Source organism: Cajanus cajan, chromosome 2, assembly GCF_000230855.2.
Source record: "Cajanus cajan strain Asha chromosome 2, NIPB_CcT2T_4, whole genome shotgun sequence".
Classification (NCBI taxonomy): Eukaryota; Viridiplantae; Streptophyta; class Magnoliopsida; order Fabales; family Fabaceae; genus Cajanus; species Cajanus cajan.
Genome location: NC_138518.1, coordinates 75,355,758 through 75,427,846, shown reverse-complemented (window position 1 = coordinate 75,427,846; position 72,089 = coordinate 75,355,758). Strand labels below are relative to the sequence as shown.

At 30.6% G+C, this 72,089-nt stretch overlaps 5 protein-coding genes across 7 annotated transcripts; 3 read left to right on the top strand and 2 right to left on the bottom strand.

Annotated features, from left to right (window-relative positions):
* Window positions 1–3,190: 3,190 nt before the first annotated feature.
* Window positions 3,191–7,656, bottom strand: LOC109818472 (uncharacterized). The gene is made up of 8 exons (XM_083069073.1): window positions 7,330–7,656; window positions 5,946–7,219; window positions 5,741–5,831; window positions 5,448–5,605; window positions 5,307–5,358; window positions 4,601–4,680; window positions 4,399–4,492; window positions 3,191–4,091 (listed from the first exon to the last, which is right to left on the bottom strand). The coding sequence occupies exons 2-8, from the start codon at window positions 7,095–7,097 to the stop codon at window positions 3,565–3,567; spliced, it is 2,154 nt and encodes a 717-aa protein (XP_082925199.1). The 5' UTR covers window positions 7,098–7,219; window positions 7,330–7,656; the 3' UTR covers window positions 3,191–3,564.
* A 5,916-nt stretch (window positions 7,657–13,572) lies between these two features.
* On the top strand, window positions 13,573–14,646 carry LOC145955198 (uncharacterized). Its single transcript, XM_083069905.1, has one exon. It carries the CDS (start codon window positions 13,573–13,575, stop codon window positions 14,644–14,646), a length of 1,074 nt encoding a protein of 357 aa, XP_082926031.1.
* A 2,811-nt stretch (window positions 14,647–17,457) lies between these two features.
* Window positions 17,458–21,829, top strand: LOC109818469 (putative methyltransferase PMT18). Of its 3 annotated transcripts, none has more exons than XM_029268850.2 (6): window positions 17,458–17,569; window positions 18,710–19,393; window positions 19,693–19,903; window positions 20,148–20,445; window positions 20,717–21,181; window positions 21,273–21,829. In XM_029268850.2, the coding sequence occupies exons 2-6, from the start codon at window positions 18,725–18,727 to the stop codon at window positions 21,499–21,501; spliced, it is 1,872 nt and encodes a 623-aa protein (XP_029124683.1). In that variant the 5' UTR covers window positions 17,458–17,569; window positions 18,710–18,724; the 3' UTR covers window positions 21,502–21,829. The 3 variants fall into 3 exon arrangements, with proteins under 3 accessions (XP_029124683.1, XP_020239535.1, XP_029124682.1); XM_020383946.3 differs by having other exon boundaries at window positions 17,559–17,778; XM_029268849.2 differs by having other exon boundaries at window positions 17,559–17,778; window positions 18,693–19,393.
* Window positions 21,830–23,533: 1,704 nt separating this feature from the next.
* Window positions 23,534–28,968, bottom strand: LOC109818464 (serine/threonine-protein kinase STY13). Its single transcript, XM_020383942.2, has 3 exons — window positions 28,768–28,968; window positions 27,081–28,076; window positions 23,534–24,166 (listed from the first exon to the last, which is right to left on the bottom strand). The coding sequence occupies exons 2-3, from the start codon at window positions 27,989–27,991 to the stop codon at window positions 23,827–23,829; spliced, it is 1,251 nt and encodes a 416-aa protein (XP_020239531.1). The 5' UTR covers window positions 27,992–28,076; window positions 28,768–28,968; the 3' UTR covers window positions 23,534–23,826.
* A 9,613-nt stretch (window positions 28,969–38,581) lies between these two features.
* Window positions 38,582–65,617, top strand: LOC109818461 (SH3 domain-containing protein). The gene is made up of 27 exons (XM_020383939.3): window positions 38,582–38,741; window positions 38,832–39,080; window positions 39,322–39,381; window positions 39,492–39,584; window positions 39,901–40,129; window positions 41,839–41,945; window positions 42,498–42,560; window positions 44,178–44,278; window positions 44,443–44,537; window positions 44,671–44,691; window positions 46,708–46,803; window positions 46,892–47,012; window positions 47,176–47,316; window positions 47,447–47,637; window positions 48,940–49,211; window positions 49,969–50,070; window positions 50,312–50,488; window positions 50,598–50,786; window positions 51,045–51,286; window positions 51,368–51,514; window positions 53,963–54,179; window positions 60,713–60,841; window positions 60,934–61,059; window positions 63,613–63,669; window positions 63,759–63,938; window positions 65,012–65,071; window positions 65,170–65,617. Exons 1-27 carry the CDS (start codon window positions 38,736–38,738, stop codon window positions 65,242–65,244), a joined length of 3,546 nt encoding a protein of 1,181 aa, XP_020239528.1. The 5' UTR covers window positions 38,582–38,735; the 3' UTR covers window positions 65,245–65,617.
* The last annotated feature ends 6,472 nt before the right edge of the window (window positions 65,618–72,089 follow it).

Below are 72,089 nucleotides of genomic sequence, written 5' to 3'. Positions count from 1 at the left end.
CAGATATTTTTATGATGTTTCTGTATCCTGATTTTCCAAATCATTAATTTCGAAAATTAATTAAGTCAAGATTAACTAAAACTGTCACTAACCAACAATACGATTTTTGTGCTTATTTTTCTTAAGATTCTTACTAACGGAAGTCCTATTAAGGAGTGTCCTAGCTTAGGAGTATTAGTTTACATTTACCTACAAACAAATGACTTGGGTATACTTATTAAGAAATTAAAATACAAATATTTTATGAAAAAATGTATTAAAAACTTCAAAAGCTTTACGTTAGTTTTATATCATTTTATTACTTTTAAGTCGTTACCAAATATATTAATAAAAAAAACCATTAGCATTTGCCTTTTTAGATAATAGTACTACTATTTTTTGGTTGAGTTCAATGATGGACCACAAAATATTATGTTGCAGGATAAAATAATATCTTACTTCAATGAAGATAAAAACAATATGACGAGGACCAAATTAAAAATGATAAAACCTACTGTAGTATATTAAAAAAGTTAAACAAAGTGACCACTTTGATAAAAGTAGGCTTCTCCTTAGTTATTAGAAAAAATTTAAATCTTATATCAACTAAAAATTAAGTAATGAAATAATATATAAATAGAAAATAATTTTATCTTATAAGTCAATTTTGTTGGTTTAAATTAGATTCAAGTCCACTATTTTAAGACTAGTTGAGTAGTTCCCTTCTTCTTTATTTTATTTTTTCTTCTTTCATGTAACAAAAGAACAGAAAATAAAAACATTCACCAATTTTAATATAATTTTTGTCAATGGATATTTTTAGAATATCAATTGTAAAAAATATTTAATATTGTTATTAAAGATTCTTAATTATTTAAAAATAAATATTAAACATTTTGTAATTAGACACAATATATATTTTAGTTATTAAATATTATTTTATTTAATTAACCCCTTATTCTGAAGATATTAGTTAACATTTGTCTAATGTATACATAAAACTCCATGATTTTGGTTGAAAAGCTTTACGACTAACGAGACTATTACTCAAGTAGCTAGGAAAATTCGTAATCCTGCCATTAGTTTTTATCCAATTTGTCGAAAGGGCAATATTCAAATCAAGAACTCAAAAAATAGAGGTAATCTAGCTGGTTTCCGGAAATAACAACAATTTAATTTTTGAATCTTAATCTTCCAAAACGAGATAAATACATTTTAAAAAATAAAATATAATAATTACCATTTAATAGATTAAAATTAAATGATATATAGTTTTTCATTGTGGCCTGGAGAACTAACCTCTTCCATCAAACCAAATGTATTTATCAAAAAAAAATATATATATGTAAGTTTAGCCCAGCAATAACATTAATAAAAGTAATTTCTAAGGGTGAAAATCTTGAAGTCACAAAGAATGTAGTGCGTTCAACATGAAAAAATAGTTTGTTTTTTTTTTTCACTAAACCATAAACCAAACACAATACAATCCCTCCTTATTTCTAACTCTTCACCTTTTCCCTTTATTTCACATGGTCTTATGATTTTACCTAACTTGCTTTTTTTTTTTTTTTAATACATATAGAAAGTTTAAGTGAAATAAATCTTGACAACTGAATATATTTATAAATTGTTTACTAATATAGTTTTTGTATTGATGACAAGACTTTAACCCACATATTTGTAAGATATTAGATATAGGTATGGTTTTACTTAGTAACTAGACACACTGTCGTTGACTTGTTTAACTAAAAGAAAAGGAGTTCATTATTTGTTTTATTTTTTAAATTTCCTTTACTTATTTGTTTTGTTTAATTTATTCGTATTTTTACAAAGTACCATTTGACGAGTGTGAAAAAGGTATTAATTAAGAAAATATTAAATACTTTTTTATTAAATATTTTAACTATTTTATATACAACTCCGCTTACTAGCCTTTTTATTTTTTATTTTTACAAAACTTAGGTGCACTATCATAAATATTTTTTATTCTATTTTTAATTAAAATTAGAATTTCACTTATATAACTTGTTTTTAAAACTTTATTTTTAACTAAAAGTACTTGTAATGTTGTCCCTAACTTTATAACCTCTTTTTTTAAGTAGAAGTCAGCAAACTTTTTGCTAGAGTCCAACTTCATTGGTAGTAATGACACGCTCACTTTATGACTTTATTCCATTAAGTGAAAATTAATGACAGTGCATGAAAGCTGTAGATGTTAGATTGTTAGGTACAGTTTCATCCACTTCAATATTCATATTCTTCTGCTAATTCATGTCATTCCTTTCTACGTGTATTAAATTCATTCCTTTACAATATTGTTCTTTTTCAATGGTTTTGTATATATAATGAAACACTTGTTTATTCAGCATCATCAGCTGCAAGCGTAACGAAACAAATGGTTCCTAGGACCTATCAAGATCAAATTTACTTCCAAATTGTGGTTCCTAAACAAATAGTATTTGAGGGGCACTGCACCCATTAAAGCTAATTGTCCTACTCTATATCATCACTGTCATTAACAAAGACTGCCACTATTAACCATAAACTTTTAGATTAGATTAGAGCAATGTTGTTTTCACTATTCACAAGCATCTTTTCTACTCATACCTTGTAGAAATAAAGCAAAACGAGTGGTTTAAAACAGTGCCATCCATTACGTATATAAGTGGGAATTTTCTACCACATATTCAATCCCACTCTTATTAATCTTCTTTATTTATGCAACTGACTTTTGTCTCCTGATTATCAAATATTGAGTGGGAAACAACTATAAAGCAGGGATTTTATGCATAGATGAACAAAAAAAATGTACACTACATAATACAAATGCTTGAGGCCAGAAGGGGAAAAAAGGGGGTGATAAGATCGATTATAAAGTTTGTTTGACAAAAATACTATGCATAAGACAATGTAAACCATTCATCCAATCAGAATCTCGTAAAGACGTTTGGCTTTATCTGGTAAAGTTTTTGAAGTTTTTTCAAATTAAAATAATAATAAACCATCAAACTCTTAAAATATTAACTATAGGAGAGTAAGTACTACGAGAATATTCAAAATGTGGATAACCATTTTAAATATACTTTTGAGCGTTGAACGAACTTTTAAAGAAAAATATTTTTGTATCTTTTATTCTGAACATACTTTTAGAAAGAGGGGCAATAGTTATCCAAACATGTACACAGTCATTATGCACTGTCCCACATTCAGGTTATATAAACAAAAAAATTCCTGTATAAATTAAAATTGAATACAATCCTCTGTATATACACATCATCATGAACTACATTTGACATTTTGATCAGGACCATCGGCAAAACTGAAGCTTACATTCTATCAACCAACAGTCCTTAAAAATTAAAGAATCATATAATTGATATTGACTTGGTATAAAGAATATCATCATGTGAAGGCAATCCCAATCAGTTACTGTAGAATTGCCCTGGCTGCCATTATACTATTACACTTGAAAACAATGAAAGCTTTGCATTGTAGCAAAATCCATTGTGTCCAAGAACACTCTAATGCTATGTGAGCATAGCAACTAACCTTGAATGCATCAACAAATGAACCAAAACCTTAGTTTCAGCCACGAACAGGTAAACCATAATTCTGGTACACTCTTATGTATCCATCCCATCCTGCTGTTACAATCACTTGGCCCCACAAGTGGGAATTAGACATTCCCTTGCAAGCACTTCTCAAGAACTTGTACTCTGATTTACACATTGTAGGAGAGACAACAGTTTGACACGAGTCCACAAGCGTCTCCTCAGGCCATGTCGCTGAAACCTTCGGGATCATTTCTGACAGAAATCCACGACTCAAGAAGAAACAATCAGGCGAAGGCAGAGAGCACCTCTGATTTGTATCCTCTCCTAGTGACGGGGATAAGAGTGTTCCTGGCATCGACTCAATGCCACACCATGGTACAGCAATTGCTGCATTGTGGGATAGAAAACTCTCTGAAGACCAAATTTTCTTTGCTTTGGAAGTACTCCTGTCCTGGCCAGTGTAATTCCAGATACATACATTTGAATCCTCACTAACCGAGATGATATGTTTCCCATCAGTGGTGAACGAAGCATGCATTTGACCTGCACCTTTTAGGCCTGCAGGCAAAGAAGAGGAATAGGTATAAGTAACAACGTATTACCTAAATGTAGCAATATACGAATGTTTCTAATGCTTATAAAGGAGAGAACTTCAATGCAATTTCTTACATGTTTTTTTACAATGTTCTCCAATTAGAATTAGAGTTTCACCTTGGTAACCTACGTTGATCATTAATGCAAATCTTACTTATGTAGATTACTAGGATAAAACTCTAATTCAAACTAGAGCAAGAAAAGAATCAGGCATATAGATGAGATGCACCTTAGAAGATTTTTCAAATAAGAAAAGCATATATAAACCTACCCTTGAATTTGTAGATTATGTCAGCTCCAGAAAGTATAGAGATATGTGAATCAGCAGAAGCAACCAATAATTTGTTGGGGTCACTTGGTGAAAACTGCAAAAGGAATCATATAAGATTAATGATCAGTATTCAATAACTTTGTATAGGGTTGCATAGAAAAGAAGATCACAAACCAGAAAGAGAGTGGCAGAAATAACCAACCTGAAAGCCAGTGATCCTTTTCCCTGATGTCTTCTTTTTGCCTCCTAAACACAACTGAGCATCCAATTGCAGATGATTATCTAGACAAGTGAACGGAAAAATATAAAAAAGATTATTAGAAGCTACTACTACTCATAATCATTTTTGAGATCAACAGTTTAAATACAGACACTACTATACTACAAGCAGAATGTAACATCAAAATAATAAAACAGTAAGCCATGGTTCGACCATATGCATATCAACCTTTTAGTTGTTCCATCCAGAGTAACTCCATAATTTTATTTTTTTTTATAAAAGAAGTGATATATTAAGGCTAAGAGACAAATATTACAGAGGGAAAGTAATAAGTGCACATCAAAATAATAAATCTACCCAATCTTCAACATAATGGAGCTACTTAAAGTAATATTCCCCTGCAGGCATGAGAATATGCATGTATACTTCCATGCAACCATTTAAGTTTCTCTTTCTAAGTGGTTAAAGATTGATAGTTGAAGATGTCCCTCTATATGACAAAAAACATTCAATGAATGAGAAGATCAGAGCCTAAAATGCCATCTAATAGTATACGCCCAAATTAACTTGCATTTTTTTTTATTAATAGAACACACGTTATTTTTAAGCACAGTGAGAATTATATGGTTCTTTAAGACTTCAAAATATAACACTATTCCAAACATCTACAAAGACAAAATGTGCATACCTAGGATATCATAGAAACGGCAATTGCCTGCCATGGTACCCACAATTGTGCCCTGGAAGAATGGTAAACAAATTTCAGGAACAAAACATAAGATATTTTCCAGCCACAATGTTTTACAGTTAAATGTATAGTGAAACAGACCTTTCCATCTGGGCGAAAGCACACAGCTGTGACTATCTCTCTTATATCAATGTAATCACTAACCCTACAGTGAACAACTTCCCAGATGCGCACTTTTCCATCAATTGAACCACTGATGAAAAAATTGTCGTTGACAGGATTGAAATTGACACATGTCACTGCATCAAAGGCAAAAGTAACAAACTATTATTTAGCAAAAGAGAAAAATACAGAGAAACACAATTACAGAACAACCAACATTATCCAAATCATTTATCAACATACATAACTAAACCAAGGCAAAAGAGGCTTACCATAATTATTGTGGTAAAAAACTCTAAGACATCTGTCAATTCCTACATGCCATAGGCGAACTGTCTTATCAACAGAGGATGACAATAGAAACTGCAACAAAGAAAGAATGTAAAGAACAGTAAAAACTAAATGATAAACAAAGTCAAAGATAGTGCAAAATATAAATAGACAAATAAGAGTAATATGCTTCTCCAGGAAACTAACCCCTCTTTTGGACCAAGCAAGGTCTAAAATGCCACCACTGTGCCCTTGGAACTCATGCAAAGGTTTCGCTGATATGCGGAAGGTCTTTGGTGGAATAATCACACAGGTTGCATCAGAGGATCTCTTCAACTTCTCTGTTTTTACTAATTTCTCTTTATCTACATCGAGGGGAGCAACACATGAAAAATTATTTATTTTGAAATATATATTTGACTGATCATTGTCCAGAATGTCCAATTCACTTGATCTCTCATCCTCAACCACCTTCCACACACGCACCATGCCATCTTCACCACCACTAGCCAGATATTTTCCATCAAGACTGAACTTCATTGCCAAAATAACACCCTTATGTGCTTTAAACTCCTGCTCAGTGTAAAGGGAGGAAAGCTCCTTAAACCGCTTCCTATGCGAATGAACTCGAACTCTTTGTATCCCACTTCTGTCTACTGAATCGAATTCTTTGCACTTAGCTTCATCTAGCTCATGATTATGAACAAAACAAGCAATAGAATCCAGTTTCCTTAGCCAACCCCTCTTCATTTTCCTTTTTGCAACTCCCAACACCCTTGTGTTTTCATTATCTCTCTGCAAATGTCTGCGAACAAACGATGATGGTCCAATATTTTTCTGAAACTCCTCCAAGCTAATCAATTGGTCAGAACCCAAAACACGCAGGGTACTAAGAGTTCCATCCTGACCTAGCTTATCCACAATATACTGTGTTCCATCATCCAAATTCTTTATCATACACGCCGAATTCTCACGATTTTCTCGCGAATTCGAAGCCTCGTTGGACAAGGAATCTAACACAATCTGGCTTGAGGTTGAGGGAAGACCCTCCTCAACAGCAAAAGAAGTTCTCAGCACTGCCCCACTAGTCGAAGTAATTCGGTCAATCCCACAAAATTGATCTCCCAACTCCTCTCCCTTCATTGAACAATTCAAATCAGAATCCAAACCCATCCATCTCAGGAAATTGAGGCGTCTAAGATGAACACTTTCAAGGTTTTTGGTCCAAACCTGGTACCTAGTAACATGTCGGTTAGTAGCAGAGCTAGATTCATCTGATTCTGAACAATCCGAACCCCCATCAGAGACAGAACACAATTCCTCACGCGTGTCATAGAATTGATCCTCTTCCCCGTCCATATCCCAGGCTTTCCCAATCAACCCCCACAATCTAAAACAGATTCCTTTCTTTGCAGCACGAAATGAATAAGCAGTTATGAGGTAAAGGGGTGAGTTTTACTTGAATTGAGGGAAAAGGGTATCTGAAAGCGCAGAAATCAGGAAGAGTTATGATGAGTTGAGGAAAGGGGAAGTAAAAAGGAGAAAAACATGGATTTGAAGATGAAGCGTGGAAAAGGGGGAAGAAGCTGACCTGGGTTGTCTTCAAAATTAAAGCTTGATCGAGGAAATTGAAACAACTTCATAGGGATCTTCGCTGTGTTTGTTGGTTCAGTCTGCACTGTGCATCCACAGGAATACCTACCCACACCCACCACTTTCTTTCAAGCATAAATAATTAAACAAACTCAAAATTGAAAATTAAAAAAAAAAGAGTTGTAATTACTAATTACTAATATTCGACAAAATAAAAGACCCACTCCTTCTCCTTCTGTCCACGATCATGGCTTTGGATTATTTCCCCATTTACGACTGACTTAGTCTACTCTTACTTTTAAGTTTTAAGTCTTTTTTTTTTTTTAATTTTGAGAAAAATGAGTCTTTGTTTCCGTGTTAACTGTTAAGTGCTAACAAAACATTGCATTCGTTTCACACGAATCAGATTCCTTGCTTTCCACTTTCTCTCCACCTTCGTTGGCTCCCAATGCTTCTCACTTGGTTTTATTTACCATCTTACACATTTATATACAATAAATAAAAGTATGTATTATATTGCCTAACTTTGAATGAATAATAAATACATATTTTTTCCATATATATATATATATATAAAGTAAGAAAATAAAGTATGTGTTATATTGCCTAACTTTGAATGAATAATAGATACATATTTTTTTCTTCCTTTATATATTAACTATAAAAGGTAGATATAGCTTAGTTGATTTAATAGTGTGTAAATATGATAAATTTTATTGATATCAAATCAATTCTCATGAATAAATAAATTATTATAAAAAGTTAAATTTCTTTATCAGTTATCACAATATTCAACCTTATTCTTTTAATTAATAATTATGAGTGCCTTTTTTTAAAATGTATTTTCATTTTAAAAGAATTATTGATGAAGAAATATTAATAAGAGATTTATTTTACAAGAATTAGAGAAATAAATATTAATTATTCTATGTCTTATCATAAAATAAAAACACAAATTATGTTAGTTCTTAGAAAGTTTCATGATATTTAAGGTAATCATGTAATTTTAAGAAATTTTAATTTTAATCATATATATATATATATATATATATATATATATATATATATATATATATCATTACGGTCTAATTTTACTCTTCACACTCATATTTTTTTTTCCCGAATAAATACATCCTAATGTTTTTCTTTTTTATTTTTGGAGCAACTACATCCTGAAGTTTGATATACACGTCTAACAAGCATACGTCAACATTAAAATTTGAAGTATCAACGTTACACACATTTGGTTTTGACCAAGTAATTTATTGTTCTTATAATATTTTTAAAATTTAATTAAAATATATTGATAATATAAAACTCTATATATATATATATATATATATATATATATATATATATATATATATATATATATAAGTATCATTTTATCGATGTAAAATATTTATCAATTTTATTAATGTCTAATATCTATTAATGAGATCAATCATTTTAGTGATTTTTTTTTCAATTTATATATTTTTAGATCAATTATATTTATTATCCTTTATATTATTTTTAAATTTTATTTTAATCTTTTATTTATTAAAATATTTATTATGATCCTTTATCTTTTATATATAAATCTGTTTGATCTTTAAAAATAATGATATTTTTAATTTTAAAATATAATTTAAATTAAGTTTTAAATATATTTTTAGTCCCTCAAAATTAGGGTAAATTTTTTTTTGTTCCCTCAAATTTAAAATTTTTATTTTTAGTCCTGTAATTTTAAAAAATCTTATTTTAGTCTTTATATTCAAATTTTGTCAAGAAATTTATCAAACATTATTATATAAAATCTATTTATTAGTATCTTTATTAGTGAAAATATCACATTAAATCTAGTTAATATTACATAACTGTCTTAATTAGTCATTTTTAAATATGTTATTAGTGATCTAAATGACTAAAACAAAAACAAATTTATCTTAAATTTGATGGACTAAAAATATATTTAAGCCTTAAATTAATTTTAATTAATTTAAAATGTGAAGTTTATAATATTAAATTTACATATATAAAAATTATAAAATTGAATTGATGTTTGAATAAAAAAATTATAAATATAGTAAAAATCATATAAAATATTTATTTCAAAAATAATTAAAAAATAGTACTAAATTATATTTTTTGAAATTTTTAATTATTTTTTAGACTTATTTTTATATAATTTTTATCTTATTTATATTAGTTTTTTATTTAAATTATATTTATTTTCAATAATTTCTATGTAATTGAATATAATAAAATAAATTTTAAGTTTTAAATAAGTTAAAAAATAATTTATAATTATATCATCATTATTTCAAAAGAATCAAATCCACTTCAAATTAAAAATAAAAAATAAAAATAAATATTTTAAAAAATAAAATATTAAAATAAATTTTTAAAAAATAAAAGACCAAATTTTATGTATAAAAAATATAATTAAAAAGAAAATTTTCATTAAAAATAACTCATCAAATTTCTAAAAATATAAATATTTTATATTAATAACATAATTTAAAAAAAAAAGTTAAGAAATCAATTACAAATTGTAAAGTACCAAAAGCGGTGGGTCAAAGTCCACCTTCAAATAGATAGCAATGCCAACACTGTTCTGCTATAAACCCTTTTATTCTAAGCCAAGAGAGATCGACTACTCAACAAGATTTTACCAAAACAATCTTTTGCTAAATTGAGAAAAGTCAAACGTTAGGTTTTATGTAATAAAATCTTTACTTGAAAATTGAAATACATAATTATTGAAAATTTTATGTATTTAGATGAAGTAAGAAGTATTATTAAATAAAAAATAGTTAGACTGTAAAAATAATATTAATAATTTATATAAATTTTAAATATACATTATTCTCAATAATATAATTTAATAAATAACAGTGACTTTTTTGTTTTTGATAAATATAAAAGGAAAGGCTATCCATCCCCATATATAAATAATATTGAAATTGGTACGTATTTTATGATAGTCTCCCTATATACCTTAATTTTAGTAATTTTTTCTTTTTTGAATGCTGACTCACCAAAAGCTCAACAATGTAACATTCCTAGTTTCCTCCATTTCAAGTCTTTGAATATCAAAATAAGTAATTGGTCAAAGTTTTGACCATGTTGTCTAAAGTCTCTAAGACATTCGAAATGTAGTATTAAATTGTGAATGATGATTTTTTAATTATACCAATTTCCTTCTATATATTTAAAACTTGTATGCATATATAATAGTTTCTTTGTGTAATAATAATTTGATCAATCGTTCTGAAATTTAATCTTTTTTCTTATTTAGTATAGTTTCAAAAAGCCTTCTAAGGTCTAATTTGTCTGCGAGCACCGTAGCATAGAATAACTTGTTAAGATAGAGAGACAGTTTTGCCCCACTTTCAATGCTCATCAAAATCATTCCCAAGCATTTCTCTTAGCTTCCAATGAGTCAGAACCACTTCTTACTCAAGTCAAATAATGTGCACTCACCAAAAGCCTTTCAAGAATAAACTCATGTTAATATACATTATCTTCATAAATTGTAAAATTCAAGGTAAATAAGTGATTATATCACAATTAATTAATCAATTTTTTTTATATTATTGTTAAGGATGTCACATCAATGATATAATTAAAATAAAATATATAAATTAAAATAATATATATTTTACAAATTAATTTTATAAAATTGAGTTAAATTATTCACTTATAATTTTAAAATAATATTAAAATCTATTATAACGATGATAAACATAAAAAAAAGTAAAATATATAATTATTCAAATGGTTCTTATTTTATTAGTCAATTTGATGTGAATTCTTAAAAATAAATAAGAGTTTAAACAATATATCTCACTATATACAATAAATCAAGTATCATGTGATCATGTAAGACTATATAGAAATAGCCAAGTAATAAACAACATTATGTGAAAAAACTTGGAAATCATCTTATAGGAGTGGCTCAAGTATAGCATCATTACTTGTAACGATTAATAAATAATAAGTATGTATTTCATCGTTTCCTATGTTTATTTTCCTTTGTTCAAGACATGAAGAAGACGAATTTGTATGCCTAATTTCGGTCTTCAAAGATTCCACCTATAACTGTTTGATTTTCATTTTTCTCTTCTGTAGCCTTTGCAATTTTTAATACATATTTTCGTGGAAAGATGTGTGTGACCATGCTATATCGCTTTCCTGTGACTATTATTTATCTGTTTTGAAATTCGAAGCATTCAAACACACAATTTACCCTGATTTTAATGAACTGAATCTTCATTGGGAAGCAACCATAAGAAGTATACCATATGTTCATTATTATTATATAGAGAAGGCATTTTCAGTTTCATATTTTTATTCATTTATCTAATATTAGGCTGCTTAATCTTTTCTCGGTTTCAGGTTTTCACAACTCTTTTACACATGTCTAATCTTTCTCAGATACTGAGAAAGCATGGGAATTGTAGATCCAAATTGCCTTTCTTTTCCAAAATCCATGAAATTTTTTAATAAAAATTATATTTACAAGTTAAAACTAATTTATATCATTGATTCGAGTAATATTAGACTCGTGATTTTTTAATAAAATTTAAAATTTAAAATTATATATGAAAAAAATAATTTAGAAAATTTTTTTTTGGAATAAATTAAGTGAAACTTTAAATAAATAAGTCAGATTTATTTTATAAAATTAAAGTATAAGTCTAATATATTATTTAATATCAGTTTTTTTCTAGGCCTTACTTTTTTATAAGTATGATTTGATCTATTACCTTATTTAAATATCTATTTTATATTAATAATGTTAAATAGATCGATTTAATTTTAAATAAGTTAACAAATTTATTTTTAATTACACGTATGAGTCTTTTTAATTTTTGTAATAAAAAATAGTTTATTATATTATTAAAATTTAGAGTTTAAATTATGGTTAGTTTCTCAAATATCTATAAAAATTCTCTCCTCTTATTTTTTTTATAAAAAAAAGTTTATATACATATACAAGAGTTAATTTTAATTTATATTTTTTTCTTATTAGTATTTATAGACAAGCTTAATTAAACAATATCTAAGTAGTGTTATGTAATATTTTATAATCATACTTTTTTTAATGAATAATTATACTTGTTATGTGGAATATTGTATTTGTTGAGTTACATCTTCTCTTGACTTAATTTGTTTTGTTGAAGAACACAAAGTAGGATAAAGAGGTGTTGAAAGCTTTTTCTTTCTCCTCTTAGGTTCCAATTAGTCGTGAAGTCGCGATTTTAGGGGTAGCATTTCTTCAATCCTTGAGACTTTGTTTCCTTCTTTTTTAAGATTTTGGGAGCTTTAGGGCTGAGATTTTGTAGTCGATGGTAATTTAGAGTAACTTGAAGTTCAGAATCACGTGATGTTGGTGCGAAGTTCGTATTGTTGGAGCTCGGAGCCATTTGTTTCTAGCGAATGTAAGTTTGATGCAAACATAATAGCTACATACCGTAACAATCCATCAATGGTCTTTTATATATATATATATATATATATATATATATATATATATATATATATATATATATATATATATATTATGTTGTATATATATATATGTTATTTTCTTTAAATTCTAGTTTATTCTTATATATTTTATGTGGATAGACTGCAATGATCATATATTATATGAAGTGAGATAGAGGTAAGTTAATCTTGGGAGTTATGCGGTGGAGACTTCCACAAGGTGTTGAAGTTGGTTATTCTTTTTTTTTTTTTAACCTACCCTTGAGTAAAATTTGTATATTAATGTATAAAAGTTACTTGACCAATAACTTAAAAGAGTATAGTTTACACATTAAAGAATGATTGCATCTATATTATATAAACATAATTGTGTGGTTGAGATTTTGTTATATAGCTTATCTATGTTACATATTTAAATATTAGTATGTTTTTAATCCTAAATTATTAGATGAATTTTCTGTTGGGAATATGTCTAAATATCTTTAGGAGATTAAGTTAGTTTTTATAAGAATATTTTATTTATATTTCAAATATTTAGATTTAATTTGTTCTGATTATTTTAGGATTTATTTCCTTATTTTAGAATAGGATAATATTAATATTTGATTTTGTATAAATTTTCTCTATAAATAGAGACTCATGAATAAAATTATATTATGCTCCTCTGATAAAAAAATAAGTCTTATTATAAAATATCCTCTCAAACAAATATCATAAAATAACCCCATCATTGGTATCTAGAGCTAAGGTTACGATCTTGGAGATGGAAGCAGAAACAAACTTTTCACAAATTTCCCCACCTATTTTTGATGGAGAAAGTTACGATCTTTGGGCGGTGAGAATGGAGACATACCTAGAAGGTTTAGATCTCTGGGAAGCTGTAGAAGAAGATTATGATGTTTTCGCGTTGCCAGAAAATCCTACCGTAGCCCAAATGAAAATTCACAAGGAAAGGAAAATCAAGAAGGCAAAGGCAAAAAGTTGTCTCTTTGCTTGTGTTTCACAAAATGTTTTCACAAGGATCATGACTCTCAAATCGGCAAAAGCAATTTGGGATTATCTAAAGGAAGAATATGCTGGAGATGAAAGGATTCGAAGCATGCAAGTATTAAATTTAATGAGAGAATTTGAAATACAAAGAATGAAGGAGACAGAGACAATCAAACAATATTCTGACAAACTGCTTGGCATTGCTAATAAGGTACGATTACTAGGAACGCAATTTCTTGATTCTAGAATTGTTGAAAAAATTCTAGTAACTATACCTGAAAGATATGAAGCTTCAATAGCAGCTTTGGAGAACACAAAGGATCTGAGTAAGATCACTTTGGCAGAGGTGTTACATGCATTGCAAGCATTAGAACAAAGGAGGCTTATGAGAGAAGAAAGATCTGTGGAGGGTGTATATTTAGCCAAATGGAAGAACAACAATGGTGGCAAAAATAAGAAGAAGGAATTATTCCAACAAAATAGTCAAAATAATAACACTCAAATTTTTCCACCATGTCCTTATTGCAAAAAGACTAATCATCCACAACAAAGATGTTGGTGGAGACCTGATGTAAAATGTGACAATTGTGAAAAATTAGGACACCTAAAACATGTATGCAAATCTCATGAGCAACAAGAAGAAGCCAACATTGTTGAAGATCAACAAGAAGAGGGAGAAGAAGAACTACTTTCAATGTCATGCTTTATGACCAAAAAACTTTCAAAAGCTTGGATTATTGATAGTGGTTGTACAAATCATATGACCTATGATCGAGAACTCTTCAAAGAACTCAACAAAACTAACATCTCTAAAGTTCAAATGGGGAATGAGCACACCTTGCAGTAAAAGGCAAAGGAACACTTGCTATTAAGAGTCATTCAGGTTTTAAATTAATATCTGATGTTTTATACGTTCCTGATATTAACCAAAATTTGTTGAGTGTTTCTCAATTATTAGGAAAAGGCTATAAAGTGTTATTTGAAGATAAAAATTGTGTGATTAAAGATATACACAATAAAGAAGTGTTCAATGTTCATATGAAAGGCAAAAGTTTTGCTTTAAATTTGGAGAAGGAGGAGCCAATTATAAATGAAGATACAAGTGAAGAGCAAAAAGATGCATGTCTTCAAAAGGAGTTTGATGATCAAGAGGAGAATGAAGATGATGAAAAATCACCTTCAAAAGAGAAGTTCGAGACAAATGTTAAAATGGTTCCACTCAAGAAGAATTACAACAAAAATCACAAAAAGAAGAAACCAATCAAAAAGAGAAAAGACAGATTTTGAAACTCAAATTAGGTGATAAAGATATTCAGTCAAGGAGGAGTGTTGGGAATATGCCTAAATATCTTTAGGAGATTAAGTTAATTTTTATAAGAATATTTTATTTATATTTCAAATATTTAGATTTAATCTGCTCTGATTATTTTAGGATATATTTCCTTATTTTAGAATAGGATAATATTAATATTTGATTTTGTATAAATTTTCTCTATAAATAGAGACTCATGAATAAAATTATATTATGCTCCTCTGATAAAAAAATAAGTCTTATTATAAAATATTCTCTCAAACAAATATCATAAAATAACCCCATCATTTTCTACTAACAGTAGTGTCCATTAGTATAGGAATCATTAATGGATTATTACATTATCTAGTTATTATGTTTGCATCAAGCTTTCATCCATTATAAATAGATAATTTTGATTTTAATCATTACACTTTTCTTATATGCTGTTATATATTGTTTGGAATTTTTGTTTGAGAAATGCTAACCACATTTTTTAACACTTTTCATCTTAAAAAAGTCTATGAGGAAAAATTTATATACAACTAATAATAGTGTATTTAAACGGGAAATTTTAAGAAGAAAATATAATCTTTAGAGGAATTTAAAGTACTTTTTAAACTAAAATTTGTTGGTTGGATATTTTATTAAATAAAAATAAATACTAAATTAAGAATCTTAAAATAAAATTTTAATTAACTAAAATTCAAGAATTTTAATTTCAATAAAAAAAATAAAAATTTATAATTTTTTTTATTTTCTAGTTTGCTTTACTCTCTCTCTTGTTCTATCAACTTCGAATAATCAACCAATTTTTTAAACATGTTCACATACATATTGATAAATGTGTCAAATGAGTTGGTCCGACTTTAATCTCTTATAAGTTGTTCATTTTGTGGTTAGGCCAAATTTATCTATTTTATTTTACAAAGAAAATTATAAATGATACCAAATAGTCTTTTGATAGGTTTTGGGCCTCAAAACTATGAATCTCAAGTTTGACAAATTTACTTGTTAACTTTTTGTTAAATAATTTTTTGTTAATTGATTAATAATATATATTCCTCGACCTTTTTTTTCTCTCTCAAATACTTTCAATTTCATTCTTTCAAGAAGTACTTTTTAAAAGTATTTTGAAAAGTAGTTTCTAAAGGTATATTTTTACATTTAGAAAGGACTCTTTTGAAAAGTGCTTTAAAAAGATTCTGAAATACCTTTCAATTTTACTCTTTTGAAAAGTTTTTAAAAAATATTTTAAAAAGTACTTTCTGAAATTATATTTTTACATTTCTAGAAAATACTTTTATACTTTCATAAAGTAATTTTCATAAAGTAAAATTGAAGGTATGTTTTTTTTTTTTTTTTTTTTACTCTTTCTAAAAAGTAAACTTAATGATCTAACATATGCAAAATTAATAATAGTCACAAAATGATATATTTTTAAAATTAGGTGACTAACTTGTAAAAAAAAAGAGACTAAATGATTTTTTTTTTCAAAACAGGAGAGCAAAATTATAAACTGATAATCCAAAGTATATTTAACTAAATTAAAATTCTCACAAAGTTCATAGAGAAGAAATAAAGTGCAAAATAAGTTACCTGAAACCACTGCTCTAAAGAAAAAAAAATGATTAAGTTGCACCAATAATTTAAAATGTGTAAGAATATATTTAGTTATTAACTAATTTTAATACTAATAAAATATGACATGATTAGTAGATAATTTTGTCTCTTAAATATATATATATGATTAAGGATTCAATCCTTGATCCGTGTATATGAATTTTGGAATAACATTTGTTGAAAGAGTTCAATCCCTTAAATGTGTTTTTATATTTTGAATGATTATAATTTTTTAACGGGAGATACCTTGATTTAAATAAAAAAAACCATGTATGTGCATTTTGGTCAAAGAAGAATTATGTATATACTTTGAGATACATGTTATTTTACATTCCTAAACCTATATAATTTATCTCTTGCTTATGGGGGGAAAGTGTTCAAAACAAACGTCATTTAATTTCCTTCTATTTTTTCTCTCACATTTTTTTTCTTAAGATAATACGTGTAAGACTGAGATATATGAGTTTTAGTGTAGATATATTACATGCATGTACATGTATTTTGTGTTGGTGAATATCTCTATATCTCTGGCGTCTCACTCTCACATCTTTTAGGAACAAACGATGCGTAATCCTTTTAGAATGGGTGAAAGAAGAGTAAATAGAGGCTAGCATGTCTCATTATTTGCCATCTCAACAAATAGGTTAATTGACTAAATCCAACTTATTTCTTATCATCCTTCATTAATTTCTCTGGATGAACTACAAGTTAGGGGACAATGGAAGATGCAAAATATAGCTACATGCACACCTCACCTTCCTTTTCTGTCTACCTATTCTTTTTATTCCTTTTTTGTTCTTAATATCTTCATATATAATAAATGTACACGTTCATGTCTTCTCAATACCACCTCCTGGTATGTCAACAAAATTCACCTTCTTTTTCTTTTCTTTTCCTTTTCTTTTGTTGCTTTTGTCTTCGCCTCTTAGTTCTTGATTGCATTAGTTGCTAATCTCGTTCTGAAAACTTATCATGTGTGGACAATGCAAATAGGCTAGAATTATAGATGCCCGGTTATTTGAGGAAGCTTACATTCAAAGAGTATATTTGGCTTAAAATTTTTAGGTGTGTTCTTTTGTTCCCTTTCTCAGTTTCTTTCTTTTTTTCTTTTTCATATAAACAACTTCTATATTTTCCTACTTAATATATTAAATGAGTATATAATCTCTAGTTCATGAGTAATTTAGAACACTTAACCTCCACCTTTCCCAGATTTTTTTAAGAGAAAACAAAAAAGGAAACTAATAACTGAGGTAAAATAAGAGAGCAAAGAAGCATCTATAAATTAAAAGCATACTCTTATGAAATTCGTCACATTTATAACTTGACAATGAATTCTATCTAATTAACAGTAGATAGTGGGTGGGTAATATTCCTTGTTTGATCATTGTATTCATTTTATTAACTCTCTTTTCATTTATTTTTTTGTTACAAGACAAGAACATTCATCTTCAACCTTGATTACTATTGTTGCAATAGGAAAAAAAAAACTGTTTTAAATTTGATTTACTATTAGTGAACAACATTGTACATTTATAATTGACAAATCGAGAAAGCATAGCATAATTATACCAAGGTTTTTCAGTTGCATTAACTTTTAATAGTTTCTGAAGTAGCACAATATGGTTCGCTCATAGAGTAAAGATTTAATAGTTTGCAGTAATATCAAAATAAAATTCTAACAGACACACATATTCATCTTCAGCTAATTAACTATATCTTAAAGCCATCTCCATAGTTTCAAGTGGAGTACAAGCACTATTTATATTCCACCTTCTGGTTGTTGGCTTAATGTCTAGTTACATTCATCTTAAAACTTGATTACTAATGTTGCAACAAAAAAAATTGATTTACAATTAGTGAACATAGCTAGGTAGAAGAATGCCACTATCAACCTAGTATGTACATAACATTCGATTGTTGTTGATGCAGCTTCATGCATCTCAGACTTGTGAACATAAACTAATATTACTTGTTAGTTTGAAAATTTTCTCAGAGCTGAAAGCAAAAAATGGGCAAGGATGGATCACCAAAACCCTATTATCAGTTTGATCCAAAGAGAAACCGTCTCACATGGATTTTAGGGGTTAGTGGGCTATGCATTTTATCTTACATAATGGGTGCATGGAAGAACACTCCAGCACCAAACCAATCTGAGGTCTACACAAAAGTAGATTGTAAACCTCAATCAGACATGGCATCTTCAGCAGTTCAATCAGGTTCTTCTTTAGACTTTGAAAGCCATCATCAAATTGATCTCAATAGTTCTGGAGGAGTGCAAGAGTTTCCACCATGTGAGATGACATTTAGTGAATACACTCCATGCCAAGATCCAGTGAGAGGTCGCAGATTTGACCGAAACATGTTGAAGTATAGGGAGAGGCATTGCCCCTCCAAGGAGGAACAACTATACTGTCTCATACCTGCTCCACCAAAATATAAGACACCTTTTAAATGGCCTCAGTGCAGAGATTATGCCTGGTATGACAATATTCCTCACAAAGAGCTTAGCATTGAGAAAGCTGTTCAAAACTGGATTCAAGTTGAAGGTGACAGATTCAGATTCCCTGGTGGAGGTACTATGTTTCCACGTGGAGCTGATGCTTACATCGATGACATTAATGAGCTTATTCCCCTCACCAATGGTAATATCAGAACTGCAATTGATACGGGGTGTGGTGTAAGTTAATCTATATCCTATCTTCTTTTATGTCTCTGTCTCTATTTTTACACCCCAGAGAAATCATGATATATATGACTTTTAAGGTGATTATTAGTAAAGTCAATAAACTTTATATATATGTCAATATGTGATTAGAGGATAGCGTAAAAATTTACGGTGTATACACCTAGTGTTAGGAACTGTGGACAGTTGAGTTTACAGGCGACTAATCAAATTAAAATTAAATGTTAGGACTATATATTTTCTTTTTGGTGTGAAGATGTGTTGCTTATACTTGATTCCTTACTATTGTAAAGGTAGCAAGCTGGGGTGCATACCTTTTGAAAAGGGATATCATAGCTATGTCCTTTGCACCTAGAGATACACATGAAGCTCAAGTCCAGTTTGCATTGGAAAGAGGAGTTCCAGCAATGATTGGCATCATGGCTTCACAGAGGATTCCATACCCAGCAAGGGCGTTTGACATGGCTCATTGTTCTCGCTGCTTGATACCTTGGCATAAATTTGGTATTCACACTTTTTATATTTTCATTGGCTATCTAACTAAGAAACAATTAATCAAAAAAGTAGTTCCATAAGTAAATATATAATTAAGGCATTAACAGTTCTTTCAACATTGTGCATGAAAATAGAATCAATTTCTCTTGGAATTCATAAATTGTCAGCCTTCAATTATATTTTGCTTATCATAAGTAACAACGCTTCTTTTGCATTTTTATTAGACATTAAGTCTCTAATTTCCACTGCACAGATGGTATGTATTTGATTGAAGTGGATAGAGTTCTGAGGCCAGGTGGCTATTGGATTCTCTCTGGCCCACCTATCAGATGGAAGAAATACTGGAGAGGGTGGGATAGGACCCAAGAGGATTTGAAGCAAGAGCAAGATGCTATTGAGGATGTAGCCAAGCGCATATGTTGGAAGAAAGTAGTTGAGAAGGATGATCTCTCCATTTGGCAAAAGCCTAAAAACCACATGGAATGTGTACAAAATAGACAGACTTATAAAACACCACACATTTGCCAATCTGACAATCCTGACATGGCTTGGTAATTTCTTAGACCATTTCACTTAGAATTGAACTCGCACTTTCATAACTACGTTTGTTGGTTCATCAAAATGAACATTTCATCTTAGTAGTCATTGTTTTCATTTTAGTAACTAAATAACTATTGATGAGATGAAATTGATTGGAGAACGATACCAAAAATATCAAAACAACTGCATTTAAGTTTTGTCCTTTATAGACGGAATCACTTTATGATGTAATTTAAATCTTGGTTGCTGATACCATTGTCTTTGCTTAATTGCATTGAGAAGGTACCAAAATATGGAGAAGTGCATAACTCCATTGCCGGAAGTTACAAGCCCAGATAGTGTAGCTGGAGGGGCACTAGAAAAATGGCCTAAGCGTGCATTTGCAGTCCCTCCTAGAATTAGTAGTGGTTCAATACCAAGCATCGATGTTGAGAAATTTCAAAAGGACAATGAAGTATGGAGGGAAAGGATAGCATATTACAAGCACCTCATTCCTCTTTCCCAAGGGAGATATAGAAACGTCATCGACATGAATGCTTATCTAGGTGGATTTGCAGCAGCCTTAACAAAATTCCCAGTATGGGTGATGAATGTTGTTCCCCCAAATTCAGACCATGACACACTAGGTGCAATTTATGAACGAGGTTTTATTGGAACTTACCATGATTGGTGCGAGGCTTTCTCAACTTATCCAAGAACATATGATCTCATCCATGCTAGTAATGTGTTTAGCATATATCAGGATAGGTACATTATCTAGCTCTTTAACTTGTGTATGTTGTTATTTCTCACCATGTTATTATGTGGTTTTGACTTGATTAATTTTTGTGTTTGGAAGGTGCAATGTTACTCATATACTACTTGAGATGGATAGAATTTTGAGGCCAGAAGGAACCGTTATATTCAGAGATACAGTAGAGCTTCTGGTGAAGGTTAAAAGCCTTACTGATGGAATGAGATGGAAAAGCAATATCATGGATCATGAAAGCGGACCCTTCAACCCTGAAAAGATTCTTGTTGCCGTAAAAACTTACTGGACTGGTGAAGCTAAAGTCAACAAAAACTAACAGAGAAATATCGTCACAACTTTGCGCTTAAACCCTTTTTGTTTCCCCTCCTAGGAATTAAATTATACTTCTCTATTTTTTGTCTATAAATTTAATTATTATGTGAATGATTATGTTTGAGATTCTTAGAATGTAACGTTACGAAAAGAAAATCGTAGATCTGATACCAAAGCTCTTGTGACTTGTGAGGAGTATTTTTTCTTGTGTTTGGATCATCTCCTACTCTCCAGCACAGAAAATTTAAAATGAGAACTATAAAGAAGTAGAAAAGAAAATAATTGATGAAAGAATAAGAAGAAAGTAGAGAGAACTCTACAATTTGCTTCCATTGCCTCTCTTTTCTACTTTTACCTTTAGCTACTTTTCTTTTTTCTCTCACAAGATTGACGTCGCATCAGTTAATCTATTACATCGGTGAACATGTTTCATAACAAATAACGTTGATAGTTTATAACATAGATGTTTTAATTGGTTGTCAAACAAGCTTTGGATGTTGCAAGGGGGGTGGCTTATGTTTATGGCCTTAGATTGATCCACTGGGACTTGAAATCTGATAATCTTTTGATTTTTGGTGACAAGTCAATTAAAATTGCTGACTTTGGAGTTGCCCGAATTGAGGTGCAAACTGAAGGAATGACACATGGGACTGGAACTTACCGCTGGATGGCTCCGTAAGATCATTTACTGTTCTCTCTTTTTATATTAATATGCATTCTAGCTTCATGTTTCTGAAATTATTTTTTGACAGCTTCTCTATTTTGGTTAACTATTTTAAAGATATTTATTGAACGAAATATTGCTTAAATTTTAAATGCTGCTAACAATTGGTCTTTTTATCATTTTTTTATTTGTTCCTAATCAGTTGTTTGTGAATTCTGATCCTGAACAGAAATGGCATATACTGCTGCAATAGTAATTATGCAATTTCCTTATCAGATATCTATTTTTGGTGTACGACTTGTTCTATACACAAATGTTCTGCGTCATACAAAAATCCGCTGTTTTCATATAGAAAAAAGAGGGCAGTGCAATATACAGTAAAGACATTAGGATATACAAAGAGTAATATTATTGAAGGAAGCAAGGGAAAAGAATGAAGAGAAGGAATACATTTTATTAAAAATAAATAAATAAATAAAAAAGGAGAAGGAATACAGGTAACATTATTTATTATTAAAGGAGCGCGGGAAAGGATTAGGCTGCAACGTAGAAATAGATGGAAGTTCAAGGACCTACGGTGTGTTAGATTTTAGAAGTAGAGAAGAAGATTTTATTCTCTCTCTCCTAAAAGCAGCATTGTTTTTCTTACATCCATTGACATCATTCATACAACATTGCGTCTGCATTAATGGTTGCAATGCTGGTGTTTAAGAGCAAACACAGGTTGTTATACCACTATGATCCATAATCTACTATCATCGTACCAATTTCTATAAATACTCTGAAGAAACTTTTAAGGCATAATATATACTATTTTTTGACACACTCAGAAGTATAAACTAGAAAGACGTAATATATTCATAAATTAGTACACAGAAAGTGATTGTAAAAAATGATATCCATATAGAATAGAATGGAATATTGTAAATAATCATTTATAATAAAAAAAAATGTACTCATTTTATTGTCTTGCTATAAACCTTTCATGTTACAGGCTTGAATATTGAAAAAGTGTATTATACCGTGATCGATACAAAATATTTTACCAGTACGCGAAGATAAACTAACATATTTTTATTAAACAAATCTATTAGTAATTTCTACATAAAAACAATTAATGAATTTTTATTCAAAAAATCAAAATTGTTAAATCAATCATTTTTTCTAAAATTAGTAAACAATATTCAAACTAAACATGTTTTCTAAATTTAAATTTTTTGAAAATAAAAATAATTTTCTCGTTAGGAAAAAATTTCACGTTAATTTGGCGCTTTAGTCAAAATGGCCGAATTGAAGTCCCACATTGAACCAACCCCTACCCTGGCAGTATGCCAGTCCCCGGGGTAGTTGTTGTGGTGCAAGCGAGCGTACATACACAAAAAAAGTTTTCGCCCATGATCTCATTTCATCTTGCCTTCAGAACTCAAGCTATACATAACTGTAAAACATGCATGTATTACATACACCATCTCCTCTTGACTAATTCAGAACCGACATTCAGTAAATAAAAACCAAATAAGCAAAAGGTCCAGATAAGATTTTCATTTTTTTAAGAAAAAGGAAAAAAGAAAATAAAACACACAGATACACAAAGCTATTATATAGTCACCCTTCACTACCAGAGTTTTTCCAGTCTATGTTTTTATGACCTTTTTTGCATTTGCTTTAGTCAGCAGTCATTGGTTGAGTCATGCAACACCTGAACCTGGCCTTCCGAACTGTTGTCATGATCTCAGTCTCCGCATTCTCGAGCATTCCTACGATATCAGCAAATGGGGGCCTAACATCAGGGTTGGGATCCCAGCATCTTGTCATGATGTCTCGGAGAACAGGTAGGCAATCATTGGGTATGATTGGGCGAACATTTTTGTTCACAACTGCAAAAGCTGCCTGTACTGCTGTCATGTTCTGAAATGGAAGCATACCAGTGATGAGTTCCCACAGAACAATCCCAAAGCTATATACATCCACCTTTTGTGTGTAGGGCCTATGCTGGATCATCTCCCTGCAGTTCATCAGCAAACAACGTATCTAAATAACACATCAAACTTATTTTTTAAACAAAAATATAAAACAGTTAAAACTAATTCTGAATCTGCATTTCAAAAAAGTTGTATATCGGGATTTTGGTCATAGCAGAAACATATGAAAAACATGTTGAATCTGAAGCAGACATGATTGAAGAAAAATATCATGCATGATGAATGGAGCTATCCATATATCTTCTAGTAACCGGGATTCAATTGCATAAATCTTCCCCAATACCATTAGTATTGATCAGCTAGTTTCAGAAAGCTAACAACATCCCCCATTCAATAAAAGAATAGTCTTAAAAGGAATTAAGACAGAAAGAAAATGGTAAATATATCACTAATCATTATAAGAAAGTCATAAAATAGAAAAACAACTAAATAGCATTCCAATTCCCCTGAATATCGAGAATATTCAAAAGTTTAATATCGTGTTTCAAGTCAGCCACAAGAAACCATAATCTTAACCATTCATAGTCCTCCATTCAGATTCCATGTTGCCATTTCTGTAAGAAGACTAAATCATATTGCCCAATACAGTTAAATTAACCAATCAAACAATATAACATCTCACGTCAAAAAACTCAAGAGACATGTCATTAAATATTAACAATACACACGTGTACATTTGGGCATGCAATCAATATCAAACCTCCATTAATACACAAAAAGCACAAAAGTCATTTAAAAAACACAACAAATTAAATGTCCAATAGAAACATAACTCACCATGCAAAGAGCACCCATCAAGATGAGACAAACTACATCATGATATACATGAGAAAATGCAGGAAGGCAATAGGATATGCCCATAATCAAATAGAGTTTTCACATTTCATAGCACTACTATAATATTGCAGGTTGTAAACTGCAAAGCTTCAGCCCAAGGCATAAAGTATGCAAGCAGCAATATATTAAAACAAGCAACCAACACATGAAGCTTATTGTAAGTTCTGGGGAGGGTCAAATGTATACAAGCTATATAATTGAAGACGAATTTTAATGACACAGATCCGGAGACAAGCAGCTCACAAGGCAGCAACACTAAATATTTGTACACTACTATTTTCATTGTTATAAAACACTCCTTGAGCAACTATACATTCAATTACGAAGATTTTTCAAGAATTTCTAAATATTGATCAAGAGTTTGATTAAGAAGATAATGCAATTAAAACCCAAAAAAAAAAAAAAAAAACACTGCATACAAGAATGATAACCAAAATTTTACAATAGAAGTTTGCTTCTAATGTGACAATTAATATTATGAAATTCATTACCTTTGAGATCATCTGAAATGGTAACAATAATGGTAAAACTGAAGAAATTTATCGCCTCATTTTTGTCACCTCCACGTCAAAATATAAAGAACTTCACATTTTCATCATATCATATTAGTTTCATTAATGTTATTTTGAAGCAAAAATCGTTTAAGATTATGGGAAAATATATAGGTTAGACCAGCTGGATACCAAAGATGGGTTAATGGAGACAGCATTATGACACATTTCTAGTACCCCAATCTCTCCTTCACTTAAACCAAATATGATTGACATGGACTAGCAATTAGACTTATTTAACTTGCTTATTGACATGGGCTAGTGATTAGAATTATTTTTTTATTGGGTCAAACACATGTATTGGATTTATCTGATGAATGAGCAACAGGCTTCTGCATTGCTCTAGGATACCCAAAGCTTGCTCAATGATCCCCAAAGCAGGATTGTGAACTCTACTACCAAGATATTTGGATGATAGGAGTTAGCTGCTAGCCAACAGAGTGTAATGCATCTAAACAAATAGATCAAGCCACTAAGAATAAAGAACGTAAGGAGAAGACTTCATGAGATTCTCAAAAAAAAATGTTAAGCTTGTATTAAAATTTTAATTGTTTATTCAGTAGGGATGCTAAATACGTCTATCAATTTCCAGGGGAGAAATTATGCAGGCTGGGTGGCACAAATAAAACAGATAATAGATGAGGAAGAAAAAAAATTGACAGCACAATTGTTATAATAATTAAAAAAAAAACTTATCAGCCCAAAATCATGAATGTGTAGTGGTCAAAAGATTTAAATAAAAAAAAAAAGTAGATTTAAAAGAATATAAACAAGGATCCAAAAATGTGAGCTACATCATCAGAACTTGCTTCTAAAATAAATGACGAAGGTCAATATGCACTTTGATAGTCGACTGCAATTATCTTTTCTATAGGGTTAGTCTGATGCAGTGTAGACATGTTTTTTTTTCTGAAGGGTTAGTCTGATGCCCTTACCAAAACAAAAGAGAAAGGAGATTTCCTTCCACTTCTTGAAGCATGAAAGATAATGATGAGAAGAGTGAGAATGTGATTAAAGAAATGTATATCATAACTATTAGTGACATATATATTTAGATAAAAGTAAAAATTTGCACACCATGAATATACAATTATATATCTGATAAGGAAATTGCACAATTAATATTTCAGCAGTATATGCCTTTTTTTTTTTTGAAAAGCAGTATATGCCATTTCTGTTCAGGATCACAATTCACAAACAACCATTTAAGAACAAATAAGATTAACCAGCGCCGAGCAATAATAAAACCAGAGGCAAACAAAAAAGTCGTACACCAAAATATATCTGATAAGGAAATCGCATAATTACTATTTCAGCAGTATATGCCATTTCTGTTCAGGACCAGAATTTACAAACTGATTAGGAACAAATAACACAAATGATAAAAATAATCAATTGTTAGCGGCATTTAAAATTTAAGCAATATTTAATTCAATAAATATCTTTAAAATAGTTAACCAAAATAGAGAAGCTATCAAAAAAATAATTCCAGAAACATGAAGCTAGAATGCATATTAATATAAAAAGAGAGAACAGTAAATGATCTTACGGAGCCATCCAGCGGTAAGTTCCAGTCTCAGGTGTCATTCCTTCAGTTTGCACCTCAATTCGTGCAACTCCAAAGTCAGCAATTTTAATTGACTTGTCACCAAAAATCAAAAGATTATCAGATTTCAAGTCCCTGTGGATCAATCCAAGGCCATGAACATAAGCCATCCCCTTTGCAACATCCAAAGCTTGTTTGACAGCCAATTTGAGGGGAACTGATCGGTTTTGACGCCTCATTAAAAATTGTCGAACTGAACCACCTTTGGCATACTCAGTCACAATGCACCACACCATTGGCTTGCGGCACGCGCCAATGAAACGAACTATGTTAGGATGCTTCAGAGTAGCCAACATCATGACCTCCTGCTGGAACTGTTGCTCCATCAACTGAGCCTTTGCAGGATCATTTTCAGGCCTCTCCAAGATTTTGATAGCAACATCTTCACCATTGTAGGTGCCTCTGTAGAGTTTCCCAAAAGCACCTTGAGCAAAAGGCTCACCCATGTTAAGTTTCCTCAAATCAATTGTCCACTCATCAAAATTGTCAAGCCCCTCAGTTGGAGAACTACTGTCCATTAGAGCTCGAGCTAAAGCATCATCACTCAAAGCATGTGTGACTCTTCCCCGACGGTTCACACTGTGTGCAACAGAGTAGTTGTCATTGGCACGCCTCCGCAACCCTTGGTGGTCCAACATGCGAGTATGGGAATCATTGGACCCAACACTGCTATTATCGATAGACATAGCAACAGACCCTCCACCATTACTTGTCTGTAGGCTCCCAACACTGTCAATTGACATATTGGTACCCTCCCCAAGCTTATGGTAAAAGCCTTGAGAGAAATCATAGTAGTTGTTATTATTCTTGTTCAGATCTATCATCCCCGGAAATTTTGCACCACCTTCCAACATTTTTCACACAGAAGAGCAAAAGCCTTCGAGCTTTGTTATTTCTTAAGCATCAGAAATCGTAAATTAGCCCAAACCTGGAGAAACCCTAGAACCAAAATAAACCCACAAAAGAGTTAGCATTTCCACATAAGAATGTCAATTACAGCAACAAAAGACACACAAAAGCTAATCTAGTTAACATCACAAAATAAAAAACACTTCCCGCATCCAACACCATCAGTTCTATCAAAACATGGAATCAAATGCATATGACACAAGGTAAAAAAGGAAAAACAATTAAGCACGCATAACCCTGTATATAAATAAATTGCAATTGTAAACCCTCAAAGACAAGATTCAAGACCACGCCCTTGTGCAAATCAACACATACCAAGACTTCTCTTGAACACAACCACTTTACAAGGGGACAATTAAAAAATTAACAACAATTAAACCAAAATCCTCAATTAGAAGCCACAAACTCCACTAACTACACATGCTTCGAACATCAAACACAAAAACAAGCAAAATTCAAAGAGAATTGGTCAAAACAACACGCAGGGAGACTAAAACACCGAAAAAACACAAATGAACTTCACAATTAAAAACAATAACAAAAGCTATAAATAGAAAACGCGGAAACCCAGCAGACCAGCTTCGCGGTCAAATCTCAAGCGAATATTCACGAACTGGACACTGATCTCACAAAAAAATAGCGAAAACGGTGAAAAACTGAACAAACCCTAAAATCTGAAAAGTGCAGAAGCAAAAGGTTAAGAAGAGAGCGATACGCGTACCTCAGCGAAGAGGGTTTATGTAACCACGCGAGCTTTGATATCTGAGTTGTGGAAAGGAAGGTAAAGAGATCGAAGAGAGAAAAACCAAACGAAAATGGACAAGATTGAGTTCTTCCCGTACTAAGGAAGCCACAGACCAGAGAAGAAGCGCAGAGGAAAATGAAACGGATGACTTTCTTTTTAGTTTTTTCTATTTATTTATTTGGGGAGTTTTTTTATGCCTAGTCTTTTCCCCCCTTCCTCTTCTTACACTCTAAAGTCTTCATTGCTTCTTTTTCTATATTCTTTCTTTTTTTTCTTTCTTTTTTTGTTTTAAAAAATATATAACACTCAGTTAAAAGTTGGAAAAGCTTTAAATTTTTTTAAAAAAAATAAATGCATCATTAATATTAGAGTATAATGTTTTACATTAGTAATTAAGTCTACATAATAAATATAATAACTTATATTAATTGTTTTACAGATCATATTAAACACTAAATAGATAATAATGGACAATTTTTTTAAAAAAGAAATGAAAACGGGTCTTGAAACAGCAACTATATGAAGCGAAGGGCTTACAATTGTTTTATATTAGTCACATATTTTTTTAATGTAAAATATAAATAATTATCTTATATATTAAGAATATTTTTTATAAGAGAATTTTAGAAAAATTTTCAATTTTATAATTAATTTAATTTTTATTTATTATAATTATTTATAAATTAAATTTTAATATTTTTAAAATAAATTAATAATAAATAAATAAATTTATATTATAATATAAATTATTTATTATAAATTTAAAATATAATATATATTTAAAAATATTTATTTACTCAGATTTTAAATACAACTTATATATTTAAATATAATATTTATTTATTCACTTAAATTATTATAACTTTTAGTTATATATAATAAATATTTAATATGTACATTACATAAATTAAAATATTAGTCTCATATTAAACAGTAAACATTTTTTTTAATGGACCTTGGAACACCAAATGCGCTAAGTAATGTAGAATTGTTTTATCTTAATTAAATATTTTGAATTTAAGTTTTTAATATGTAATCCATCCCTTATATATATTAAAACAATTTTATCTTGCACGAGAGTATTTTTAAATTTTTTAAAAATTTTATTTATTTATTATAATTATTTATAAATTAAATTTGATATTTTAAAATAAATTATTAATAATAAAAAATTATACTTTATTACAATATAAATTATTTCATAAATTTAAAAATATAATTTCTATTTTTTATAATATATAATTCGTATATTTAAAAATATTTTATTTATATAAATTTTAAATATAATTTATATATTTAAATATAATATTTATTTTATATATAATTTATTATAATTTTTTGTTATATATAATAATATTTTATCTTTGCATCGTAAAGACTAAATATTAGTTATATTATATTTTTGAACAGAAAATTTTGTTATTATGAGTAGTTTTATCTGTTTTGAATAAGAATAAAAAATAAATAAAAAATGAGAGTTCAAATTTGTAACTTAATAAAATAAATGGGAAACTCTTGTCTTAATTCATTTTATTTATGATTTTGCTAAAGTTACTTACTTTACCTTATTTTAAGCACCCTTCACGACACTCTTGAGGTAGTATCGAGTACCCACGGCGCACTCCCGTTATTTTTTTTTTGTCTCCCTGCTTTTACGCTATGCGTTTTTACGTTTCTTGACTTTTTGTCCGAAAACCTGAACCTACTAGCTTCCGTTATGGTCACAGCTAAGCCCCACTTTCCTTTTACCGTCAACATCAAAATAAATGTCCATGGTATTTTTTTCTTTTTACTATACTATATAAATAAATACTTGAACAAATGTTGAATATGTAAAAAGAAAAAATATATGCATTTATTCATAATGAATAATGAATAAATATAATGTAAATATCTAAGCATGAAATTTGTGATACATGTTATGTGTTTTACTTTTTATCTTAAGTTGGGCTGTATAGATGTGAATAGGTGACTATTTTTATTTGAAACTGATAACGGGCCAATAAACCCATTACCAGTGTCTAAGCCCAAACTTAAAGGAACTAGTCCAATCTGGATGAAGGACTACATAGTGGGCTGATATCCTGTAGTTATTTGTTGCTTTCCATAACTTTTGACTCATGTTATATGCACCTCCTTTTTTTTACAAATACATCTCTTTTATTTTTATTTTTTTAATTAAAATACTCATACTTTTTTATTTTTTTATTTTACACCTCTAATTTTTAATTAATTATTTTCTTATTTTTCTTCACATACTTCATTTTTTCTCTCTTTCAATTTTTACATACATCTTTATCAAATTCTTCACTTATTTCAATAAATAGTTATAGTTCTATCAATATTTACATTATTCTCTTACTCCCTCATCTCTTTCACTTTTTCACATGCATTCGGACCGTATAACTAATATGCAATAGCTAGTAGGTACGTACTACTTCCTCGATAGTTTATGTTGAACTAGATGCACATTTTTTTTCTTCAAACCCTTCATCTCCTTTCACACCTCCAAAATCCTCAAAATTAAATTTAGTGTTATCAAAAAGACATTTTGGAACAGAAAATTTAACTATTTCATAATACTTTCCGGATAGTGAAATTAGTGTTCCAGAAAGAACTTTCTAGAATTGTGTTTTTTTATATAATTTTGAAGAGTACTTTTCAAAATAATAAATTTAGTTTGTGTTTCAAAAAGTACTTTCTCAAAGTATGTAAAATAACAAACCTCTGTAAAATACTATTTGGAATGCTAAATTTACTGTTCCAAAAAAAACTTTCTCGAATTATGTAAATTTATTATTCCAAAAAGTACTTTTCTATGTTAAAAATCCAATTTTGAATCCGAAAAGTACTTTTCTATGTTAAAAATCCAATTTTGAAAAATGCTTTTAATAACACTAATTTTATTATTCCAAAAATAATTATTTGATATTGTGTTTTCTATACATGTAAATGGGAAAAGTGTTTGTAGGAAAAAAAAATACACATTTGATTTGACACTTTCGATATTATCGAGAAAGCCACAGTTATAATGTTATTGAAAGCTAACTCTACGTTCTAAGTGCTTGTGAAAACTAAAAGAAAGGACAAAGGAGGGAGAAAATTCAATCCCAACAATTATTTTCAATTGACTTTTTTTTCTACCTCAACCTCGATTGGAGGCTTATTTCGATATGCCAAAGTCTCACATTCTTTAACCCACTGATGCATCTCTTCAAGGATAAAATTGTGACGGTCTAACAAGTGTCGAAGTAGACAATACCTTAGACATGGTGATCCTGACAATGTTAGTAGACTTACGGTCAGAATATTAACACTAAAAGAATGGTCTAGGCCACTCTTGCCCCTTAACCTTAACTTAGGGGCTTATTTTAGTATGTCTAAAAGTCCTACATTACTAAGGAATCGAACTAAGGGTAGTTTATAAACACCCTTTTACCTTAAACTACTAAGCAATAACAATGACCATAAGGATGCTAGCAGACTTATGATCAAAACAATACCCAAGCAACATTATTTAGAAAATAAAAATTAGATTAAAAAACTTATGTGAACATGTAAAAATAATATATAAAATAAATGAAGACATTACTATGATACATCAAAATTGAAAGCAATTAATTGATTATTTTTGAAAATGATGCAATGCGAGATAAAATTAGAGAGGGATCTTGTTTGAAAGGATTATTTTAGGACCGATAGATTTAATGGTCATCAACTACAATAAAAGTTTAAAGTGTGTGGCCACTGAAAAATTTTTACCAGAGCCCCATAATGAGTGCCAAAATGTTTTGGTTTGAAAAAAAAAATATAAATAACATAGTTAATTGTCTAAAATCAGAGCATTCAAAAGTGTCTTCTGTTTGTTTTTGTCAAACTAAGGAGACTTTATACTCAATTATTCCGTCTTCATGGGCCCCAAAATCATAGGATATTGTGGGGATTTCATTCTGTTAGTGGGTATTGTATTTTGGTACCAATCATAATCATTAATGATTAAATTTAGTTTGTAATATGGGCCTTTAGCGAGCTATTTTGGATGTTGGGGTCGAATAGGCATATTGATGGTCTATTTTGCTTGGCATGAACAATCAAGGGGATGTTCGACTAGTCGGTCGACAAACTTTATTAGTGTAAAGCATTTTAACTAAAGGTTAGGACAATCCACTCATTGTTGAAAACAATAATTAATCTTTATTGGAGATCGTGAATACACATAAAATGAATATTCTCCTCCAAGCATTATTTATTCCATATCCAATACCAACATTTGAATCTTAAACATTTTAATTAAGAAATACAAACCATTACTATTTATATCAACCAATATTGATTATTCTACTTTTTTATTATGTACTTTGTATTATCACATTTTTGTATTTGTTTATTTGTTAGTTTAATGTTCCAACTCCTACCCAGTGAATTTATGTACAATTATAAAATATTATTTTATAAATTTTAATTAAGATATTAAAAATTATAAAATATTTGACAAAGTCTTTAAAAATACAACTTATACTTCAAATATATTATAACAGACTTGATACGTTTGCTATGGTATGAGCATCGTCAACCTTCCTTTCTACTATTACTTTATTTACTTGTGTGATACTCCTTTCTACTATTACCTCATTCACTGTCATCGAATAACTTTGTGTTGATTTTTATTTCTTGCTTATTTTTAAAATTATATTTTTCTCTTTTTTTAAATCATTTTTAATTGATATATATGCAACACCTCATCTCCATCATTTTTAAACCCTTTATATGAATTACATTTAGGACGACAATGTCGGATTAGGTACGAGTCTTATGATATTTATTCTCATCCTCGCAACTTAAACTCATTCCCATTCTCGTATCGATACTCGTTGGGCAAGGACGGATCCAGGTTGAGAGTAGTGGGGGCACTTGCCCTCACTACTATTTCACACATACATATTTTTTATTTTAAAAAATAATATTTTAAAAAAATAATAATATTTTAATAAAATAAATATATTTAAATTATTATATGAATAAAATATAGATTTGTAGAAGATATTTATTTATTTGATGTCTGTTAAATTTTTGAAGAAAATTAATTCTCTTATATGATAAAAAATATATTTTAATAACGAATCAATTTTCTTAAAATATTTAATTATAATATATATATATATATATATTAATAATCACATATATAATGTAATATATTAAAAAAATCAATTTTTAATAAAATAAAATTTGCAGTATGCATGTTTACCTTTTGTGTTTTCTATTTATTGTATATATTGATTAAAAAAATTAAAATAAAAAATTTGAAAGATTTATGTTCCATTTAGAATTGTTATTATAAAATATAAAGTAAATTATCATCTAAAAATACGTATTAGATATTAAAAACATGTTTATATCATAAATAAATTAAACTTGATTTTTATAAAATTTAACATATTTATTTTATATTTTTAATAGTGTTGAATTATTATAAAGTAGGTTTTTAGAGTTGTAGTTCTAACCAAAAATTTAAAAAATGTCTATGATAGATAAATAAGTCATACTTAAGATATATATATTTTTAAAACGTTAGGTTCAAACCTATTAGGTTATAATAAAATCTAACCTAATTTATTTTCATATTTACTTGTAATCGTAAATATAAAAAATTGTAAAAAATAATTATGATAATATATTTATGATTTTAAAAGTTATATATGTAAAAATTTTAATATTACAAATATATAAATAAATATTGCCCCTACTATCTAAAATTTATGGATCCGTCACTGTCGTTGGGTATATAATTTTCGTCTCATCTCCGTCCCCGTCGGGTATTGGATATATTCATACCCGTATCCGTACCTGTCAAATTTTTTTTCGCAAAAAATATACAATATTTTAAAATTATCTTTTTAGTATATTACAATTATAATTAGGTTGTTTATCTATCTCATAGTTTAATTGAGAGAGTTCTTAATAAATAATCACACATAATTAAATATTAAAATTATTTAATACAATTAAATTGAGATAGATATTAAATTGGAGATGAGGATAGGGACGGGTACGGGACAGATAAGTATATACCTGTATTCGTACTCGTACCCAATTTAATATATCAATTTTTACTCATATCCGTACTTGGTTAAACTGGATATTTTTTGTCAAAATTGGAACGAATTTAGTATTACCAACTGATACAAATTTATTTGTCATCCTTAATTACATTCCTTATTTATGATTTATTTAATACATTTTTATGAAAAATGTACTATTCTATAAAATATTTTTCAAAACAAACACGCATTATTTCGAAAAATAGTTTATGGAACAAACACATAATTCAAAAAAATACCTTTAAACATAGTATTTTGAAAATATTTTTATATAAGAAAAGATTTAAAGACATTAAGGAATGGAAGTGTACGGAATTATTTCAAAGTTTTTTTTAAAGTGATATTTAAGTAACTTTAAACATTGGAAAAGGGGACGTGAGGTGCATATAATAAATATGGATGATGTAAATAACAAAAGCTTTTAATCATTCCTAACTTTAAATTTTGGTTAGCTCACATGGATAGGCTTACAATAACTTGTTTTGGTTCATTAGTCCAAAAATTTATTTAGTTTTTCTTTATTCATCAAAATTATCATAATAATATAATATTTAAACCTAAAATTTTATGCATACTAGTTCAAAATTGTATTTAATTTAAATATATTTTTTTTCTCTAATTTTTAAATGAATGTGTAGATTAACCCTTATACGTGATTTAAGCGTGTTTGAAATTAAATAAAAATTGTGATCAACACTTTCTCTCAATATCTAAAAAAAGTAATATACAAAGTAATTTCTTCAATATGATTTTGACTTAAAAATAAATTCTAAATGTACATCAAAATTAAGGCTTCAAACTCCAAACCTGTTGTACATAACTATCTGAGGTTCCATCAAATTCAAAAGTTACATATATTGTAACTCTTGTTGCAATAAAAATTGATTGACTTTTTGACCATTATAGCTTTTGGAATGTTTTTTCTTTTTTGTTATAAAATGTTCCTTTTGATTTGGAAAAAAAATCCTTTCCTTTAATTTGTTAGTTGTTTTGAGTTTAATTTTTACAACGAATATTATTCGATAACTTTTGAAACCTCTTAATATTTTTATTTTTACTTTTAAACTTTTTTTTTTATTTATAAAATGCTCATATTATGCTCATGAATTTATGTTGTTAGTGTGTATTAGTACTTTGTCAATTTTCTAGTCTTATTAACATTAATTATTACTTTGCCATTTTGAATATATTTATTTACCATTCCAATTTCGGTACAACATATATGCTGCATTTGGAATAATACTAAGATGATAAAATGACTTGGGGAAACTTGAATTCGTGATTTTGGAAAACTATTAAGAGCACAAAATAGGTTAGAAAAACGCTTATAAATGGAACTTAAGTACTTTTCAGAAAGATAAAAATAAAAGGAGAGAAACAATATAGAAGGGTAAGAAAAAATTGAAAGAGAAAGAATGTCTATAAAAGTGTCAAGAGTAGCCGAAGATGACGAAGGAAGAAAAAGGTGAGAAAATAAGATATTTATGATAAAGTGGTGTCACTGAAATAAAGAGAGTGAGATCAAGGAAGTAACAGCATCTCTAAAGACAAATATTTGGAGAGTTTCTTAACTCAAGTAATAGATTCTTTACAAAATTTATCATTAGAGGCGTGGTGGTCTAGAAGTTAGATGTAATTTTTTTAAATAGTAATTTTTATAAATAATAATTTTTATTTAATATAAATAGTATTATAAGGGGATCAAACTTTTTGTCTAAATCTTTTTAATCTTAAATTTCGTGTTCAAATTTTTTACATTATGGTAATTATTAGTATTATTACTATTTTTTGTAAAACTAATCACTTCGTACCGGTGATAATTATGAAAATTCTCAAATTTTTTAATATTCACCACCATTTTTAATGTATCCACTACCATTTTTTATCGATGAAAATTTTCGTAATCAACAATTCCTGGTATTTTTACCATCCCAAACATCAGTCCTACGACTCATTTGACGTGTCTTTGAGTGTCCATCCCTATTTCAAATATATATACTTTGAGAGGAGAACATCGATTCAAAGACAAATACCAACAACTTCAAACATATTTGGTCGAACATATTTGACAACAATTTAGAGTAGAAAATAACAAAAATTAATTTAATGTAAAACATTGAATTTTTTATTATCATGTATTTTTTTTTAACGTTATTGTTTTAAATTTGTATATTAATATGTATTTCAATTGTTACGTTTTTATTTATATGTTAAGTAAATATCATTGTTTTTAAATTAAAAAATCATTACATATTTTAAATATTAAATTTTTTCAAAATTTAAAAAATGTTACTTGATATGAAATAATTAAAAATAAATTTTTATTTTAAAGGTATCATAATTTTAATAAAATTTAAGATTAAAAAATTATAAAATATTGAGTTCCTTTGAGTTGTTTAAAAAAATTTACCTTGAGAATAAAAATAGAATAAAGTTACTTAACACTGATGTGACACAATAAAAATTACCAGACACATAAATTTATGCATCAACAACTCTTTAAAATTATTCACATTAGATATGCTCTAAAATGATAAAAAGGAAAAACTAAAAAATAGTTTAAAAAATGAAAAGAAAGAGGGCACGAAGCAAATGCCTGAATCTTATCACAGTTGATATGGATTTAGCATACAAAAACTTATAAAACCACAAAGAGATTGTGCTTACAGGCTAGATTTCATTTAACACTTTTAAATCGAACTTAGTCTTTTTTACTCACCTTAATCTTCTGATCATATATAACTTTTGTTATTGTCCTATTTTAATATTCTAAAAACATATTTAGTTTGCTATATATATATATATTTTAAGTTTAAATTGAACTTAGTCTTTTTTACCCACCCTAATCTTTTGATCGTATATAACTTTTGTTATTGTCCTATTTTAATATTCTAAAAACATATTTAGTTTGCTATATTTTTTTTTAAGTTCTCCTTTAATTATTGTTGTTTTTAAAATACAAACTTTAAAATTTTAACCTTCTTTATAATCTATAACATGTATAAACTATAACATATATAAAAGTAATAATCTAATTTGGTGTATATATTTTTTAAGATAATTTTATTCTTAAATTTTTAATAATAATTTTTTTTACAAAAATTGATTAATTAACAAGTATAACACTAATTGATCTAAAAATATTGATAATTTTTAAATATTTTTATAAAATAAAATATAAAGAGACAAAATATCTTAACCCTACTAATAAATATAAGAATGATACTTTCTAAAATTTGATTCATATTTTTTTTTTGACAATGATGCCAAATTATATATATATATATATTCATATTTTTTAATCAAATTATCAGTACACGAGTTAAAAATATTTAAAGTAAATATTCATATTTTTTAATCAAATTATCAGTAACACGAGTTAAAAATACTTAAAATTTACTTTTTATAGTTTTATATCATTAAAACCTTACCTTATTTTCTATTTAACATATGGAATGTATGATAACACATTTTAATAAGAAGATTTCATTTTTGATAAATTTACTCTTATTTAATAATAAAAGTAAGTTAAATTTTAACTTATTTTATTTAATAATTTATATTTTATATAAAGGATGACTGATAATAGGTAATAAAATCATAAAATTATTATCATTCACTTAAATTTATATAAAAAGGATAAATCTATAGAATGATTTTATAAATAAAAGGCATATTAATTAATTATCATTAGAGAACCGAAAACTAGAATTTAAAAAAAAGGTAATAAAAACGATGGCGGAACTCGTCCATTGTCACGGTTGGCCACCCCGCGGTGACGAATTAGCGTAGCGCACACAATAGAGACGATAGCGAAAGGGGATCCTTCGATCACAACGCGAGAAAATGGCTGTAATTCCTCGCAACGCGTTCACTTACTCGTTACATTTCCTTCGGAGTTCCAACTCCAACCTTCACCTTCTTAACTTTGATTTTGGTTAGGACTCGTCGGGAACGACGCTCATGGATCTGATAACGGCGGACCCTGCGCCGGCGCCGTCGTCGGCTGCGTCCGCTTCTGCGGCACCGGCGCCGCCGGCGACTTTGCCCTCGGCGCTGGGGAAGCCACACGTGGAGAAGAGATCGAAGAGAGCCGCGCTGATGCAGATCCAGAACGATACCATTTCCGCCGCCAAAGCTGCTTTGCATCCAGTTAGGACAAATATCATGCCGCAAAGGCAGAAGAAAAAGGTACCGCGATTTCGCCTCTTCTGCAAGAACTCGCGTTGCTTCATAATTGATTTGTTGTGCCTATTTGATCAGTTAGTTTTCAACCTTTGCACATGTACTTGGAGGCGCTGTGTTATTATCAAGTTGAATTTAGTTGATGCGATATCGCTCTTAAGAGACTCGTCTTTGATAATATTGATAGTGTCAGTGTGTCATAGTGCATAGTTTTGTGCGTTTGATCTGAGTGCGTTTGCTTTTGCAGCCAGTTTCGTATTCACAACTCGCGAGAAGTATTCACGAGCTAGCTGCTACTTCTGATCAGGTGAGTGTCGCGATTTTCTTTGCGAGGCTATATAGGCTTTAATGGTTGGTGTGGAAAGTGGAAATGGAAACTCTCTCATGCTTTGTTTTGGACTGTTAACTTGGTTTCAGAAAAGTTCTCAGCGGCAGTTAGTGCATCATGTGTTTCCAAAACTTGCTGTGTATAATTCCGTGGATCCTTCATTGGCCCCATCTCTTCTCATGGTATGCCTTGGTGCCTTTGAACTTTAATGCTTTCTTAAGTTGTTTCTGGTCTTCCCTTACGTAGTATATCTCAATTTTCTTGAACCGGAATGCCTTCTTGTGAATTGTTTTTCGTCCTCAATGTACCTTGTGTTTCCCTTTTGACTTATGAGATTAGAACTTTAGGTGTGTTTTTGTAGTTTTAATGGCAGGCCCTGCTGCTGAATTTGTATACTATGAAATGTACAAATTATATCGAACTGAATTTTCCTTATGGATTTTGTTTACCCTCACTTTATCTTTTGACAAAGTTTTGTATCTTTTATCTGTTCTGTAGCTTAATCAGCAGTGTGAAGATAGAAGTGTTCTCCGATATGTCTATTACTACCTGGCCAGAATTTTGTCTGACACTGGTCCCCAAGGGTTGAGCACAGGTGGTGGGATACCCACTCCTAACTGGGATGCTCTGGCTGATATTGATGCAGTTGGAGGTGTTACTCGAGCTGATGTTGTGCCAAGAATAGTGGAGCAGCTTACTGCAGCATCCACAAATGCTGAAACTGAATGTGAGTAGTTACTCACTTTTATTTTTTGATGGCTTTAATAATTTTAAGCATGAGGTTGCATATGTGCATATGCATTTGTGCATGGGCATATATGTTTTTACCTTGAGTTGAGAAAGAGCTATAGTTTCTTTTGGGTTGTTAATTTGAATTTTATTATGTACAAATATCCTTAGAACTCATGTGGAGTGAATGAGTTCTCATCCACTCCTTGTTCACTGCAGTAATTTTGTAAATGGATTTACCCAAAGATGTTAAGAATTTTGAATCAATAAGCTTTGGCATATATTTAGATTTTAAGCTGTTAGTTCACCAGAAAAAGACATTTGTTCTGGCGTGTCTAGTGTCCTTTACATAAAATGCATTTGTGAAGGTAGACAAAGTTAGGAGATAATTGTTTATGGAGAGTCAAAGCATAAAGTGAGATTGGTACAGTAGAGGAAAGAAAATTCAGCAAAATGAAAAATTCCATTTTAGAAGGGAATGTCTGGATAAAAAGAATGAACAAAATAAAGAAATTGGATGAGATTATGCTGACTGGACAAGGGTACTAAAATGGCATGATTGATGCACCCTTTTATATGTTAGACTAAATTGCACTTTTAGTCTTCCTATAATATTCAATTCACAATTATGGTTTCTCAATTTTTAATTTTACAATTTTAGTCCCCTAATTTTGGTCTAACGGTTAAATGTTCATTTGCTAATTGTTATGTTAACTATGGCTAAACATTAAGTAAATGACGTGACAGTTGATATTTAATAATATTTAGGCTAAATTGCATTTGTAGTCTTCATTTTACCCTATAAAAATAGATGAAAAGGGGTTAAAAATGAGGATCAAAAGTACAATTCAGCTTAAATATTAAATATTAATTGTTACGTTATTTACTTAATGTCAGGTTAGGGTCACATTGCAATTTTAACTATCAACGGATGAATATTTAATGGTTGAATAAAAATTGTGAATTTTACAAAATTGGGGAACTAAAATTGTGGATTTAAATATTGGAAGACTAAAATCATGAATTAGATATTATAACGGGACCAAAAGTGCAATTTAGCTTATATTTTAATTGTGGAGCATTGCTATTCTCAATATTGCCTTTGAATTGGGGTTTCCATTTTTTGTAAAAAAAACTCTCTATTTCACAACAGAAAGGAGGAAAACAATAGAGACTAAATTTAAGTTTTCTGTTATGTAATTGAATAGTGATGGTGATATATAATTTGCAGTCAACAATTTAATTATTTATTTGGATGGATAAATGAATGATTAATTCTGCTTGCATGAAAATTATTTGAAATTATAGTTTATTGTGAGCAGGATGTTTCTTGTATTCCTTTGATTTGACTAGAAGAACTTTAGTTGAAGCTTCCTTAGTTGTATTGTAATCGATGCAACTGCAATCAGTATTTTGGATTTTGAATCTCAATGTATATGGCACTGTAGCCTTATTGTTTTTGAAAATGCAATAATGCAGTACAATGATACATGACATCCAGAGTTAATATAATAATTACCTAAATCATTTGATTAAAGCATTGTAATTATGCAGATAGAATGAATTTTTTGATTTGGAAAAAGTGATTTTGGCCTGTTTGGAAATTAGTTTGGTCATCTTTTTAAAATAATGCATGAGTTTTAGTTGTTGAAGTATGTCTTCATTTTGAGATTATGTCCTAATTCCTGTTCAACTTATGTTTTGAAGTTCATGCTCGAAGATTGCAATCCTTGAAGGCACTTGCATATGCTCCTTCAACCAACTCTGATGTTTTGTCCAGATTGTATGAAATTGTATTTGGCATACTAGAGAAGGTTTGTGCTTTCCTATTATCTTAATTATGTATATTAGATGTTGACTTTTACCCATTTATTTTTCATTATTCTTGTAGCTACCTCTGTCCAGAATAAGTTGTTTAAATCTGTTGAAGTGTTTTGGGAATCTTGGGTTGGGTATACCTTAGAGTTTGGATTTTTTCTTTTAATTAAGATTTGTGTCTTTGGTCGGAAAAAGAGGGCAACATTGTGTGGAAGTGCACCATATGTGCTGTCATTTGGTGTCTTTGGCTGAACTGAAATCTGGGTATCTTTAAAGGAAAATCATTATACCTACAATAATTTGGGAAAAACAATTTTGAAGCCTCTTTAATGGTTAATGCATGGTTTCTTTGAAAGAGTTCCATTGGCTGACATGCAAAGGGATTGTAGAGCTTCATTATTTTGTTTTCATTTGACACTGCCTTTTCAATGTAGTTATTCTCCTTTTATTGCTTTCTCCGTAAAAAAAGTTCTTTATAAAATTTAAAAAGAGTTTTGAAATTAAGGTACTTGAGCTTTCTTCACTTTTTCTGCCATTAATGATTTTAGGTTGGTGATACTCAGCAAAAGAAAAAGAAAGGCATACTTGGGGCTAAAGGTGGTGATAAAGATGTAAGATCATTGCTTTGTACTTTTTTTCTTTCTTTTATCATGATATATGTATTTTTTTCATTAAATTTTGAACTTAAGTGCATCTCTTCAATATCTTATGGAACTGTTTCCTCTTGCCATTCAAAGCAATGCAAAATTCTAGGTTCATAAAAATATAGTGAGAACAAGCTATCACAGCAACTTTTTGACACATCTCTTCCTCATAATACAATATTCTTTTACTGGAAAAAACAACAGATCTTGACATTGTACGAGTCTTTATATCGCATGTTACCTACATAAAGTTTCCTAAATATATGTTAATCCTCAAAAAGTAGGAGATTAATGTATAGTAGAAATCCAATCAAGGTGATTTTCCAAAATCTGAATGACAACTTCTCACAAGATTAAATTTTGGAGCCATCGACATCCTACAACATGAGAAAATGATAAATTAGAGGTTTAACACTGGGATGAATATCTCCAGGAACTCACTTGTGTATCACAGATATGTCTTTGAATACCTTCTCTATTAATCAGACCATAATGCTAAATCTTTTGACCAAAGATTCTTACAGTTAAATATTTTTCAGAATAGTTGTTTAGCTTCCTTGTGGTTTCTTGCTAATTGATTCTATTGGGGATTTTCTTTGTCAAATATTCAGATGGGGTTCCTTGAGTCTGAAATCTATAACTGAAAAGATCCTTGCTAAAAGGAGGAAATACAGTTGCCCCAGAATTCTTGATAGCTGGTACTGACAATACTGCATCTGAAGCACCAACTTTACCGATATGATATGACAGATTAGGGGATATGGCAAATTTTTAAAATTACAGGACATGACACAATTATAATCAAACATAAAATTAGTATAAAATTAATATAAAAACAAATATGAAATCAAAAGATATAATCAACATTTTAAATGTTAGTGAGTCTGCTTATCACAATTTTCCTATCTGTATTGGTATAAAAATTCAAAAGACTGAGAAAATATTGTAAAATAAATCTAGAAGTGTTGACATATACACATGCTTGAAATAGATATGACACAACACTACTGTGCTATTTTGAATTGTCTGTGCTATTTTATGTTACATCGTTAATACACTCACTCAGGCTAGAGACTATTGGGCTTGTACTGTGGATAATTTACAGGGCCACATACCTAGTTCTGATATTCAACTATTTATTAGAAAAATGATGGTAGAAAATTGAACTCTGGACCTCTTGGTCATAGAGAATTCGATACCATGTCATCAACCAATAATCCCAAAAGCTTAAGTTATTATTGGAGTATATCTTTACTCCTTCGTATTGTATTATTTTTATCCTTGTATTAGTTTGCTACCTGTTTGTTAATTTTCTGTTTTCTGTTCTGGTTACCTGTTCAACAGGTCAATGTATCTATAGCTTCCTTTGAAGCTATAGATACATATAAATAGACAAGATGTAATGTTGATCAGTTAGTGAAAATATAATTACTTTCTCTGCTAAACTGCTTCCGCCTAACCTCTCTTCTTCTCTCTCTCTCAATTCTCTCGTCACAATTCTCTGTTACTTGATAGTTATTAGGCGAATACACTTGAATGATATTATATTACATCTCTGACATGTTATTATATGCTTGATCATAGTCTATTATCCGAAGCAATCTACAATATGCTGCCTTAAGTGCTCTGAGAAGACTCCCTCTTGATCCTGGAAATCCAGCATTTCTGCATTATGCTGTACAAGGGTAAGTTACTCCTAGAACCAAAACTTATATAAAAAATAGTTCATGGCCTCTCTTGGAGCAATTTTTTACTTCTTGCTTTTCTGGAGCTGGCATTAACTTTGCATAATTTATGATTAGTTGCGTTCTGGTCCATAGTTCTCAAAACTAAACAGAGTTGACTACAGGATATCATTTGCTGATCCAGTTGCTGTGAGGCATGCACTGGAAATTGTTTCTGAAATAGCTACAAGGGATCCTTATGCTGTCGCAATGGCCTTAGGTAACAATGCACATTTTCATAATAATTTTCCATTAGAATGGTGTATCTTCACATATTATTTTGTAATATAGTGTTAGAAGCAAATTTCTCCTAAATTCCCTTAATCTAATGCTTCCTGGACATTCTTATGCAGGAAAGCATGTGCAGCCTGGAGGTATTATTGGATCTTCTTCGTTTCCTGTTTCCTTCCTTTTGTTGTGTTTGTCTGATTATGACATTGAAGTGACATCTTTATTCAGTAAAAAAACCATTTAATGACTAAGAACCAATTTTAAATCAGTAAAATATGTCAAAACTATGGGTGCTTTTCATATACATTAAGGTACACCACGAGGAAAACAACAAAGGACAAATGCTTAAACGACATGAGAACTTTTTATCTGTGCTTTGTTTGATGGACAATGGGTAACACAAGCCAAATAATGTGAAATTTACTATAACACTCTTTTTAATATTAATTATTAATTATCTTGATACAATTCATATTGTAATATATATTATATACATACCAACATGTTGTTGGTCCAAGTGAAACTAGACTTAAATCTCTTAAGTAAAGTTTCGATTTTGAGTCTTGTGGATAAAAAAATGTGGTTGGGAGGTGAGATTCTAACAAAGGTGTCTTAACAAAGTATATGGAATTGGGTATATTCTTTGTGCTTGAAAAGGTTCTTAACAAGTCATTAGTTGTCTCTTAAGTAAAGTTTCAGTTGAGTCTTGTCTTGCCTTATCTCTTTGCAAGAGGCTTAGTGAGGATATCAACAACTTGAGCTTGAGCAAGAACATAAGAGACAACTAGTGACTTGTTAAGAACCTTTTCATGCACAAAGAATATATCCAATTCCATATGCTCTCTTCTGGAGTGTAGAATAGGATTGTAACTCAAGGCAATGGTACTTTGATTGCCACAGTAGATGACCGGTGTATGAACACTAATTTGTAGTTCTGATACTATCTTAGAATGTGAATTATAGGTCTAATTCAATCCTACAAAATCGGCTTGTAAGGTGAGGGTTGTCCCCCACATATACACTCTTTAAATGCTTTATCTGTGATAGGGGGCCCATAGTTAAGAGGGTCTATGTTAGGAGGAAAAGGGGGGACAATTAGTTATTATGTTAACTAACTGATAGCTGTTCTGTGGAGGCAGTTAAATTGTATAAATATGAGAGAATCATAGAAGTAGGTAGGAAAATAGTGGAATAATTCTAGAGAGATAGGCACTCTCGAATTTGCCCTTTATCATTGTATTCTTTCCTTCTGGTTTGCATTGACCAACAAGGGTTCAAGAACAATTTTACAACAATCTTTCGTTTCTTTCAAATCTTTCTTAATACCCAGTTGAGATCTATCAATCTGTAATCTATGTAAGACTTGGATTTTTCTCAATAAATATATATTGTAAGTATATAATACAATATATAAATATATTATGTATACATATTGTAATACAATATATAAATATATAATACAATATATATTATATATATGCGTATTGTAATAAACTTCTGTACAATCTTCACAAATCACGTTCAACTAGGTGAAAACAATAATTTTAAAATTAGTTATATTTTTTTGACATATTAATAAAAACTGGTGTTTGGGGTTTATTGAAGATGATTTGTGAGGATTGGGGTGTTTGTAATACAGTTATTAAATGAGAGAGTGAGGGGTGGGAGAGGTAGGGGAGAGGGAAAAAAGCGGCGAGGGGCAAAAATGGGATTTTAGTCTTTTGAGTATTTTGCATTTGGGACAAAAAATTGTCCCATGGTTTATCATGTAACAAAAAATTGAGATTTTGTCCTGTCCGTTTCATCTGATTTCTGTTGTCCCATGATCTATTTTTAAATCAAATATATAACAGTTATCTATTTGTATTATTTAATATTTTATTTTTTAAGCAAATCATATGGGCCTTTATATTACTTAACATCTGTCTCATAATTTTTGCGTGTATATGGAGAGGAACTGCACTTTACATTAGGTAAAAAATAAACCATAGTATCAAAATTCATGTGAAAAACTTCTGCGTACTTTAATTACTGAGTTTTTCTGCTATCTTCTTGCTTCATCTGTAAGAAATAAGGCTTTGCGGATTTTAATAACTTGCTATCTTTATGCTGTTTCACAACAATTAGATTGTTTGGTGATGGTTATTTGGTCTATGCAGGGGCTTTACAAGATATTCTCCATTTGCATGATGTTCTTGCTAGAGTTTCTCTAGCAAGGTTATGCTCTACAGTATCAAGGGCTAGGGCTTTAGATGGTTGGTGTATTAAAAAGATGTTGTTTGATGAAAATTGATCCTTGGGAAATTTGCTATGATTTAATTTCTATTTTGTGTGCATGTACAGAGAGACCAGATATTAGATCTCAGTTCAATTCAGTGCTCTATCAGCTTCTGTTGGATCCCAGTGAAAGAGTATGTTTTGAGGCGATTTTGTGCGTACTAGGAAAATACGATAACACTGAGAGGTGCAATTTATGTCTTATAATAATAGTCTTTATGCCCTCCTTATCATATTTTTTAACTTTGATTGGCTACATTATACAAATTCCACACAAATACTACGTTAACCTTCAGTGTTATGAATTGTGATTGGGTGGGATGTAATCTTATTATGTTTGCATGCTCTAGGACTGAGGAGCGTGCAGCTGGGTGGTATCGTTTGACCAGGGAAATTCTCAAGTTGCCAGATGCATCATCAAAGGAAAGTTCTAAAGATAAATCACAGAAGACGAAACGTCCTCAGCTTCTTATAAAACTTGTAATGAGAAGGTTCAAAAAAACATTTATGTATTTCTGCATGCATGTCTATTTTGTCTTGATGACCATCAAGTCATTGACTCGGGTGTAGTAGAAACAGTCTAATCACAATGCACATCATGTATTATTTACTCCTGTTCAGGTTAGAGAGTTCTTTCCGTAGCTTTTCTAGACCCGTGCTTCATGCAGCAGCTAGAGTTGTACAGGAGATGGGGAAAAGTCGGGCTGCTGCCTTTGCTTTGGGCATACAGGATGTTGAAGACGGAGCACATGTCAATACATTTGCTGATGCTTCAGATTATAATGATTCAGATGAAAGCACACATCCCGAAAGTAATGTTTATTTTATGTGTTTAATGTTGCAATGTTGCAAAGCATTGTAAACAAGGCTTTTGGCCTTTTTATTATTATTATAGATACATATAGTTACAAAGGTTCCTTAATATTAAATAATTATATCACTGTTAAGAGATACAAAACCAATCTTGGGCCTTAACAAAACCACTGAAGCTTTTAGGAGAGTTGATCCTTGACAATCGTAATATTTTTCCTAGGTTCTAATAAGCTATTATCTTCATGATCTTCCCTTCTGGTTGCTTTTGTTGTTCCTTTGGTTGAGCTATTCTTTTCAGATTGCATTTTTAGATTTCTAATGATGTTATAGTCGTTGGTTCTGATTACTTTTGTAGAAACTAAGACATAGAGATTGGTATAGTTTTGTATAATGTATTCACTTGATTAGGCTGCTTGTGTCTGTAGTTGTACTGCACGATGGAGATTAAACTGTGTGTTTTCATTGCTGAGTAACAACTCTTCCTTCAATGATTTTGGGCTTGGTTGCTTTCTATACATCAAATCTAATAGGGATCTCCCCATCCACATGATTTCTCTTAGAATTTGGGCTTAGGGCCTAACCCTTACTGAACCCCATAAAGCCAACTTGTAAAGTGAGAACTGTTCAAGCCTTGTAAGGACTACATTGATTATATCTCTAGTTGATGTCAGATCTCAACACACCCTTCATGCCCAAGACTGATCACTTGGAGTATGGACAAATGCAGGTGACCGAATAACACCATCACCTCACACTTGGGAATAGAAATGTAGAGTGTATGCATATATGAGTGGCCTAATAACAGATCAAGGATAGATTCCGATACCAACTTGAATAGAAAGAATATTCTCCATTGATGTTCACATGTCTATGTTCATTGTTTATATAAAAGTATAGGTAAAAAAGGAAACATTAAATCCTAATTGATCCTATAATTATGTTAACTAGGAAAGTCTAGATCATTGTCCAAATTACTGTAACTAGGAAAACCTAAATCATTGTCTTAATTATGGTAACTAGGAAAGCTAATAATTACAATAAAAAAGGAATAATAAATGCTAATAAATAATTATAGTCAACAACTTCATTGAGGCATTTATGCTTGACAATATTTTTCTTTAATACTTCTACAGCATTGTGATTTATACTGCTGATGTTTTATTTTGGTATCTTCTAGCATGCATATAAATCCGTAGTGTTACATACTGATTTGGTTGATGCATATAATAGATGAATGGGTTGTCTTACCATTTATGTTGAATTATTATCTTATTATATACTTAATCGATACTTTGACATAGGCATCCGAAGAACTTCTTCAGTATCTAATGGAACTGCTGGAAGAGATACCGTTGTGGGTATGTTGGCTTCATTAATGGAAGTGGTACGGACAACAGTTGCCTGCGAATGTGTTTATGTTCGAGCGATGGTGATCAAGGCATTAATCTGGATGCAAGGTCCAATTGATTCATTTGATGAACTAGAATCTATAATTGCATCAGAACTTTCTGATCCAACTTGGCCAGCAGCACTATTGAATGATGTTCTACTCACTTTGCATGCTCGTTTTAAGGTAAATGGACTTTCTCTTGCAGAATGATATATTAGGGTTAAGCACAGACTGCACAGTTAGATTTGTTAAACAAAGCATTACCTGAAAATGAACAATCAATTTGGTTGAATTTTAGCAATATCTTTGCTAATAATATAGATTGATTAGCTGGCTGTCAAAGACCATCTATGTTAACATTTTAATCTGTTAAATAAAGGCTTAAGGATGGTTTTATACCTTGCATGACCCCTTCATGTTTTTGAACCTGAAGCATGGACAATGTGTTACTTCTTGCAGTAATTTAAGTTTATTTTAAAAGACTGGAGAAGCAAAGGTTGAACTCTTGATCACTTGGTCATGGAGGCTTTAATATTGTGTCAAAGACCAACTCTCCTAAAAGCTTAAATTGTTTGGTGAAATGATCATTAATGGTTTTATATCTAACACTCATTTTCTTTTAATAATTTATTAGTATATTTTATTCTGTAAGTTAATAAGTTATCATTTGTTGAAATATGTTCAAATATTGTTGTCTTTGTGCATTTCCCCCCATGCACTGCAAAAAAATTAAAGCCATGGTGCTTTAAATGAGGGGTACGAGCTAGATGTCAGTGAGATTTAAAAATGTGTTTTTCTGATGAGACAACAATATCTTGTTACCAGTCTTCCTTAGAAACTTTGTATAACTTAATGCAAGCAATGGATGTATGTGCTTTTGTATTCATGCATACTGGAAAGCATAAGTTTGCTTAATAGTTATTTCAATTTTACTTTGAAGGCTTCTCCAGATATGGCTGTTACTCTTCTTGAAATTGCGAGAATATTTGCTACCAAAGTTCCAGGAAAGGTTGATGCTGATGTGTTACAACTTCTTTGGAAGGTCAGTTTACCTTGAAAGTTTTTTCTAATTGATGTGTGTTTGGTACACGTCTGTTTATAATGCAGTGGTCAAATGATGATGAGTAGAGAGAAATACAAACCATAAGATTTGCGAAGCATCCACTTTACATAGATGCAATGATGCATGCACGCAGATACCCAGTTCATTTGATCATTTTTCAGTTTCCTTGATGATTTCTGACTTAAAAGGGTGATTGACTAAATGAATAGTCTGTTTTCAGACTTGTCTTGTTGGTGCTGGTCCTGATGGGAAACATAAAGCTTTAGAAGCAGTCACAATTGTACTTGATCTACCACCCCCGCAGCCAGGGTCAATGCTTGGTATTACTTCAGTGGACAAGGTTTCTGCGTCTGACCCAAAGTCTGCTCTTGCGTTACAAAGACTAGTCCAAGCTGCAGTAAGTATTGCTGTTTACTCAGAAGACCTTACTCATTCTTTGTCTTCTGCAACTCAATAAAATGTCAAATTAAGTTTCCCTTTTTTTTTCTTACAACTTGTGCTTTTAGGTATGGTTTCTTGGGGAAAATGCGAATTATGCTGCTTCTGAATATGCCTGGGAATCTGCTACCCCGCCTGGTACTGCACTGATGATGTTAGATGCTGATAAAATGGTGGCTGCTGCTAGTTCTCGTAATCCTACTCTAGCTGGTGCCTTGACAAGGCTCCAAAGGTGTGCATTCAATGGCAGCTGGGAGGTATATATTACCCATTTGGGTGGTTTCCCTTTCTTTACTTGTTAGTTGTTTATTACCTCCATTTCAAAATTTGAATTGATTTTTTAAATTGCATTACATTGCACTATGAGAGCAATGATATGCTTTATTAGTATACAGTAGTGCTAGTTGGCCTCGCCAAAGTTTTTGTCTGATTCAGCCTATTAGTGCATATTTTTACCATATGGTTATTTGTTCTAGCTGTTTAACTTAAATATTCTCTGTTAAATGGACATACAGATCCGAATTATTGCTGCTCAGGCTCTTACAACGATGGCAATTAGATCCGGTGAACCTTTCAGGTTACAGATTTATGAGTTTCTGCATACTTTGTCGCAAGGTGGTCTGCAGTCACAGTTGTCTGATATGCATCTTAGTAATGGAGAAGATCAAGGAGCAAGTGGTACAGGCCTTGGAGTTTTATTAAGTCCTATGATAAAGGTTCTGGATGAGATGTATAGAGCACAAGATGATTTGATCAAGTGAGAGCCAGATCCTAATTTTGTGCTTGCTTCAAATTTGATGAACCTGATTACTAATTCTCATGAACTGCTTATGAATAGGGAAATACGCAATCATGACAATGCTAAGAAAGAATGGACTGATGATGAACTGAAGAAACTATATGAAACCCATGAAAGGCTGCTAGATCTAGTTTCATTGTTTTGTTATGTTCCTAGAACAAAGTATCTACCTTTGGGTCCAATAAGGTACTAATTTATTGAAGTTGAAGTACATTCTGTATTTGAGCTAATTTTGCATATTACTCATGTTGTATCTAAAGAGACTAGGGAGTATTGGATTTCAGTGTAAAGGAGAGAAGAAAGTTGAGATGGAAAAGACTATATTATTGAATGGATCTGAATTACACTGATACAAGAGTATATAAGGGGAGGGAAAATACTAGTGTTCAGTTGTAACTGAACTGTAACAGAAAGGTAACAGTCTAATAAACCAAGGAAAAATAATACAATACAGCAGGCTCATAATAAAAGCCTGTGCACCCATTCCTAATACACTAAAAGCATTATTCTAACAAGGAGGCTCTTCTGCATACAAGGGAGTGTGTTGGAAGGATAACTTTTGAAAATGGGCTAAGAAACTTTGTTTTGGTTTTTGAATGTTCATATACTTTGTGGTTCTGATTTTTTATCTTTATTTAAAGCTTTGTCCTCAAGTTCATTAGGCATTTGTATAAGTTATAACCTTAGCATATTTGTATCTTAGTCATAAGCTTTGGCATGTTTGAAAATAAATCTGATCTTTATGGGTTTCTAATTTCTCTCAATCTTGGTGAGAACATCTTCCAATTAATCTCACTTGAATTGGTGAAATTAGTGGTAATGTTTCTAGATAAAACCTTCTTCCTAATGAAATGACAATCTATCTGTTAGGTTCTCAGAAATGACCGAAAGGAAAAGGGCATTATTTGTCCCTAAGTTTATTGAATCTTTAGAAAAATGATTACACAAAGGAGACTACCCCGTTCACACTGGGATCTGTCTAGTTGGTGACTAACAATAGCAATCCATTCTCCTCTCACCCTAACAGAGGACCTATTTAAAGAAAGCTGAAAACTAACTAATTATAACCGTGAACCTAACTAATAGGTCAAAGGATCAAATAGGTTTAATTCCTATTTGTACCCTTCTTCCTATAATACACTCTTAAGCTTCTCTTTATCTCCTGTGGTTCCTGATGTCTAACACTATCTCAATGTGTTTGGTCTTCTGATGAAACACTTGATTTGACGCAATATACAAGGTTGCCTGATTGTCACAAATGAGTATCATTTGTGCACACTCCCTAAATCTATTCTTTGAGTAGTTGTTTGAGTTAGATTATTGGCAAAAACCTAAGTCCCATATCAATTATAGATAAGACCAAGATAGAATATATAAGTAAGGGACATCCTTCATCTTACAAGTCGATTTTGTGGGATTGAGTTAGGCCCAATTTCATATTTCTAAGAAAATTAGGTTCACACGTGGCTGAAGCCATGACTTGATATTCAGATTTTGCACTTGATTTTGCATCAACGCTTTTCCAAGAAATCAAATTATCGCCAACGTTAGAGTGGATCTTGTAAGTAGGAGAGCCGGCCCAATCTGCATTTCAGTATCCCACAATCATGTATGGCATTTTTCTTCATACAGGAGACCTTTTCCCAAAGCTCCTGTAATATATTTTGGGATGCAAAATACCACATACATTCCATAGTCCTACACAAGGTGAGACAATAAACTGACTTATTGCGCTGACTACAAAGGAGATCTGGTCAAGTAACAATGAGATAGTTCTGTTTTTCCACCAGTCTTCTGTACCCTTTTAGATTTGAAAATGACTTGACTTGGCAGAAATTTGGCATTAGGATCTATATGAGTGACCACAAATTTAGCACCCATCAACCTTGCCTCCTCAAAGATATCCATTGCATACCTTGTTTGGGAAATCACAATACCATTCTTGGATTGTGCCACCGATATTCCCATGGAGTATTAAAGTTTGCCAATATCTTTTTGTTTGAAAATGGTGACAAAGATACTTGTGCAACACCATGATGATTACTGCCAGTAATAACCATGTCATCAACATACACAACTAAGTACTACATTTTGTGGGTAAATAACAATAAAAAACTAAAGGGTTAGGTTAGATTCACTCTGTCTTACCAAGCTGTTGAACTGCAATACTAAATCTACCAAACTAGTCCTAAACTAGGAGTAGGAAGTGACAAACTCCAAGTCTTGATTATTTAAGACTTACACGGATTTTTTGAGACAACAAACTAGTCCTAAAAACTTCCCTTGAGCAACAAATAAATCAGCACGTGGGATGCATACACATAGTTTCTGTATATTTCTATAGATCCCATGTTTAATTTAGTTTAATTAGGATATAAAACATGTTACTCTATCAAATATTTATTTTGATACTTGTCATTGTTATATTTTAAGCAAAAAATATTTTGTTAAAAGGAGAGGCAAAAGTGAAGGAGACCCCTTTTCTATAGTAATGGTAGTATAGATGACACATCTATGCGGTTCCTTTCATAATTTAATCATAATGTTTTGGTTAAATAATGAAACATTTATTTGTTGTGGCTGTGTTATTGGTGTTATTCTCTGAATATGATTTTCTTCTAAATTTTTTGACAGTGCCAAACTCATTGACATCTATCGTACGCGGCACAATATTAGTGCATCTACTGGTTTGAGTGATCCAGCTGTTGCCACTGGTATATCTGAACTAGTCTATGAATCCCAACCGCCACCCGCCGAGCCTGATACACTTGATGAAGACCTAGTAAATGCTTGGGCAGCAAACCTCGGTGATGATGGCTTATGGGGAAACAACGCGCCAGCAATGAATAGGGTATAAGTTAGATAATTTATTTCTTTTTATCTATTTTACAATCCTTCACACACACACACACACATATATATATATATATATATGTGTGTGTGTGTTTCTGCAAAATATGAAATCAACTAATTAAACCTTTGAATTGAAAGTTTTTATAAAATCAATTAAGTTTATAAAATTTATGTAAATTAAAAACAACTTGATATTTCATTGTATTAGTTTATTTTGACGGATAATAAATTATTTAAAATTTAACTAGATGTTTACTGTTAGATAACATACCAGAAAATGTCGAAATTATGTGAAACATTATATACACGTTCAGCAAGATAATATTAAATGATTGAACAGTTGGATTGGTTAATTTCAAATTCTACATAAAGTTATTAATTCGCGTAAGTGCAAAATAATGAGTTAAAATAAAGTGATGCATTAAAAAACCCTTTAGTTTTTAAATTATAAGAAATTTTGTAAACTTAATCTACTCTAAATTTCTTAATATTGTTGGACACGAGCATTTAATGGTTATTACCCTTTGGAGTAGCTTAGTGTTTAGCTGATTTAATGTATCTTAGGAAGTTCTGATGTTTTAATTGTTCTCTTGAAAATATAGTTACTTATTATCTTTGGAACTGTTTTTGTTATAAATAGATCAATTTACTGAATGAAAAACATACTCAAGCACATTCAAAAGGTTTCTTTTCTCATTTTCTCACAAATAAAATGGTTGGTCTGATAAAATCTAACATCGGTAAAATGTTATTAGAGGTGTCATCTTATCAAGTTTGGACACTTGGTGTCAATTGATCTTGTCTTTTAACAGTTAGCACACACATTGCTAGCCTCCTCACCTTCCTCGGGAGATTAGCGTGCTTCATATTGTATTTTGGACTAAAACTCGTCTCTTTTTGTTAAAATAACTTGATATAATGGACAATATTGTCTTTTTACTTTTTAAAATTTAAATATTTTTAATATTTTTAGTTACGACAACCACATTCTCCTTTTCCTAATTTTCTTTCATGATCATGTTCCCATGCACTGCCTAAGGAAAATTACCTTTTCTGATATTTGTATTTGAAAATTAGAAACTCTTTTATTACTTGACTCTTAAATTTTCTTATTTGTAAAGAGGGATGCCAGACTAGCAAACTGCAAATTATTGAGTGGTGATTATCAACCAGCCTTTACATTTTTGTTATAATCGAACACTTGAATCTGAATAATTTTCATGTTATTGAATTGATGGATACAATAAAATAAATAGGCATAAAACATAATCAATCCCTAAAGTTTAGGGATTTAGATAAAACTGACTAAGGAAACTAAACTAGAAATTAGGAGAGGATAAACTAGTATATCTAAACTATATCTTATAGAATTATCTTAACACTCCCCCTCAAGCTGGAGCATATATATCATATGCATCTAGCTTGTTACATATATATGTTATCCTAGGACCTCGTAAAGATTTAGTAAAGATATCTGCAAGTTGATCCTTGGAGCAAACTGAGGAGGTCTTGATGATACCGGAGAGGATCTTTTCTCTGATGAAATGGCAGTCAACCTCTATATGCTTTGTTCTCTCATGAAAAACTGGATTAGAGGAGAGGTATAAGGCTGACTGGTTATCACAAACTAGTTCCATATGACCAACCTTGCAAAACTGCAACTCTTGAATTAAGAATTTTAGCCACAAGAGCTCACATGTGGTGTGAGCCATAGCATGATATTCTGCTTCTGTACCTGATCGTGCAACAACCCTTTGCTTTTTACTCTTCCATGAGACAAGATTACCACCCATGAAGACACAATAGCCTGATGTTGATCGTCTATCACTTGCATCACCTGCCCAATCTGCATCTGAATATCCAACAATGTTTGTATGTCCTCTATCATTGTAAACAAGTCCTTTTCCTGGAGATCTTTTGATGTATCTAAGGATTCAAACAACTGCAAGCCAATGACTCTCACAGGGAGAGTTAAGAAACTGACTTACAACACTCACAGGAAAAGATATATCAGGTCTGGTCATGGTGAGATAATTTAATTTTCCCACTAATCTCCGATATCTCCATGGGTCAGGATAAGGCTCCTCCTGATTAGGCATAAGCTTCACATTGGGATCCATGGGAGTGTCAACTGGCTTACAATCTGTAATTCCGGTCTCTTCTAGAATATTAAGGGCATATTTTCTCTGAGAAATAGCAATACCGGACTTTGACTAAGCGACCTCAATCCCAAGGAAATAACGTAGGGGACCTAAATCCTTAGTTTGAAAGTGTTTAAATAAATGTTGCTTCAGAGCCTTGATGCCCTCCTGATCATCACCTGTAATCACAATATCATCTACATAAACAACAAGATAGATAAATCTATGTGTCAATGAGCGTCTAAAGAAGACAGTGGTCTGCCTCGCAGCGGATCATTCTAAATTCCTGTATAACTTTGCTAAACTGACCAAACCAAGCACGAGGTGATTGTTTGAGGCCATACAAGGACTTTTGTAATTTACATACAAGACCAGACCCCCCTTTAGCAACAAACCCGGGAGGTTGATCCATATAAATCTCCTCCTCCAAATCACCATGTAAGAAGGCATTTTTGATGTTTAATTGAAACAAAGGCCAATGCCTCATAGCAGCCATGGCTAGGAAGAGACGAACTGAGGCCATCTTTGCAACTGGAGAGAAAGTGTCGCTGTAATCCAAACCATATACTTGCGTGTATCCTTTAGCCACAAGACGAGCTTTCAATCTATCCACTTGTCCATCAGGGCCCACTTTAACATTAAATACCCACCGACAACGAACAACAGATTTTCCAGGTGGAGGTGGGACAAGTACCCAAGTGTGGTTGGAGTCTAAAGCTGTCATCTCATCAATCATTGCTTGTCGCCATCCTGGATGGGTTAAGGCCTCCTGTACTGTCTTGGGAATGGTAATAGAGGAAATAGCAGAGACAAAAGCATAATAGGTAGGAGACAAACGATGATATGAAAGAAAGTTATAAATAGGATGAGGATTACAAGTAGAACGACTACCTTTACGAAGAGCAATGGGCAAGTCAACTGAGGTAGGTGGGGCCGGAGTAGGTGAGGAGACTGAAGCAGGAGTAGAATCACACGGCTCAATTGTAGAATCATTGGGAGGAACAACAGTATGTGGTCGACGCTCATAGGTTATCCCAAATCGGTGTAGAGGATTTTCAGATCCTGGTAGTGTGGGAGGATCTGGTGCCTCTAAAGTAGCAGGTGTGGTAGGAGGCACACTATGATCAAAATGAGGAATAGGCAATACCTGAGAGAGGAGATCTGAGTCAACCGGAGAGACATCTGTGGCAATAAAATATGGTGTATCTTCAAAGAAAGTGACATCTGCATTGGTGTAAAATCGATGCGTAGCAGGAGAGTAACAACGGTACCCCTTTTGGATACGGGAGTATCTTAAGAACATACATTTGATGGCCCGAGCAGACAACTTATCACGTCCTGAGAAAAGATCATGGACAAAACAAGTACAACCAAAGACACAAGGATGAACAGAGTAAAGGGGTTCCAATGGGTATAATAGGGAATGAGGTACTTGATCATTCAAGACAGACGATGGCATTCAATTTATTAGATACCCTGCAGTGAGGACAGCATCGCCCCACAACTTTGGGGGTGCATTGGCATTCAATAAAAGAGTACGAGCAGTGTCCACAATATGTCTATGTTTTCGCTCAGCTATACCATTTTGTTGAGGTGTATGAGGGCAACTAGATTGATGTAGAATGCCATGAGAAGCCATAAATGATTTGAAGCAATATGAAAAATATTCTTTAACATTATCGCTTCGTAAAATCCGAATTACTTTGCCAAATTGAGTTTTGATCTCCGAATAGAAACTTAGGAAAATATTGAATAATTCAGAACGATTTTTCATCAAAAATATCCAAGTACATCTAGAAAAATCATCAATAAAGGTGACGTAATACCTATGCCCCAAAAGAGAAGGAAGACGATTAGGACCCAAACATCAGAATGAATAACATCAAAAGGAGACATAGCTCGAGTATTAACACTATTAGGAAAAGAAGCTCTAACATGCTTTCCTAATTGACACGACTCACACTCTAAAGACTCTAACCGTGAGAGATGAGGTACCATTTTCTTTAATTTATTCAAGTTTGGATGACCCAGGCAACGGTGGATTAAACCAGGAGACTCAATAGATGCACATATGGTAGAGGTAGAAGGCTGAAGGTAGTAGAGACCATGTGATTCAGATCCGGCTCCAATCGTCTGTCCCATACTCCGGTCCTGTATCAAGAAAGAATCAGAAGTGAAGGTTATGACACAGTTTAGTGACCGAGTCAACTTACTTATAGAAATCAAATTAAAGGGACATCCAGGAACTAGTAAAACAGATTTTAATGGTAGTGATGGAAGAGGTGATATTTGACCAATACCAGTGGCTTGGACTTTTGACCCATCTGCAAGAGTGATATGATGTGGAGTTTTAGGTGATGATAGGTTACGGAAAAGGGAGACATTACCAGTTAGGTGATCAGAAGCACCGGAGTCCAAAACCCAAGGTCCAATAGACGTAGAATGAGAGAGACAAATTGTAGAATTACCAGTATGAGCAACAGTGATGGAGGAAGGGGCCTGTTTAGTCGCCTTTAGTTGAAGATACTCTTTGTAATCATCGGCAGATAATGTGATTGGATGATTGCTCTTGGGTTCAATCTTGACTTCTAGAGCCGAAGTCGGAGATTGAGCCACTTTAGCTGTCTTTCTCGGAAAGCCATGCAAGGAATAACACTTGTCTCGTGTATGCCCATCTCTTTGGCAGTAGGTACAATGGAGGTTTCCTCTACCCCCTTTACCACGAACACAACCTTGACCACGCCCTCGACTTCCACGGTCAGTTGAACTAGGGATAAAAGAAGAGGGTGTGCCATTCTTGGAAATCTCTGCCATGAAGAGAAAAAGGAGAAGAACAACAAAAAGAACACCTCCAAACAATCCCGAAAGACCTCCGAGACAGCAACCAAACAGTCTCGAAATTCCGTGGCAGCACCCAAACAACCACAAAAATCCAAGCAACAACCAAACTGTTAGAATAGTGGATTAAGCCTAACTCAACCCTACAAAACCGGCTTGTAAGGTGAGGGTTGCTTTCCACTTATATACTATTCAATTGCCTAATCTCTAGTCGATGTAGGACTTGGGTTTTTCCCAATACACCTCCTCACGTCCAGCACTATTGGGCTTGGTACGTGGATAAATGGTGGGTGACCCTTTTTAATGATCTAGGATAGGTGGGACTTGGGTTTTTTCCCAATACACCCCCTCATGCCTATGGCACATGCATCAATGGTGGGTGACCCATTTAAAGTGGATCTAAATGGCTCTGATACCATGTTAGAATAGTGGATTAAAACAAGAAGAGGGAGGGCCGGCGAGTCCAACAGTGCAAACGGCGTCGCAAACGGAGGCTTGGAGGGCGGCGCTTGAACCCCACGCGCCGGCGAGCTTTTCTGACAAAAACCGCGCGTGAGACACCGTTCTGGAGGCGGCTCGCGACGGAAAGGCCGATCGGCGACCTCTGAACACTCAGGCGGCGTCAACTCCGACAACCGCTGACAAAATTCGAAAAACCCTAGATGCCTTGGTGGCGGCTGGGTTAAGGTTTCCAAACCAGGACCAGAATGCTCTGGTACCAACTTGAATCTGAATAATTTTCATGTTATTGAATTGATGGATACAATAAAATAAATAGGCATAATACATAATCAATCCCTAAAGTTTAGGGATTTAGATAAAACTGACTAAGGAAACTAAACTAGAAATTAGGAGAGGATAAACTAGTATATCTAAACTATATCTTATAGAATTATCTTAACCCGAACTATTAGCTTTTCCATTTGGTGATATAAGAGATACAAATTGCGGATTTTCATGCTATTGTGAATTGTGATATAAGTCATGTAACAGAATTCATGTTTTGGAATACTGCCGTGGGTATTGATTGAAAAGGTCGAAGCATTAAGAATTCAAATAGACATTTTACCCAATTTGTTCAAATTTTTTAACAAAGAAAAAATGGGTTTGTAAACACTGAGTTTCTCCTAATACACCCCTTGGTGGGTGGCCCTTTTAAATGATCTAGGATATGTGAGTCTTGAATTTTTGCCAAATACACCTCCTCATGTCTAACATTATTGGACTTTGTGCGTGTATAAATAGTAGGTTACCATTTTTAAATTGATCTAGGATGCTCTAATACTATGAAAGTGGATTTGAGTTTCACTTAATCCTACAAGATCGACTTATAAGGTGAGGATTGTCCCTCACTATATACACTATATTGACTGTACCACTAATTGATGGGGGAATGTCCAACAAGTCCAAATCAAATGTAGATGATGCTAACTTTCACATGAATGTGTGGAGGTTAGCAATATGTGTGTTTGCAAAATGTAAAGCTAATATTCCTTGAGATTTGAAACTAAGTTGACTTTGAATTGAATATGCTTTTCTTCTTTGGATTTAGGTAAATGAATTTCTGGCTGGTGCTGGAACAGATGCCCCAGAAGTTGATGAAGAGAATATGATCTCTAGGCCTTCAGTTAGCTATGATGATATGTGGGCAAAAACACTTCTAGAATCTTCTGAGCTAGAGGTAAGGATCAAGCCAGATCCTTTTTATGTAAGATGCATTGGGTCTTAAATTTTATGGTTCGTATCACTCAAATCCATTCCTTGCAATAATAGGAAGATGATGCAAAGTCAGGATCATCATCTCCAGATTCAACAGGATCAGTTGAAACTTCGATATCATCCCACTTTGGTGGAATGAGCTACCCTTCACTGTTTAGTTCACGGCCATCACAAACTACGGTACCAAATATTATGATTTGTATTGCAACATGTACCATGCTTCTAATTTTATGCTATTTGTAGCCTTTTATATTTGATATTTTATGCGTATTTTTTAAGCCATGAGAGGACTGATACACTGCATAGCATTCTAATTAGATGTGGGAATTGAACGGTTAAGTTTAGTGAGTTAGAAAAATAACTTACAATTACATTGTTCCTGGATTAGAGATTACAAACTTCCCAAAATATTCTAAAATCAGGCTGCAGGTACACAGGGAATTGTATTTTTTTTTTATACGTGAAAACAATTTAAGAAATGGACTTCATCATCAGGATCATGAAATCAATGTTTATGTGTAGGCAATTGGCCTTCAGACCTCATTTTTTTCTCTTTAGGGACTGGTATAATTGTCATCTTTCTGTATAGGTTTATCTTCAAGTTGTTGCTAGTGGGTGAAGATACAAGGTATGGTGGGAGGGTGAAATCACATAATTTGGGGTAAAAAGCACTTTATGCCATAAAATGTTACTTTTTTTTTATCTGTAGTAAAATATTACTTTAGTTGCACTTTCCACCCACACATCAACTTAAGAATAATGCACCCAAATTTAACACAATTTATTATTTAATAGGAAATATTAATGGAGTCAAGTGCAGATGTTCAGTTGGGCACATCTTTAGTAGAAAAATGTTAAAAGACCAAAAAAGTTCTTTATCAATGAAAGTTTCCATACCAGAGTTTGTTTACCTTCTTGTTACCTTGCACATGTTTGTCACTAACTGAGTTGCTTTAAGTGTGCCTTTATTCATTCCCTCGTCAGAAATGGTGAGGTTGCATGTGGCTCACAAATGTTGTTCCTTATGTTATACATTTGAATTTCGCTAGGATACATTGTTCATTTTTGTTAAGAAACCCCTTTGAAAAATTCATTGCATTATATTGTATCAAGAACCACAATGGATTGATCTGATGGTTTCATTAGATTTTCTTTTTCAATTATTTTAAGAAAATACGAGAAGCTTTTAAAACACTAAAAAGTTTCCTTGCACCAGTTCCCACAGATGAAAATATGGAAATATACTTGTATACTTGGCTTGGAGATTTCAGCCACTTCAAGAGTTTTGGATGAACAAATTTCATTTCCATTTATAATTGGTTTGCAGTTTTAAATAAGATTCCAGATTGCTATGTTGACGTGACCCCTTTTTGCATTACTAATCTAACGAACCAACTAGATTAACATGTAACTCATTAACACAACTTTTTCATGTTTACGTGCTTGTCAACTGTCATCAATATACCCTGTTTGGAGGCAAAATTTGATAAAGGAATTTATTGTCTTTTAGATATGGTTTTAGTCAAAAATCATGTGAACTCCATATGCAATGTAACTGTTAAATTAACTATTAACTTGGATGGAAAGGGAAAATTATAAAAGTATTAATTTAGGGTGTATTATGCTTAAATTGGTATTCAAGGGTTGAAACTGCAACTCAAGTGATATTTTAGGGTGGTAAAAACTGCCTTTTTACCCCATAATTTGTAATATAATTGTTGGAATTACTATGGGGTTTAGGCAGGGAAGGAGAAAAAGAAATAATATAAACTCTAATATGGTAATAAATTGCTATATTATCATATAGTGATGTGATACAAAATACTACTTTGTAGTCCCGTTTATACTAATACTTAACTCTTAATTCAAATTAAAAAAGATTAAGATAAGGTTCTTAAAAAGATAAGATCCTGAAAATTGTGCAGCATAATCATCGCTAGAATCACATAAATTATGTTAATTTATTGTAAGTCATTCTCTCCCTTAAGATGTTTTGTAGATATTTTAGTACTTAGGCTGAAGCTTAAAAGCTTTAAACATATCACAAACAAACCCCTGGATAAAAGATGAAAATAGCACAAATAAAGCTAGCTCCATAATACATGCTTGGAATACAACTCAAAGATGTACTAGAGATGCCAGAGATATCCAGAATGATCATTAGCCTTATGGAAATTTCTTGGTTAGCAATCAACCATAGCAAGGACCAAACTTCTCCAAACAACATTCGGTAGCTTCAAACAGCCAAAATGTTTTGGGAGGTCCAAAAAATGAAATTGAAACTAAAGTTGTCGGCAAGGAGAGTGACTTTGGGTCACCAAACAAGTCCAGAGGCAGTAAGTAGATGCAATCACTAGAATAGGGACAACTAGTAGCCAAACAATTTTAACAGCATAGTGGAAGCCGAAATGGATCAAAGCATGAGTTCAACACCTAAACAGAGTAAACTGAAGGGAGTGACAGGAATCCTGAGAATATATAATAAAGTAACATGGCAGGAAGAAATTTTGGGATTTTGAACTATCCTAATTTACTATGCATCGTTTGCCCCCACTGTGATATTTTGTAAATATTCTAACAATAATTTTGCATCAAAGAGTTCTTAATTTAATCACCTTACCTTGAAGATATGTCATCACATATTCATTCACTTTTTATTGAGCCATAACTTTGTCACTGTCAACTTCTTTTGCATATGAAATTACTTAAGGAAATCTAAATTATCTATTGCAGGATAAGGCACCAGCAAGAGGTAGTGGTCCCTCTATATATGAGGGTCTTGGTTCTCCGGTAAGATCTCTTTGCCTGCTGTTTTATTTTCATTTTATTCTTGTAAAGTTGTAATATAGTTTTGATATTAAATCTCGAAGTCTTTTCAGATAAGAGAAGAGCCTCCGTCATACTCATCCTCTGTCATGCAAAGATATGAGTCGTTTGAGAACCCCCTAGCAGGGAATGGATCGCACAGTTTTGAGTCTCAAGATGATGAACGAGTTTCATCTGGAAATCCTCAATTTGGAAGTGCACTTTACGACTTCACAGCAGGAGGAGATGATGAAGTAAGTTGATTTAAAATTTTGACCATAGATGAAAAAACCATCAGACTGGCCATTTTAACTGGAACATTTGTGATTGATTAGGTAGGTTAGGTCAGCAGTCTAAACAATCCAAAAAATTGAATAAAAAAATCTATGCAAAACCAGTTGAACCATTGCCAGAAAACCCAAATTGTTCCTTCTCTTTAATTTTTTGATCTTAAATTTTTTATTTAATCTAAAGACTTTTGAGACAACCATTGTGACTTGAAATCAAGAACAACACAAACATAAAGAAAAAGGTTTAGTAATGTTAGAAATTAGAAATCAACTTCTAGTATGGGTAATAGAGACTGAAGTTCCCCTACGGCGGCAAGAATTTGAACTGCAGCTGTACAATGCAATGCTTGCATGCGTGTAGATCTCGACCTGAAAAACAAAAATACACAACACTCAAAGAAAAAGGCTAGTAATATTAAAAGTGAAGTCCATTTGTTGATGACTATTATTTAGCCCTTTTATTGTTTATTTTTTTAATATGATCTTTCAAGCCTACATTGTCATTTTATGCTAATTTAAAATTTACACTGTTTAATTTTATTTTAGCTTATTACTCAACATCTATATCTATAACAAAACAATAGATAAAGTATATACTTTTTTCCTCAACTGCTTTGGGTCTTCATTTTTAATGGGACCATATTATCTTTCATATGGAAACTTCCATTAAATAACTGCACATTACCTTTTTATTGCAAATGAAAACTTGCTACTACTCACAATTTTTTTTTCTCATCTCTTGTTTTCCATTTCACTCCAAAACTTTCATCTTCTCACAATTATTATTAAAATATATTTAATTATCACCAATTCAACTACAGTCACACTGATGAACCATAAATCTTTGTATATTTCACTATTCAATGACTAGTCTGGTTTTTGAAAACGTTGATTTTAGCTTTGATCGATTTTATGCATATTCAATATTTCTTTGGACTGGGCCTTTCGGTCTATTGTGTTCACTTTGTTGATGTATTATTTAGAGGCAGGCTAATTTAGGTGTAAACATTAATTAATTTCATTGTTTTTCCTGACAGTTGAGTTTAACCGCCGGAGAAGAAGTTGAGATCGAGTACGAAGTAGATGGCTGGTTTTACGTAAGCAGAGATTTAGATAACTAGAATTTACATGGATTCCTCATGTTTTTAATTATGCATAAGATAATCAGTTGTTGATTGCCTACTTTTGGGTGCAGGTTAAGAAGAAACGACCTGGCAGGGATGGCAAGATGGCAGGACTGGTCCCTGTTTTATATGTTAGCCAATCTTGAATTCTGTATGTAAGCTGTTGTAACTTCTGAGTCATCCAAATGACTTTTTTTCTTTATTTTGTCCTTAGTATTGCTTTCTTCAATAGTTTCCATATGCTTCTGTCCTATGCCATCATGGTGGTTTTCCTCCAAAATTTCTTGTATTTTGGTCCCCGGTTTGTCAAGTTGTATGCTATCCAAGTATCATATTCCATGCTAATTGCTTTGCGAGTGTTTGTTTAGTCATTATTCATCATACTAGGGCCTAGGGGTTTCAATTTATTACATACAGCTATTGGAAGTACCATCTACAAAAATTACTTGAATGAGTGTTTGTTATTATACAGGGAATTTCATTATAGCTAGTGAAAGTTTCATGATTTTGAAGGCAGCATTTATCATCTTGTCTTGATATCTATTCTGTACTTGCATAATCTTAATAACAAATTCCTTCGAGCTTTATTCACAATTTCCTTCTTCCAGTTAACATGTTAACTTTTATTGGTCCAAAATGTGATGTGATTAATTACAAATATCTTAACTAGGGGATCATGGGAGCATAAAATATGGAATAAGATGACTAAAATACGATTGTATGTAATTTCTAATAAAATGGCTAAGTATCCACTTTATATGTTTGCCGAAGATTAATATAAGCACACTATAAGACAAGACTGTGGGCCTACAATAATATATGATAATACAAGTTATACTATGCACTATCACTAATCCAACACATTCAATACAATCAAATATACAACATCATTAGTGCTTCAACATAGTCACTGCATTTCTCTTATATTAAGAATTACACTATTCTCCTCTCTTTTTTTCTTTTTTTTTCTTTTTTTTTTGAATATTATAGTTTGCTTTATTTTGATTTAAATGAATCTTTAAGGTCACTTTTCCTCCCGCTTATCAACAATTGATTTCAAATTGTTATATATATTCTCGTATGCAATATTAACTCTTTTTAAGATAAAATTGTGATGGTTCAATAGATATCAAAGTGAACAATATTTTGAATAATGACTCTAGCTATACTAAATAACTTTGAAAATTTACAAGAACATATAAAACATCGTTATATTTACTTATCAACATCTTAGAATTTGAAGCAAAAAAATACTACCTCGCGATTTTTATATTAATAAATTGGTATTGTTAAATTGTGTACTCATAACTTATTACGAAGTGTATGAATGAAAGATTGATCATTCTTCATGCAAGTTAGTTAATTGATTGATTTATTGACAATTTATGTCAAACTTTTTAGTGGAAAAATTATTTTTTAAATTCATTTTTTTTATCAATATAATTATTACTTAAACCACTTAGTTGTATATAGATATCTTTATAATAGAATTTAAATTTGACATTTTTATTAAAATTATAAAAATTGTTTATTAATCTTCATCAATTATTTATTTATTTCTTATAACAACCGAAAGTAATATCTTAGAAGTGAGGTCTATAATCGTTCACTATTATTAACCGTAGAAGTCCTAAGGATAATGGAAAAAATCTAAATTTATTAAATATATCTATAACTGCACTCGGTCCCTTTATAAACCTATCTAGCGAATTGATTTTTTTATTTGATTCATATTTATAACCTGTTTAAGAATCCAATATACATTTTTTCATGACATTTAAGAATTAATTAGTTTAATTAAAAGTATTAAATTTATTGATAACATTTTTATAATAAAATGACCAATAATTCATATAATTTTTTAAAAATTATTAAGGTGTCCTCTTAAGATAAAATTGTGATGGTTCAATAAATATCAAAGTGGACAGTATTTTGAATAGTGACTCCAACGATATAATTTTGAAATTTTACAACTAAGAACATGTAAATCATCATTTTATTTACTAAGATCTTAGAATTTGGAGGGGAAAAAATACTACCTCTTGCTTTTTATGTTAATAAATTGGCATTGTTAAATTGTGTACCTATAATTTATTACGAAGTGTATGAATGAGAGATTGCTCATTCTTCAAGCAAGTGAATGAATTGATTCATTTATTGACAATTTATGTCATACTTACTAGTAGAAAAATTATTCCTTAAATTAATTTTTTTTATTAATATAATTATTACTCACACAACTTAGTTACATATAGATATTTTTATAATAAAATACAGATTTGACATTTTCAATTAAAATTATTTAAATTATATTTATTAATCTTCATTAATTGTTTATTTATTTCTTATAATAATCGAAAGTAATATCTTAGAAGTGTGGTCCATAGTCGTTCACTATTATTAATAACGTAGAAGCCCTAAGGATAACCAAAAAAATCCAAATTTTCTTAACCTATCGATGACTGCACTCGATCCCTTTCTAAACCTATATAGGGAATTAATTTTTTTATTCGATTCATATTTATAACCTGTTTAAGAATCCAATATCCATTTTCCACAACATTTAAGAATTAATTAGTTTAATTAAAAGTATTAAATTTATTGATATTTTTTTATGATAAAATGACTAATAATTGATATATTTTTTTAAAAAAATTATTAAGTGTCCTTTTAAGATAAAATTGTAACGGTTCAATAAACATTAAAGTGGAAAATATTTAGAATAGTGACTCTAACAATATAACTTTGAAAATTTACAACAACATGTAAAACATCATTTTATTTACTAAGATCTTAGAATTTGGAGGGGAAAAGAATACTACCTCTTGCTTTTTATGGTAATAAATTGACATTGTTAAATTGTGTACCTATAATTTATTTCGAAGTGTATGAATGAGAGATTGCTCATTCTTCACACAAGTGAATGAATTGATTGATTTATTAATAATTTATGTCATACTTATTAGTAGAAAAACTATTTCTTAAATTAATTTTTTATTAATATAATTATTACTTAAACAACTTAGTTATATACAGATATTTTTATAATAAAATTCAAATTTGACATTTTTAATTAAAATTATATTTATTACTCTTCATTAATGGTTTATTTATTTCTTATAACAACTGAAAGTAATATCTTAGAAGTGAGGTCCATAATCGTTCACTATTATTAATAGCGCATAAGCCCTAAGGAAGATGTAAAAAATCCAGATTTATTAAACATATCCATAACTACACCAAATCCCTTTATAACCTATCTAGGGAATTGATTTTTTTATTCGATCCATATTTGAAACTTGTTTAAGAATCCAACATCATTTTCCATGACGTTTAAGAAATAATTAGTTTAATTAAAAGTATTAAAATTTTGATAATTTTTTATAATAAAATGATTAATAATTTATAAGGTGTCTTTTAAGATAAAATTGTGATGATTCAATAAATATCAAAGTGGACAATATTTTGAATAGTGACTCCAACGATATAATTGAAAATTTACAAGTAAGAACATGTACAACATCATTTTATTTACTAAGATCTTAGAATTTGGAGGGGAAAAAATACTACCTCTTGCTTTTTATGTTAATAAATTGGAATTATTAAATTGTGTACCTATAATTTATTACGAAGTGTATGAATGAGAGATTGTTCATTCTTCATGCAAGTGAATGAATTGATTGATTTATTGACAATTTATGTCATACTTATTAGTAGAAAAATTATTCCTTAAATTATTTTTTTATTAATATAATTATTACTTAAACCACTTAGTTATATATAGATATTTTTATAATAAAATTTAAATTTTACATTAATTATTTATTTATTCCTTATAACAATCAAAAGTAATATCTCAAAAGTGAGGTCCATAATTGTTCCCTATTATTAATGACGTAGAAGTCTTAAGGATGACAAAAAAAATCCAAATTTACTAAACATATTCATAATTGCACTGGATCCCTTTATAAACCTATATAGGGAATTGATTTTTTTATTCGATCCATATTTGTAACCTATTTAAGAATATCCATTTTCCATAACATTTAATAATTAATTAGTTTAATTAAAAAGTATTAAATTTATTGATAATTTTTTGTAATAAAATGACTAATAATTTATATAATTTTTTAAAAATTATTAACGTGTCTTTCTAAGATAAAATTTTGATGGTTCAATAAACAATTAAACATCAAAGTGGACAATATTTTGAATAGTGACTTTAACGATATAACTTTGAAAATTGACAAGTAAGAACATGTAAAACATCATTTTATTTACTAAGTCTTAGAATTTGGAGGAAAACAAATACTATTGCTCGATTTTTATGTTAATAAATTGGTATTATTAAATTGTGTACCTATATTTTATTACACAGTGTATGAATGAGAGATTGTTCATTCTCCATGCAATTGAATGAATTGATTGATTTATTGACAATTTATCTCATACTTATTAGTAAAAAAATTATTCCTTAAATTAAATTTTTTATTAATATATTTATTACTTAAATCACTTAGTTATATATAGGTATTGTTATAATAAAACTTAAATTTGACATTTTTAATTAAAATTATTTGAATTATAGTTATTAATCTTCATTATTTATTTATTTATTTATTTCTTTTAACAATCGAAAGTAATATCTTAGAAGTGAGATTCATAATCGTTCACTATTATTAATAAGTAGAATTCCTAAAAATGATGAAAAAAAATCCAAATTTACTAAATATATCCATAATTACATTGAACCCCTTTATAAAACTATCTAGAAAATTTATTTTTTTATTCGATCCATATTTGTAACCTGTTTAAGAATTCAATAATCAATTTTCATGATATTTAAGAATTAGTCAGTTTAATTAAAAGTATTAAATTTATTGATATTTTTTATTTTATTTTATAAATTTACAAATTATTTTCTTATTTAAATATAAATATGCATTTTAAATCTATTCATAGAATTAGCGATTTGATTTGATGGTGGAAACTTCAAGACAATAGTGTTCGGACCCTACTAAAATTAATTTTTTTATTAAAAATTGATTTTAAACCAAAAAATCAATTTTAAAACCGGTTTCAAATCGATTTTAAATTTTCAAATATATTTTTTTATTTAAATATAAATATGTATTTTAAATCTAATTTATTTTGTTGAGTATTGATCGAATATCAATTGAAAATTCAATCTATCCCCATTTTTAAGAGGATGGTCTATTCATTGAACTAGCAATTTGTTGGTGGGAATTCGAAAACAATAAGGCTTGGACCCTACTAATTAAATCACGAGATATTATCTATGTACTATAATCAATTTAAGTGGGTTCACATTTTAAAAAGTCATAAAACTTGAAAATGAGATCATTTCAATGAATGAAAGTTTTGAGAAAATTGAATAAGATAGTTTGTAAAAGTTTTTTAATTAAGAAAAGTTTATTTTATTTTATTTTTTATTTTCTCCTTATAAGTGCTTATAAAAAAATTTACTTAAACAAAATCTTTAATTTTAATTGAAGTTATTTTTATTTAATTTCTCTAAAAATTGATTTCAATTGAAGTTTTTTCTTAATTTCTATTTAACATACATTAGACAATAATTTACTTTTTTATTCATTAAAATTACAATCACCACACAAAAGTTTGAAATTTAAAATCTTATATGACTATTAAATGATTATAATTATTTGACTATTATTTTTTTTTTGTTCGTCCCTAGAGTATCCAGAGCCGATAGCAGTGACTAATCTCCTCGCTACGTTAGAGACATCTCAAAGGGTAGAATAACTAGCTACAAGATCTCCAAAGGTAGGATAGCTGGCCCTAAGATTTAAACCCCGACCTTGCTTAAGCTTGGATCAACCCCTACCGCTGAACCACACGCTTGAAATTTACTATTATTTATTTTAAGTATAAGCTAACTTATTTGACAAATACTTAAGAGCTTATGTTAAAAAGCCATAAAACCCAATGAAAATTGGGCGTTGGAGATTCCACAATGGCATTGCCCAACCTCTCACTTGAAAGTGATAAGATAAGTTGCCGACATGGGCAATAATTTTGCGACGAGGCCATTAGTAATGAATGAACGAGCCAGAACCAGAGTGTGAGACAAGAGTACCATATTTGTTATGCTTATGAATTATGAACATCATGATAAGTCATTGTCATGCCATGATTCACGTGGATGAAAACAAACCATATCCACCACTTCACTCCCCACAACTTTGCATGAAACTAAGATTCAAGTTGATGCAATATTACAATTATACAACTGCATCCATCCCTCGAAACACAGTTTAGTTTAACAAAAATATATCCTCTCTAAATAGAAAGAACATATATTCTCTGCACATGCAATGCCGCGACTTAATTATATGCCGAAAGTGGAGGGCCCCCATCTTCTTATTTATTTATTTATTTTAATATTTTTAAATAAATAATTTAAATATAAATAATTGAATAATATATTTTATTATATTATAATTGATTGATTGATGTATAAAATCATACAATTATTTAAAATTTATATATATACACACAGAAATATTATAATAAAATTATTAATTTGTTTAAAGTTATTTTACATTTGTTTTGAATTTAAATATAAAAAAATGGTATCAAAATAAATACAAGGATTAATTTCAATAAAAATAGTATGATATATATATATATATATATATATATATATTTATCTCTTTATATTATTTATTAACAATAGGAAATGATAAATATGAAAAAAGAATATTATATAAATTATTATAAGTGTATCATTATAGTTTACAAAATGAGAGTACATAGTTGCTACAATTGAAAAGCAAAAATCCCGGAACCAGAAAAGAAAAGAGGGTTAATTAGTTATCTCTTGCCAAACAATTATGGTGTGTTTCCACGAAAAATTGAATTTTAAATTTTTGGTATTTGAATTACTTTGATTTCAATTTCTATCATTCTTAAAATATTTTGTTTGGATAAGTCAATTTAAATTTATCAA

What these genes read in the sequence shown, in the direction of transcription:
- LOC109818472 (XM_083069073.1), bottom strand. Translation starts at nt 7,097, where the DNA reads ATGGACGGGGAAGAGGATCAATTCTATGACACGCGTGAGGAATTGTGT. An exon ending in GCTTTCGCCCAGATGGAAAG is followed by an intron (nt 5,359 to 5,447) that starts GTCTGTTTCACT and finishes CCATTCTTCCAG; the next exon opens with GGCACAATTGTGGGTACCAT. An exon ending in AAAGGATCACTGGCTTTCAG is followed by an intron (nt 4,493 to 4,600) that starts GTTGGTTATTTC and finishes TTCCTTTTGCAG; the next exon opens with TTTTCACCAAGTGACCCCAA.
- LOC145955198 (XM_083069905.1), top strand. Translation starts at nt 13,573, where the DNA reads ATGGAAGCAGAAACAAACTTTTCACAAATTTCCCCACCTATTTTTGAT.
- LOC109818469 (XM_029268850.2), top strand. Translation starts at nt 18,725, where the DNA reads ATGGGCAAGGATGGATCACCAAAACCCTATTATCAGTTTGATCCAAAG. An exon ending in CAATTGATACGGGGTGTGGT is followed by an intron (nt 19,394 to 19,692) that starts GTAAGTTAATCT and finishes ACTATTGTAAAG; the next exon opens with GTAGCAAGCTGGGGTGCATA. An exon ending in TTTAGCATATATCAGGATAG is followed by an intron (nt 21,182 to 21,272) that starts GTACATTATCTA and finishes TGTGTTTGGAAG; the next exon opens with GTGCAATGTTACTCATATAC.
- LOC109818464 (XM_020383942.2), bottom strand. Translation starts at nt 27,991, where the DNA reads ATGTTGGAAGGTGGTGCAAAATTTCCGGGGATGATAGATCTGAACAAG. An exon ending in ACTTACCGCTGGATGGCTCC is followed by an intron (nt 24,167 to 27,080) that starts GTAAGATCATTT and finishes GATGAACTGCAG; the next exon opens with GGAGATGATCCAGCATAGGC.
- LOC109818461 (XM_020383939.3), top strand. An exon ending in ATGAGGGTCTTGGTTCTCCG is followed by an intron (nt 63,670 to 63,758) that starts GTAAGATCTCTT and finishes AAGTCTTTTCAG; the next exon opens with ATAAGAGAAGAGCCTCCGTC. An exon ending in CAGCAGGAGGAGATGATGAA is followed by an intron (nt 63,939 to 65,011) that starts GTAAGTTGATTT and finishes TTTTCCTGACAG; the next exon opens with TTGAGTTTAACCGCCGGAGA.